Below are 72,089 nucleotides of genomic sequence, written 5' to 3'. Positions count from 1 at the left end.
TACTAATAAGCTGATTAGTTAATAAGAGTTAAATATGAATCCAATGGACCATTAGTAAGGATATGATTGACTTCAAATTTAAATAAAATTGTTTTCATATTCCCTGCATCATTCATATTGATCATAGAATGGAAATTTGATAGGTGACATATATTGGGTGGAAACTGCTGAAGTAAATTATTAATCCATTAAAAAAAAATATAGTGTCTTTGTTGAATAGGAAACCTCACAATTAATGCTTGCAAGTTACTAGGCTGTACTAGACTGTAGTCTATTTAGCACCGGCTACATTGTCTTGAGCTCAAGTTAGGATTAATTTGTTGGCTTAACCTTCATAATAGGAAACCGAACTATATTGAAATTCTGTCGAGTAAATTTCTGACATCATAATTGTTTTATTCCCAGAGTTTTGGAGAGAAATTGGAATAGATTGGATAGGATATGTTTGGCTATGTTGACACTCCATTTTGCAACCCGTATTTAACCTTACATGGAGGGTAAAATGGTAATTTCACCTTGAGAATATGCATCTTGATTCTGGTCATTAGATCCTTAGAGGTTGTTTGGATAAGAAAATTTCATCACTCAATTTCCATCACACATCACTCAATTTTTTACACCCGTTTGGCATCATCACCCAATTTCCATCATTTAATATTTTTCACACTATTTGTGAGCCCATACCTGTCAACCTGTGCAGCTTTTTTTTTTTTTTTTTTTTTTTTTTTTTTTTTTTTTTTTTTCAGTACCCAAACTCACTGAAGCTAAAAAAAAAAAAAAAAAAAAAACTAAAGACCGAACCAGTGAAAGAAGAAAAAAGAAAAAAGAAAAAAAAAACCCAGAACAAACTGAACCAATGAAAGAAGAAGAAGAAGGAAAAAAAAAAAAAAAACCGAACAGCCAATCCAGGAAGAGAAAGGAAAAAAAAAAAGTCAAAAGTGTTCAAAAGGTGCAGCTGATACTGTTTGTGGGTCCTCTATGTGTGTTTAATTACAATATTGCTATTGAGTTATGAGTTATGGAAACTAAAAATAGCCAAAATGTGTTTTTAGTTTCCATAACTCATAACTCAAAAATTAGAGAATTGAGTGATGGAAACAGACTTATGGAAACAGAGTTATCGTTTGCCAAACAACCTTTTTGCTATGGGTCCCACCATTTTTGAGTTATGAGTTATGAAAACTAAGAATTGAGTTATGGAATTTGTCAATCCAAACAGCCCTTTAATCTCTTATTCCACCAAAGTGATCTTGATATTGTAACAATCAAATCGATTGGTCATAAGCCCTAATCGAACCACCAGATTGAAAGTTATCATCAAATCAAATTTTAATGGCTGAGATGCACTATCACAAATTGAGTCCGACTATATGTGATTATGAACAATTGATTTCAATTGGTTATAAGTATAATAAATTTGAGATCAATGATGTGTCATAATTTGATTGATTAAGATTATATTTTATAGTAGGGTCACACACACATAATTAACTAGATAGTTGAACATTAATCATTCAATGAGTAATTTGTGCAATTATCTTTTAATAGAGTAAATTTGGAACTAATTAGGTCTGAAATAAGAGTGATTGGAGCCTATTAATGTTAATTGGAAACTAATTTGAGACCTATTAATGTTAATTGTGCTGAAATTGTTTTCTAACAAATGACCTCTGCTGTGACTCTTTGTCTGTTATCAAAGGGTTAATGGGGGAAGAAAGGCTGCTAACACCAATGGGATTGCTCATTGAGGAGGCCAAACAGTTATCTCAACATTTTGAAGAATTACATTACTCTCATGTTAAGAGGGATTGTAACGTTTTAGCTCATAATCTGGCTAGACATGCCGCTGGCATTCCAGATTTGTTAGTTTGGATGGAGGATATTCCTTCACATTTTCATGATGTACTTCAAGCCGATTTATTAGGCTTATCCGAATAAAAGTATGTTACGTGTTTTTCCTCAAAAAAAAAAAAAAAAAAACAAATGACCTCTGCTCACCATTTTGTTGATATCTCTCAGAATATTTTGAATCTGTGAATGAGGTTAATTTTCCCAGAAACTAGACATTTGGGGCTTCAGTTTGAGCATAAGAACGAGACAATTCCGATCAGAATTAAATCAGATATGATTATTCGAAATTGGCTCTACAAGCTGTTATAGCACCTACGGGAAAACCGAATTTTGGCTTGCTCTTCACTCCCACCAATCTTTCCATTTAATGCATCAGATTTCCCCCAAGGCTAAAATGAGATCTAGGTTCATGATTCTTTGTCAACCCTCATTAAATGACCTTTCATTCATATTTTCTCTACTACTACTATATAAACCCTCCCTTTCTTTCATTCCAAGACACAAAAAACCCACTCTTTTACCCTCTCTTGAGTTCTAGTGAAGTTAAGTAGTCTTGTCATATCTTGGTCTTCCTGAGACTCAAGATATTGAGTGAGACTCACTCTTCCTCTCCTAACTCTTTTCTTCCTCCACCTTTAGGACTTCTACCAAGAGTCTCCTCCACCACCATATGGATCTTGCATGAAGGTATAATTCATTTCCTTAACTTGTTTTTTTGTGTTGTCATGATGAGAATTTAGGATTAAAGTATGATAGTAACTATTTAAATTCTCTTGGATATGTTTGAATGTTCTTAAATGTTCTTATGTGTTCTTAGTTATTCATCACATGTTCATGCATAACACTAGTTTTAATCTTAAATCCACATCAAAAAACATGAAAAAGATGTTTGTTTAATAATTCTTTTAAATTCTTGAATTTAGGATATCACCATCCACACACATTCACTAGAGTTTATTTTTCAATCCAAATGTAATGCTTAATAAATTGAATTAGGATTTATCACATGCACACACATTAAATTCAACATGCAAATTGATTGATAACATATTGGATGATGTGATATGAATATTGGTCACCATAGTCTAGAAGACCAGTTTCACAGGGCAAGGTGGGTGCCTAACACCTTCCCACCTTGTAACATAGCCTTCAAGCTTAGATCAAGGGTTAGTAGATTAAATGTTTATCCATGTAATTTTCAATTTTTAGATTGTAACTAGGAAATAAAGCCATGTACTTTATCTTAAATTGTATCTAGAACCAAAGCCATGTTATTTTCCTATGATCAATGTAAATTTAATTTCAAATTAATAAAAGGAGGAATTTTTCAATTATGGTTTTCTTATTTTTCCAATAATTAAATAAGTGGCGACTCCATTGTAAAACTCTTAATCTAAAGGGGAAAATATAACTAGTCCAACCTCCATTTTGAGAGGCAATTAACATGACTCCACCAATTCACGTGGGTTTGGCCCAACATCCTATAAAACGGGTCAGGGGCGCGGTTTCTTACAGGCTACGGGCTGACCAAATGTTCCGCTTTTCAAATCCTTCCTGTCAATGCACTCATCATTTAATTTTTTCTCTTTTGGTAGAAGATCAATAAGATCTAATACATTTGGTAATGCCAAAAACATAGCTTGATTAGGCAGAAGTCCAATTAATCCATTAAAAATGGTTTTGCATGTGTCCTTATGACATCTCCAGTAAAGGCTTTTTATTCATGTATGGACTCTATGGGAAATTAATGACATATGAGTTGAACCAATTACATTTTGTTAATAGCCTGATAGGAAGCTTCATAGTAAATTTGACATACAAGTGGACAACATAAAGGACTAACATTACTACATTGACCCTTTTGTAGATTAGAAGGCTACTTACCTTGCAGTTTAGATGCAACTTTATTAGTAAAAGGAGAAAAGTGCTAATCGTGCATGCATGCTGCACATTATTGTTGATGTTCAATATTATCAAAAACATACTGGATCATTATCCTGATTGATTGCTTTTCAATACATTATAAAAGTCATGCTAATTGTAAGTCTCCATTAACAGAAGAAAATATATATTGATATTTTTAATTTCTTTCTAAAAGAATTATTTTTTAGGAATGAATTCTCTTGTTTTGCATTTAATATTCTCTTATACCCAAAATTTTTTACATGCATGTGTTTACTGCACCCATACCCAGTCAACGACAAACATATTGGATAATTTATGATATAATCCTTTGAATAGTGCATCATTCTCTAATTTATGTGTTACCTGCTAATTGTATGAATCTTTGTTTATACAGAATTTGAAATTGGATGACAATGTCCTACTAAGAGAGATTCAAAGGATAATTGGCAATGAATATTTCTTCCAACTGCATCTTGATGAATATAATTTGAAATGTGGAAGAGAAAATTATACCGTTTCGAAGATTTTGGAAATGGAAATCTCACATAAAGTTGAAAGACATCAGGTAATAATAAAGTTGAAATCTATCTCCAATATATTTATCACACCTAAGTACCATAGGATTCATAACTACTCTTTACATGGTATCTCCAATATGCTTTATATACTGTTCATTGAAATTGAAGCATACACTCCACCTTACTTGCTATATGATCTTAAAATTTTTGTATGACACCATCAAAGTCAGTATAGTACAATGAAAGCACTCTAAATTTTAAGTAACATGCATATATTCTTTCATTATTTCAAACAGCATTTAATAGAAGTGCAAATTATTGCAGGGCACAATAAAGGAAATTGTAAGGAAATCAAGGAAGGGCAAGTCAATTGCTAGTCAGAAAATAGAAATAGGACAAACATCTGTTGAAAGACCTTAATTAATTGCTGCTGTAACTACAAAAGTTGAAGAAACCGATGATAAAAGTATGCCGCTCCAAATGCTTCAAACGTCAAAAGGGTACTAAGCAGATTGCATCAAAGAAGAAAAAAAATCTGAAGTCTAATGGTCTCAATGTATTTTGTGAATAACATACTCTTACAAGCAAGATAAACAAATGGACGTACTAGATTACCTTATGAATTTTAATGTATTTCATTGTATTGTTAATTTTTTTTTTTTTAAGAAGAGTAAACTAAATATATTGTTAAGTTATTGTATGTCATTTTCTTTGTACATATTGCCTTGAATTTTAGTGAAGGATTATGAATTGGTTTAGTTGTGACAGGAGGAATTTTGTATTCATTGCAGTTTTTTTGGAATTTTGGACTTGAGATGCATTACAGCTTTTTAGTGGTATTATCTTAATATCTTTTCGTTGATTTTTTGTTTATAGTTTGTGAAATTTCTATTGTTATGGCAGCCTTGCAGCTATTCTTTCATGATAACTTCATATTATCCAACCAATTGATGTGAACGCTCTTAGGGTGTGTATTTGTTGATCATCCTTATGTTTGTTTATTGCTTTACCATGAAGCTACAATTTATATTAGACACACTTAATTTTGAAAGTGTCTAATATGATACTTAGGCTGCGTTTGGTTAGATGTAAAATATTTTCTGGAAAGGAAAATATTTTCAGTGAAAATATTTTCGGGAAAGGAAGATATTTTCAATTGTTTGGTTGCATTCTAAAAAATGTTTTGGAAAATATTTTCTAGTGTTTGGTTGTATTGCTGAAAATACTTTAGAAAACCTATTTTTATCATATTTCTCACATTTTCTCAGCTTCCAAACAAATATTAATATCATTTCTCAGTAAATAAACACAAAAGAAACAAATCCCAACAAAAAAAATTCATCAAATCCGGTCAAATTGAGAGAGAGAGAGAGAGAGAGAGAGAGAGAGAGAGAGAGAGAGAGAAAGAAAGAAAGAAAGAGAGAGAGAGAGAGAAAGGTGACTGGGTTCGATGAATGGGGACAACGAAGCTGGGTCGAGGCCGACGAATCTGGGTCGAGGTCGACGAAGCTGGGTCGAGGGCAAAACCCAAATTCATCAAAACCCAAAAGAAACAAAACCCAAATTCTCAATACCCAACAAAAATAGCACGAGAACGATCGGTTTTGGGTGGATCGGTGTTGGGGTGTGACGATCTCGCAGGTGGTGCGATCAGCGCGATGAGGGTCTGAGATGGTGGAATCAAATGGGTTTTCTGGGTTTGACGAATGGGTTTGGGCATTGCTTGACGAACAAGCTCGACCTTGGGTTTTTTGGGTTCGTCGGAGTCGGTTTCTAGATTCACGATTTCTCTTCTTTCTCTCTCTCTCTCTCTCTCTCTCTCTGTGCGCGTCTGAGTTCAGAAATGGTTTGAAGTGAAAATAGCAACGGAAATCATTTTACACCAAGGCTGTGTTTGTTTTGAATTCAAATCATTTCTAGAAATGCTTTTCCGTAAAAGTGGGTGTTTGGCAGCACATGGAAAATACGGTCAACGGTAAATGATTTCTGCTTTGACCGGAAAATACCCTTGTTTTGGTGTAAAATGATTTCCGTTACTATTTTCACTTCAAACCATTTTTGGACTCAGATGCGCACAGAGAGAGAGAGAGAGAGAGAGAGAGAGAGAGAGAGAGAGAGAGAGAGAGAGAGAGAGAGAGAGAGAAGAGAAATCGCGAACCCAGAAACCGACTCCGACGAACCCAGAAACCGACTTCGACGAACCCAGAAAACCCAAGACTGAGCTCGTTCGTTGAGCAATGCCCAAACCCATTCGTCAAACCTAGAAAACCCATTCGATCGCACCATCTCAGACCCTCATCGTGTCGATCGCACCACCAGCAAGATCGTCGCACCCCAGCACTGATCCACCCAAAACCGATCGTTCTCGTCGCACCCTAAAACCTATCGTTCTCGTGCTATTTTTGTTGGGTATTGAGAATTTGGGTTTTGTTTCTTTTGGGTTTTGATGAATTTGGGTTTTGTCCTCGACCCAGCTTCATCGTCCTTGACCTAGATTCGTCATCCCCGACCCAGCTTCGTCGTCCCCATTCATCGAACCCAGTCGCCTCTCTCTCTCTCTCTCTCAATTTGACCGGATTTGATGAATTTTTTTTGTTGGGATTTTTTTCTTTTGTGTTTATTTACTGAGAAATGATATTAATATTTGTTTGGAAGCTGAGAAAATGTGAGAAACATGATAAAAATAGGTTTTCTAGAGTATTTTCAGCAATACAACTAAACACAAGAAAATATTTTCCAAAGCATTTTTTAGAATGCAACCAAACAATTGAAAATATTTTCCTTTTCCGAAAATATTTTCCAACCAAACACAACCCAAAACAAGGGTATTTTCCGGTCAAAGTGGAAATCATTTACTGTTGACCGTATTTTCCGTGTGCTGCCAAACACCCACTTTTACGGAAAAGCATTTCCGGAAATGATTTGAAGTCAAAACAAACACAGCCTTATTAAACAAAGCATAGTAAAAATGGAGACATACAACGTAAGCCCACTTCCGCTCCACGTATGAACCAACCAGAAATTCTCAAACTTAAAAAAAGTATGACAATCCAGCTTACCTAACAAGTCTCTTGCATAAGCAACTATGGTATACAATTAAATAATGTGCCAAGAAAAAGAGATATTTTAAAACTTGAAAAAAGCAAAGTCACCATCAATTATTGTTCTTATTATCACAATCAATTATTGTTCTTATTATCAGAATTTGTTTGTCACTAATGAATAATTATTTGAATGACAATATATACTTCCTTTTACTTTTGGATGAAAGAAGTTTCGGGGCAATACAAGAAGGACTCAAGGGACTCCTTGGGCTGACACTTAATTGAGATGGCTGGTACAAGTCATATCCCATGAGGAAGTACTCCAATGTATATAGTTTTAGGTATTGGACATTATATGCTTAAATATACTACGTTATTAAATATAATTTATTAATATGTAAAACGATCCCGTGCGTTGCATAGGTTAAACACTAGTATATATAAAAGTAGAAACCTCATGTGGAAATGCATGAGATTCTGCTATGTGGCGTTTTGTATGAGTACTTTTTCGTTTAGCCTTTCACCTCCCATCTTCTTATCAATGATTAGTTTAAGCCATAAATGTAGAAAATTAAAAGATTTGGTTCTACTCCCTTTTCCAACTTCTTGAACTCTTCTACTTTTAATTTCATTAATTTAAAAAATGAAAGGTTTTCTCCATTCAATGTTAGTTTTCATATATAAAGGAGAGACCACATGCGGAAGTGCATGGGATTCTGTCATGTGGTGCTTTGTATGAGTACTTTTTTGTTTAGCCTTTTACCTCCCATCTTCTTCTCAATGATTAGTTTAAGCCATAAATGCAGAAAATTAAAAGATTTGGTTATACTCCCTTTTCCAACTTCTTAAACTCTTCCACTTTTAATTTCATTAATTTTAAAAAATGAAAGGTTTTCTCCATTCAATGTTAGTTTTTATGTTCTTTTATATATTCCAGTTTCACAAAATATCAAAAGGCCAAAAGAAAAGTAGGATTGGAGAGATAGAGAGACGAGTGAGGAAATTAGTGTAAAAAAGAGTATGAAATTGGCTGATCCAAAAAAAAACAAAAAAGAGTATGAAATTGGCTTTGGTTTCAGGTGCATATGATCTAAACTTCTTAACAACACTATCAAAGCTTGATACAATGCTTTAACAACATATGGGGTTTCTAAAAGGTATGTGTTTTTTGTCTTTATTTATATTTTTGGAAAATGTTTAATCTTTGTAAGTGATTAAGGCACTTAGATGTAAGTAAAATTAAACATGACATATGAAATAGTATAAGTTTATATTTCTCTGTTTAATTATTGTTTTATTTTTAATCTCTTGGCATGTATATTTAGTTTTGCGAATTAGAAATTATAAACCTTAAATCTTAGATGTTTAGCCTTGAAAAGTTAACGCATTTTCTTTAAAAAAAAAAAAAACTTCTAAAAAAAATAAAAGGAAATAATAAAAAATTTATATTGGAAATGTCAAATATAAGAACTAAATATTCATGTACACTTAATCAAACAAAAAAGGGCATATAGTGGCATTTTTAGAGTCTAATTAATTATGGTTACTTATGGATATATTTTTTTACAATTTCTTTTTCATTCGTTATTTTAGTGGCGTATAATACATAATCGAAATTAATTTTCCAAACATTATAACACATATGAGTATTATAAAATAACTAATAGCGAACACGCGCATCGCGTGGAACATCCACTAGTATATATAAAAGCAAAGATCTCATGCGAGAGAGCATGGGGTTTTGCCATGTGGCGCACTCTATGAAAAAATTGAAATACTATTAAGCCACATCAAAGATAAGAATAAATTTAAAAATAAGGACTCTTTATTTCTTTTGGTTCAATATTTCAAGACTAATTTTTATTACATTTTTTATTCAATGTTTTAAGACTACCATTTGTTTCATTTGGTTGTTTCAAGACTTTTCTGCTTTCTCACACACAAAAAACTCTTTGCATTTCCATTCACCCTTCTAAGTTCTAACTTCTATTCCTTGATAGTCGGACATTGTGGATTTTGTGAAGGTTGTGATTTGTTTTGAGTCTTTGGATGTTTGAGATTTTGGTTTGGGAAAGTCATAATTGTATTTTGTTTTAGAACTAAAGAAAAAGAAAAAGAAAAATTCTAATTGATTATTTATGAAGTTAGCTATTTTTTTTTTTATTCTGTGTTAGAACTCATAATTTGTAGGTTTCTTTGTAGGTTTTTTACTGCTATTTTGTGTAGTATGAGCCATAGTGATAAAAAATAAAAATCGATGATGATTTCAAAGAATTTTCCACTTTTTTTTTTTAAAGGACACAGAATCCCAACTAAAAACAATTAAATTTTGATAAAATCTTATTTTATGCTTTAAATTCTTATCTAAAGATTTTAAAATCATTTAATTAGTTTAAAAATAAAATCTATTTTTAACGGAAAATATTATGATATGTTATAGACTTATAGTGTTATACAATTTTTAAAAAATAAAATATGAATTAAGAAAATCAAGTTTCAAAGTATTCAACAATATTGCGGGCAAACATAAATATTATTATACAAAAAAAAAAGTATTATATGTAGGTCTTAATATATATATATATATATATATATAAATGATTTCAAATGAAATTGTAAAGTAGTCTGCGTGTCGCATAAGACATCATCTAGTATAGAGTAAAAGTTAAAACATTGTAGCAAAAATTTATCCATTTAAATCTCTTAAATAAAAGAATAAGATATTGAGAATTGTAAGAGTTAATGAGAAAGAAAATTGATTGGTGTCTTGGTCTGGTGATAAAGAATTATTATAAAGAGCAGATGTTATAAGCTGGGATGCACGGACGTGGCAAAACGCCTGTCGCACTTGTGTCCGACGCGGCGACACGCGAGGGACGCCGTTGCCTGTGCGTCGGTGCCAAATCCTTTTTTTTTTTTTTTTATATATTTTTTTCGTTTCACGACTCGCGCCGACGCAGTGCAGACTTAGGCTGATTCACGCTAAATTGGGCTAATTCGCGCCGACTTGGGCCATATTGGTCCGTATCGGGTGAAATCGCCAAAATGCCGATTTAGGTCGAAATTCAAAAAAAAAAAAAAAAAGGTGCAAAATAACCGCTCAATGATCCGCAATCATACATATATCTCATTTTTTAGAGATGATCATGATTGACTTGCTCCTTGACCTCGTTTGGTTGCCGAGAAATGATTCCAGGCGAGCCTCGCACTCTGGCAAAGGGGGACTAGCTCCACAGGAACCCACAACAACACAGCTGCTACTCTGTTGGCCCTTGACAAAGTGAGTTGCAATATAAAAGGACTTTGATTACCCCAAAATTTCTTTTGCTTTGTATTTTATTGGACCACCTAGTTGCACCCAAAGTCAGGTGGCTGTTTTGGCACATGTGAATGGCATAACTGGAAAAACAAAAACAAAAAGGTCTTGCTTTATGTTTAGGGTCTTGACTTGTCAGCAGCGAGGTTGTCATAGACAAAGGTTATGAGAAGAGGAGGGCCTTAAAAAATTTATTTTAAAAAAATATTTTAATAGTAAAAATATATAAAAAAATATAAATAAAAATATTTTTAATAATTTTTTAACCATCATATCCTATTGCACTCATACCTTACTTTTTCAAAAATTAACTAACTCCGCACCAGCATCTACACCCAAATTTAAAAATATATTCATGCTGCATATGTTATAAATTGAAACTCTTAAAAATAATAATAAAAATACAACATTAAAACGGTGCGAGGCAGGCCTCTAAAATATCAAGCACAGGAAGTGGCCGACCAGCAATTGAAACTTCAAAACGTACGTAGGACCCTTTCAGTGATCTGATCTGCTTTTAATTAAATATGTCCAAGACTTGCTTCTCAACAATGATGCTCATGCCATTTCCGACTGGAAAACTCTACAACCACGTCATTTTTCACAATTTTTTGTTATAATTGTGATATGACATAACGTGATAGATAAAAAAAAAAAAAATTGATAGATCTATATATAAATAATAATTAACTATATATAATCTACTATAATAGAGTTGTGACAAAAAATTTGTAAAATAATTTGTACTCTATTCCTTCTGACTAAACCAGACCAGATCAGACCACTGCTTTTTTTATTTTTTTGATGGGACAGACCACTGCTTTTATTTTAACTTTTTAAGCATCCAAAGCCCTACGGAGACATCGATTGTCCTCCTCTTCCACAAAGGGAAATTCCTTATTCCACTTTCACCCTTCTACTTCTAAAGTAAGTAACAATTAATGGTATGATTAGGATTTATGGTCAATCATTATGAACCGGTTGAATGACTAGATTAAATTAAATAACTAACGCCAACACAATTAAAGGTTTGTTTAGATATAATTTATTTTATTAAAAATTTAAAATATTATAATAAAATAATTTTTAAATGTGTGAATAATACCGTGTGATTTATTTTTAATATTTTTTTTAAAATAAAGTAACTGTGAGTCTCATAAACAGTACATAAATAGTATTAGACAGTACGGAAACAGTAAATTTTGCGTGTAGCAAAAAAAAAAAAAAAAAAAAAAAAGAAGAATAATAATGAGTAAAACGTAAACGCAAAACTCAAATGTGTGTAAATAAGGCCAAAAAAGCAGTTGTGTGTAAATAAACCAAAATATTAGACTTGGGAAATTAAAATATAGGAGTCTAGGACCACACATCTAATAATTTATTTATGTTGCAGTATTCTCTTGTAGCTGTAGCTGGTGGAATCCCAAAAGAAGGAGAAAAGAAAAAAACAAAAGTAATATTAATAGAGTCTCCGAGTCCCAATCGAGCATACGTGTCCAAAACTGGACAGGCCAAAAAGTAGGAGACGTGGAGGAGTGTCGACTCATGCGGACTGCACCGGAGTTGGAGTGGAGGACCCATATATCTTATCTATATATCCAGGAGGATTTCTTTATCAAATTATTACTAATAATACTATATAGTGCTTTGCTTTATATTATAAATATATAGTGTTACTTATATTTCTTTATCATATAGAAGGATTTCTTAACAATTGGATTCATTTTGATTTTAGGATTAAAATTAAAATATTTTGTATATAAATTTTATTATAGAAAAATTAGTTTGAGGATGGTCAGACCGCGGAAGGCATAAAAAAAGATTAAGGAATAAAAAGGAGACAGTGTTGGGCGGACCATCAATCACCATGTCTCACTTTGTCCTAACATAACATGTTATTTCCGTGGTGACCACGGTAAGGCTAAGGAAAGGACTTAAAACACAATAGATACTAGTAAGTAATTAGTGTAGTACCAACTTCCCACTCTACCAACCAAAACGGCACACTATAAATATAAATATAATATAAATAAATGGGTAAAGTTTAGTTATAAAATTGTTGCAGTTTAAAGTTATAACATTACTCAATGAAATTAAAATTATATATATTTTAAAAATTTAACCGTTGAATTTCATGTCATTTATGTTCTTAATACATATATTAAATTTTGTGTCAATCAAATATTATTTATAATATGATCTATAAACTTATATTTTATGCATAATTTTAAATTATAAAAACTTGTAATTTAAACAACATATTAATGACATAACTATTGATTTTTATTTTATTTTTATAAATTTTATAAGTATAAAAGATATAAGAAGAAGATGTAATCTAACGGTGAATTTATCAAAATTTATTTCCAATAAAAAGATATTAAATAAAATTGTAACTTTAAGTTACAACTAATTTTATAACTAAATTTTGTCTAAAATAAATAAGCCTCATACACTAAGTGTTAGTTTGGATACGCGTTTTGTTTGCTGCGTTTTAGTTGCTACGTTTTGCCTTCTTTTTTTTTTTTTTTTTTTTGGGAGCACGCGTTTTACCCCAACGCGGTTATTGTTCATGTACTGTACATAAACAGTAACCGTAACTTTTGACCAGTTTTACTTGAACAGTACATCCGTTCACTGTTTACGGACCCATAAATTTCATTTTTTATCAATTTTTTCATTAAATATGGGTTCCATAGTACTATTTATACATTTAAAAATTATTTTGCTACAGTGTTTTTAATTTTCAGTTTTCAATTTCAGTAAAATAAGTTCTATCCAAATAGATCCTAAGTATCTGTTTCAAAACCACTTATAAAAATAATCCATGCCAAACCAACGCTAACTATTCAATGTTCACGAGGGATAATAAAATTACATTCTTATCATTACAAAATGTCAGACTGTGGCATAAGAAACAAGTTTTACGCCAGCCACCACGTCACCTTTTGTATTCTCATCCCCTAAATCAGATATAGAGAAACAGAACGATTTCATAAAAAATGGTTGGAGCAACCCAGAACACAGTAAATTGACCAAACGCATTTTTTTTAATTTTGGACACTAGTGTTCAGTATTTAAACACTGAACACTGTGTTTTGGAAAGGATGACCAAACGGCCCCAAAAAATAAAAGGTTCACGCCGTTTGGATCTGCTTCCTTCACGCCGTGTCCTCTGCAAAACAAAAATTGGAAACATAAAGTGCCATTACAATCTGGTTTCATGATTTTTTTTTTTTTTTTTAACAGTTCTCATACAGATTTTGTTGATAATGATATATTGGTTTCCTGCCACGATTATATCCCTTCTAATTTTTCTACCCCTCTCAATAACAAAATAAATAAATATAAAAAAGAGAAGAAGAAAAGAAAAATTGCATATATATAAAGTGACAAAAGTGTAATAGATCTGGCTCTAATCAAATCTGGACACAGCAACAATGAGTTTTTGTTAAACAAAAGTAGGAGCAAAGAAAATAAATAGAAGTATCAGAAGAATGAAGATTATATACACCCAAATAAAATTGAAGAACAAAAAAAGATGATGATTATTGAAAACGAGACATGCATCAACAGCTAGTTCTTCTGGTACTTGTCTCTGATCCAATGAAGACCCACAGCGGTTCCTTCCTTAACTTTCTTCACGCCAGTTGATGCAATAGCTTTAGTTTTCCCTAACCCATTTTGAACTCTTATTGGTCTCAGAAACTAGGTCTGGGCTATCATGGTGTGAAGGAGAGGACACGAGACACGACATGAAGGAAGCAGATCCAAACCAAACGGCGTGAAACCTTTTTTTTTTTTTTTTTTTTTTAAATCGTTCTGTTCTGAGAATACAAAATGTGACGTGGTGAAGGTCTATTGGCTGGCGTAAAAATAACATTGATCTGCTGCTGCTTGCAATTAAAAAGTAGAAGGGTAACATTCAAAAAAAAAGAAAGTAGAAGGGTAGGGGTATTTACTTACGCAACCCTTGTACACTTTCTTATACGCTACGTGTCCCTAATTTGATTGGTGGAATCATCATTATTTACAGCAAAGCAAAGCAAAGCAAAGCACACCAATATTCATCCATTCCCTCTTCTTCCTCCAGTCTTTCTTACTTTCCTCTCAAAATCTCTCTCTCTCTCTATATATATATATATATATGTTTTTAATTTCCTGACTTAAAAAGAAATTAAGAAAAGAAATGGTACTCACAACCACAATTCCAGACTGCGATGAGCAGTTGAACTCTACTTTTGCTTCCAGATATGTCCGTACTCCCGTTCCCAAGTAAGTCTTGCTTTTCTCATGCCATTTCTCTCTCTATCTATTTGTTTTTCAAGGTTTTTATTTTTATTTTTAAAGAAACAACCGCCGCTAAAAAAAGTCCTCTAAACCCCAGATTTATGTAGTAATAAGTAATAACGTGACTGTGTAAAGCTAATTAATTTCCACAACTCTTAATTTCTCGCCTGGGCCATTATTACCGCTTGTGTACAGTAAACAAAATTCTTAAAATTATCTTATCTTATAACACGGTTTTATGAGGTTACCAAACTCTTGCATGCGGTAGTGAAACTCACTCGCTGTGAACTCGATCTACTCGATCATGAAATAGCTTTTGAGTGATGATGTTATAGGTACAAGATGCCTTCGAATCCGATACCAAAAGAAGCGGCATATCAGATAATAAATGACGAGTTGATGCTGGATGGGACACCCAGGCTGAACTTGGCTTCATTTGTGACCACCTGGATGGAGCCTGAATGCGAGAAGCTTATGATGGCTTCCATGAACAAAAACTATGTTGACATGGACGAATACCCTGTTACCACCGAGCTCCAGGTCTCTCTCTCTCTCTTCTTTTCAATTTTAATTTATGTACTACTGAGATTTATTTATTTATTTTAAATAATATAATCAGTTCTAATTTTTTTCAACTTGTACCTTTAAAAATCAATTTTATATTTTCAAATGATGAGATACAAAATGTGTGCTGTTGAAAATTTATATGGCAACAAAAGGTTAAAGATTTCAATCTATAATAAAACTTAGGCCTCTTCAAAACTATGGTTGTGAGTTGTGACACAGTGGATATTCTTTCTTTGTGCCATATGTATAATAAATAAATAAATAAAAACTATAATATAAAACTGTCAGAACTACATATTCTATCCTTTAAAAAAAAATATGACGCGTCAAAATTTTAAATGGGGTTTAAATATAAAACTGAATTTAAATTCAATTTAAATATACTACAATAATATTATACTAGCCTCATAGCTCTTCTATTTTTTGGGTGAAAATTAATAATTTACATTTATTATAATGTGAGATTTCTACTTTTTTTCATTCACAAAAAAAAAAAAAAAAAAAAAAACCTAAGGGTGTAATGAAATTTTTTTAAAAAAAATTGAAAAAAAAGGAGGACAAAAGAAACAAATGCATCGTGATAAAGTAAAAAAAATGAATAAGGGGGGTGAGTTTTGTAAATTGGAAGAGTTTTAAAACTAATAAAAGAGTAATCCTATTTTGTAGGGAGTTAGTAAGTAGAAGTAAGAATTTAAATCAACGTAAAAGTAAGAGTTTATTAGAAGCAGGAAGGCATTTCATTGTAGAAGTAGAAATTTATTATTTTTGTCAATTTATTATTTTAACCCCATTTTTAAGTTTTAGGTAGAGGTATTTTTGACAGAAAAAAAAAGCAATAACGAACTTTCTTTTTTCAATTTAGTATTTTAGTCTCATTTTTAAGTTGTTGGTTAATTAATTTAAGGGTATTTTTGACAGGAAAAAAAAGTGATAACTAACTTTCTAAATCCTCTTAATATATACAGATAATAACGTGTAAAATTATGAGGTCTTAAAAATTTATATGGCAAGTTTACCAAAAATATCTAACTATTTAGGTTTTATATATATTATTATGGATAAAATAAGTGACCTAGTTTGATAAGTCCAAGTCTTTCGTTTAAAAACGAACACACACAAAATAATAATAAAAGAGTTAAAATATTATTTTCTTCCCAAAAGTTTGCATAAAACATGTTTTTTGTTCCTAAAACTTAAATGACAAAAATTTCCTACAAACCAGTTTGGAAGAAAATTCTTTTAACCCACTACGTTGCAACTTAAAAAACTACTCCATATAGGCTTACTTTTATTCGCATGACCTATTTAATAGTCATGTGATTTGTTTAAATGAATTAATGAATTATATGATTTAAACATGGTTTTAAAAACTGGAACAGTCAAAGATCCGGTTTTAGTTCTCGATTCCTAGTTTTTGACTGGTTTTAGGGCTAGGGCTTTTTATTGGACTAGATTGGTGCCTGGTTCCAGTTGAACTGGCTGGTCTGGTTTTTAAAACTATGGATTTAAAACAAGTAGATCGATAGTCTGATAAAATACCACATAATAATGGATTATGGGTTTGAAAAGATTCCTCCAACCTAGATCAGAGGAAAATGTTTTCCAACTATAAAAAGTTATTTTTTCATCCTGTAAATGAACAAAATTTGTCTTCAAACATGTTTAGAGCCTTGAGCTCCAACGACCAACAGGAAGATAATATTTGTCATTGAGTCATGAACATTACACATGACTGGACATGTTATTTTTTTATTGGTGTTTGGAACCAAACTTTTTAGAAACTGAAAATTTCTTCTAAGCTAGCTTACACTACTCTTTTGGTATGCAAGGAAAGAGGACAATAAAAGGTGAAACTTAGTTTGTGAACCAAATTGGATTCTCCAAAGCCACATAAAAGTACTACCATTCAAAAGAAACTTCCTCAATTTCCTACCAAAAAAAGAAACTCCCTCAATTAGAAATCCACAAAACATGCTTCCCTGATTTACTTCAGTACTAATGTGACGAAATCCTTTGTTATGCTGCAAGGCTCTAGCCTTGTAGGAGCTAAAAATTCACAGGTGAAATTGCCAAAATGCATAAAAAGCAGTAATATTTCTTATTGAATATAAGAAGATGAATAAGATGGCAGATAATAAAAATTAATTAACAAGGTGATGATGGAAAGTACCAACAAGTGGAATATAAGGAGGGGAGCGATTCAATGAAAGTCCATTAAATTCACTTTGATAATATAATAAAATTAAATTCTGTTCAATCCAATCTAATAATATGAAAGGACTTAAATTGTGAAAAAAGAAGAAAATATAGAGAATTGAAGGACACAAAGGTTGACATGCTTTGGCCTGGATAACCTACATTCATGACGTACAAAATCTGAACTATATAATTGATTACTTCAATCACATGTGATTTGCTCATGGAAATCAATTCTTTGACTTACTCTTCATGATATGGAAAATGAATCATTCTTCTTCGTGAATAATGATAGTGTTGGTCAAACATGTCAGCTCTTAAGGCACAACCTCTTTATTTTGGAAAATGAGATCTATGAATTTTAGTCTAAATGTTCCTGTTGTTAATTACGAAGCATTGCTAATGTATTAACTCTGCAGAATCGGTGCGTGAATATGATAGCCCGCCTGTTTAATGCTCCTGTTGGAGAAACTGATACTGCTGTTGGTGTGGGTACCGTGGGATCATCAGAGGCAATAATGCTGGCAGGTCTAGCTTTTAAAAGGAGGTGGCAGTCGAAGAGAAAATTAGAGGGCAAACCATATGATAAGCCCAACATAGTCACTGGAGCTAATGTTCAGGTGGGTTTCACATTGTGGTTATTAGTACTTTAAGCTGCTAAAATATTATAAATGCATCCTTTGTTCATATTTTTATTTAGTGTGACTGTGAAGTACATTGTTCTTGTTTAAATTTACCACTTCATGAATTTACAAAAAGAAGATTAAACTCTTGACACTGTGGTTGAAATATGTACACCGATAGATCCCTCTGTATTGTGATTAAGACTTTGTTGAACTGTAATTTAGGAACTCCTGAATCTGACCAAATGTCTATGTGTGATATATGTTTGCTTTTTGGAACCATTTTGGCTATATCGTTGGCTATATTTGCATGAAGGGAACTTGATGTTTGCAAGATAATTTTACAACATTGCTACAGCTAAAGATGATTTCATTGATGATTCTGGTTCAGGATTAGTCCCTTAGTGCATCAATATCTGATTTACCTCAAAATATGCTCTCCCAGGTTTGCTGGGAGAAGTTCGCTAGGTACTTTGAGGTTGAACTGAAGGAGGTAAAACTGTCAGAGGGATATTATGTGATGGATCCTGTGAAAGCAGTTGAGATGGTGGATGAGAACACCATCTGTGTTGCAGCAATTCTGGGATCAACCTTGACTGGAGAGTTTGAGAATGTGAAACTCCTTAATGAACTCCTCACTGAAAAGAATAAGGAGACAGGATGGGACACCCCAATCCATGTTGATGCCGCTAGTGGTGGTTTTATTGCCCCATTCATTTACCCTAATCTTGAGTGGGATTTCCGTTTGCCTTTAGTGAAGAGCATAAATGCTAGTGGTCACAAGTATGGCCTTGTCTACCCTGGTGTTGGCTGGGTTGTTTGGAGGACTAAAGAGGACTTACCTGATGACCTTGTCTTTCACATCAACTATCTTGGATCTGATCAACCCACATTCACCCTCAACTTCTCCAAAGGTAATATCTATATATAATATACGTGCATATATAGGTGTGACACATCCACGGATTTATATGCATCTGCTTAAGTCTTGGTGAATCCTTTGCTTTTGTAAAATGTACTCACCCAGCTTGTTTTTAAATTCAATCTTGATACTGAATCATTTCCATCAATTTTTTAAGCAGAATTTCATAAGAAGGCAAATGGTCATTATCTTTTAACAAAATAGAAACCATCATAAATTTGGGCAATCTTGGAACTCATCACTGCAAAAAATAATTATATGAAAATCCAAAGAACTCTAGTGAATCTGTCCTCTCCTCCCTGTATACATTTTAGGTGGAGGGCTTTGGTTCAAGACCCATTGGATGCGTATGTAACTTACCAATCAAAAAAAATAATCTCAGGCGGCTCCCTCACCCCTAAAGCCTCACATGTCTTTTACCAATATTGAGAAAAGGCTGCCTTCCTATAGGAACACAACCTAATAAAAAAGGAAGTTGAAATCCCATTGTACTAAGTACCTCACCACACAAGCTCAATTAATGAGCAAAATCCAGGGTGGACTATTGGTGTTCATGCACTCTCAACATAGATGTCCCTTTGAAATTGAATACATTCATCTCATTGAACAGGATTTGTAGACTAGGGATTTTCTCAGTAACCTTATCATTAATCTTTCTCTCTATTTATTTTCCAACATTTTCAATTCTGGCAGGCTCTAGTCAAATCATTGCTCAATATTATCAGTTTGTTCGGCTGGGCTTTGAGGTAATAGTTTCTTTATTCTGAATTGAAGGATACCTTCATGGCTTGATTCAGCATATTGGAGGTTACTTTTATTCTTTCATCTTTTTCCTAGTTTTATCTGTATTTTAATATGCAATGTTAATGGGGTTCCAAGGTCTGTTATCTTGCAATATAGAGTTTGAGATAAAACGTACAATATATGGCCAAGAAAGAGAGTACTGGCATTATATTGAGCTTAGGCTTAGAAATATGCCCCAATTAGAAGGGGAAAACCAAAAGACTGATATGAGAATTGCTCTAAGCATATCCACAAATTAGGATATTGAAAAAGTAAAGTATGCTCTGTCAGAGTCCATTTTTGGAGTAACAAATGGAATTAGGAGCGTCCAGTAAACAAGCATGAATTTTTTTTGTTTTAGCCTCTTATGATCTTATTACAAGTTTGTCACCAAAAATGTTGGTCCCCGAAAGAAGTTATACACATTAACTCAGACAAGGGAAAGAGTTTGAAAAGGTTTAAAAAGGCTGCATTTCACAGAATCCCACAATTGAAACCATAATAGACGACATAATTTTTATGGAATGATAAAACATGCCATTAGAGAATGCAAAGTTGGTTACAATTAGAATTGTAAACCATGGTTATTAAAATGAAAGATAAAGTGAGGGCAAAAATCAACCCATAAGCTATTCTAGAAGCAACTTATATATTTGAAGTAGATTTGCCTGGTAATAGTATAGATAGCTTATAGTTGGGTACTTTTTTTTTTTTTTTTTTAAATGTTTCATTATGTAATTTTGTGCTTCTTTTGTCTATGTTATGTAAGGGTTACAAGAACGTCATGGAGAATTGCTTGGCGAATGCCACAGCACTGAAAGAAGGAATTGAGAAAACGGGGTTGTTTAACATTGTCTCCAAGGAGGAAGGAGTACCCCTGGTAGCCTTCTCTCTCAAAGACAGTAGCAAATACGATGTGTTTGAGATATCAGGGAGTTTGAGAAGGTTTGGGTGGATCGTTCCAGCCTACACAATGCCACCTGATGCTCAACACATTGCTGTTCTTCGTGTAGTAATTAGAGAGGATTTCAGCCGGGCCTTGGCTGAGAGACTTATTTCAGACATAGTGAAAGTTATGAAGGAGATGGAGACACACCCCATCCGTGTTTCCACCAAAACTGCCCATGTCACAGCTACTATTGATGAGACACAAGACGGAGAGGATGGAGGCAAAAAGAACATAAAAAAGAGTGCGAGGGAGACTCCGGAGGAGATAGCCACCTACTGGAGGCAGCTTGTGGCTCGCAAGAAAACTGGAGTTTGCTAGTCCTCCAAATTAAAAGCAATGTCTGCTCCTATATATATATATAAAGGCATTGTCTTCTGCAATTTTTTCTAATATTGATGAAATTGCTTGGCTTTCTTCAGGACTGGATGTATTAACTTTGTATGGGATTATCGACGAATTTGATGGTTTTCACTATAAAATCTGATGTATTTATAAGTAAAATGACTTAAGTTCTTTCATTATAACTCACAAAAATAATTAGAGGAAATGAATGCGGTCTCTATGTTCCCTAGACTAATGAAGTTTAGTTCTTGAAAACTTCAGATGCAGTTATGAGAACAGTTGATCACCAGCCAAATCCACCCGTCACCCTCTCCCTCCCCCCCCCCCCCCCCCCCCACCGGGCCTTCACTTGAGATCTTTTAGCCACTAGCTTGACCGTGTTCAGTGCTAGCCCCTTTGGGTATTTTTTCCTCTTTTCCTAGTTCCATTTTGTTTCCCACCTCTTTGTCCTTGCCACTTCCCCCCAACCCCCCTTTCCCTTCTCCACTTCCAAACTTCTCCATCTCCTCTCTTATTCAAGTTTATTAAGTTGCAACCTTCGTGCACCCCACCTATTCAATACATGTACTGAAACTACCCCATTTAGAACCTTTCATTCCTTTTTTCAGTTCTTGAACTCCTTCATAACCTAAAAAGCAAGATTAGGCCAGAGGGAAGCTTCATTTGTAAAGGTTGACAAAGAACCAAAAAGGGTCATTGGAGCAGTGATTGGTTTTATTCGAAGCTTTAGAGTGTGCTTGCACCTAGTTTGAACTTTCGAGCACCATGATTGCCATGGTTTGGGGAATCTATGAGCAGTTCGAGAACTTCAAGTCTTAGTGAAGCGAGAAAATCCTCATATCTTGTTCTTCATGGAAACAAGATTGGAAGCAAGCGGAATAGAGCGAGACACCAACTAGGGATGGCGTACGCACTTGTAGAGGACAATATGGAGGGGGCCAACCTCATTGACAAAGTGGTGTGGAATGACATGAACCAACAACTGCTGAGAAAAGTTTCACCTCAATGAGTTACGCCAAACGCTCTTTCAAATGCAACAATCAAAACAAAGAATTTAGAGACCATGACTTAATAAAGACTCATTAGTCTTTGCAATGTTAATAAACAAATTGAAACCCCTATTGTCTAAATTAAACTCGGACATACATAATGCTTTCATGCCAAGCAGATTAATGGCACACAATGTCATTGTTGCTTTTGAGACCTGAAACATTCCATGAAAAACTAAAAGGTAAATGAAACATGGTTAAATGGCATTGAAGCTCGATAACAGCAAGATCTATGGCTGCGTGGAATGGGATTATCTGAGAAAAATCATGAAAAAAAAAAGTAGGAATGGAGCCTATAAATAAGTAGTACTGCTTTAACATAGAAATCATTTTTTTTTTTAAATTCTTTCTTCATTTATTTTATTTATATTTATAAACATAGAATTTAAAAATCCATACATCTTAGAAGATTAAATATTAGCCTAAAGATAAAGTACATTAACCAAATGTATTATTAGCTTAAATAACATGTTTTATGACCATGACCATTTTGAAAACATTTTTAATTAGTTTTCTTGTAATGGTTTATTTTTAGAAACTTATAATGGATAAAGGGTCTGGCTTACCTCCAGTGAAATTTTAACTGGACATCTCCATTTGTTCTAAGGAGAAACAACCACATCACCCACTAACAAACCAATGACATTGATTAAAACTCAATGCCACATCATTTTATTTTAAGCAAAAATTAACAGAACAAACCTTTTGAGTAAGCAAAAATTAACAGAACAAACCTTTTGAGCTAACGATGTATTAGCTCTTGAAGTTTAAACATCATTGTTTTTTTCGCTGCATCACCATTTGCAGCACAAGTGTGAAAGGCACAACTTTTCGGGGAAAAAAATTGAATGGGAGAAGAAATAAGAATTGACTAATGAGCAAAATACATTTTTCTGGCCAAGGTTCTCCCCCTCTCTCTCTCTTCTTCTTTTTTTCATTTTTTTTTTCCAGACAGCCAGTTCCTCCTTATTCCAAAAAAATAAAAATAAAAAAAAAAAAAACAAAAAATTGTCATCAAGAGAGACTTCTAATATTAAAGAGAAATTTTTATTGATCTAATCTTAAAGAAGATTTACAAGAAGGTAAATACATTTGCACTTTTGAAATAATTAATAACGGTCAAAATGGTCAAATAACACTGTTTTTGAAATATTATGCAATCTACTACTGTTTCTGAAATATGTAGGGATCTACCACTAATTGGGAACTTGAGTTTGGGGAGCTCGAGTTTTTCCATGGTACTTGAGTTCCATAGAAAAATTTTGAAATTTTTTTATGAAACTCGAGTTCCATAAAAAACAACACCGCAAATTTGAAGGCTATTTCTTCAAAAAACTTGAGTTTTTGGAACTTGAGTTTCAAAAAGGTGATAGATTGCTAAAGATTTTGCAAATAGTGGTAGTTTCATACATATTTTTCCAATTTAAATATAGTTTCACCATTAATAGCTGCCCCAATTTGAAATTCTTTTTTTTTTTTTGGAGAAATTCTAAAGGGAACTTTTCTCAAGCACTTGGCAAGTTGGCATGTCTTAATTTTAAACCCAAAATAAAAAAATAAAAAAAAAGGCGAAAATGCACTTTTCATTCCTACATTTTGGGTCAATTCCCATTTTGATCCCAAAATTGATTTCTTTGCAAATTTCATCCCTAAAATTTGAAAATCGTTTTTAAAATCGTCCTTCCTGTCAACCAACAGATGGAACCCTCCTACGTGGTAGATGGATATCCACGTGTCAAGCCCACCTATTAAAATAATAATATATAAACCAATGTGGCAAGCCCACTCACCCTAAAACACACATGCCCCTCACGTGAGGGACACCTCAGATTCCACCTCAACTTCCCACGCTCCTAGCCCTTCTAGACCTCCCATGTGACCCCACCTAACACCAGCTCTCCAACTACCTCAGTCATCACACACGAAAATCCCCAAATTTCACAAAAAGTCCTAAAATCCTCTTGTCGTCTTCCTTAGCCTGATCCCCAAAATCAAACCCAGAACGACACGAACAGACCGAGGGAAGCTTGAGGAGGAAGAAGAATGGAAGCTAGCTCTGCATGTGCCTCTACATCATTGAAAGGAAGCTTGAGGAGGAGAGCACCACGCGTGTGCTACTACCCCTCCCCTTAGAAGCCCGTGATAGTGGTTTCCTAGACAGATAATAATCCAGGGAGAAGGTTTTATGGGTGTCCCAATTACTGGAATATGGTGTAGATGATGATGTTGTTATCCTATGTATCCCATTGATTTCAGTATGAATGAAATATGGAATGACAGGTCTGTAATGTGGTGTAGATGATGATGTGTTAATTATCTTACTTGATTGCAATTAGATTACAATTTACCAAATCTGTAATATTGGTAAGCTAACCATTGTAAATTTACCAAACTTGCAAAATTGATATACACAAATTTACCAATTATGTTTGTGTATTGCAATTATGTGTTGCAATTAATTTACCAAGTTTCCCAAATTTACACAAGTTTACCAATTTTGCAATACACTAGTTATGTTTAAACAATTTGCAATGCACAACACAATAGGTTTACCAAACATGCAAATACTGCATATACACAATTATGCATATACTACAATTCACAATTCACAAACCTGCAATTCACAATTCTACAATTCACAATTCTGCAATTCACAATTCACAATTACACAATTCTGCATTACACAAATCTACAGTTCACAAATACTACAATTCACAATTCACAAATATGCAATACACAAATCTGCATCACACAATTCTGCAATTCACAGATTTGCATTAATAAGTCATTCATAAATATGCAATACTAACACAGGCCAATTACACATGTCTGCCATAATTCAAGCAGTGATTTTAAACCTAAGTAAACCAAAAAATAGGCCATGTTTGCCATATTTCAAGCAGTGAATTTAAACCAAAGTGAACCCACATATAGGCAATGTTTTCCAATTACAAAAAATAGGCAATGTCTGCTAATTACAAAAAATAGGCCATGTCCACCAGTCTATCCCCTTGGACCATGCACAGATGCCTGGCTGCCAGCACCCCTCAGTGCCTCCCTGTACCTTGATGCATTTCTTGAGGCAGTTAAAGTTTCATTTGTCACAGTCCCCCTCTTTCTCTTCCTTGGATTGGTGCTGGTTAGATTGCTTGGATTGGTGTTGGTTAGATTACTACTTGCAGGGTGGCTGGTTAATGGCTACTGGTTTGACTGTCTTGTGCCTTGTTGGCTGCTTCTAGGTTGCAACTTTGATGGCCTAGTGCCTTGCTGGTTGGTCCTAGGTTGTTGGCTTGATGGCATACTTGTAGCATTTGGTTGCTCTTGGGTTGCTCTTTGGTCATTGCCATTTGTCTTCAAGCAGTAGCAAATACAACTAAGTTAGAACATTAATTTTCATTTCAAAACATGCAGAATTAAAAAAACACTGGTTTTACCTGCATTGGTCTATGCCTTCTTTGGTTTTGGGCACCAAGCAGTGAAGAATTACCTCTAACCTCACCCTTACAGCTTCTTTTGTTGTGGTCTATCTTCCCATAGGACTTGCACCTCTTGGCAATACCTAAGCCCTTGTAGTGACCCCTCCTTGGTTCATTGGGTTCTAAGATTCTCTTCTTCTTGGGCTTGCCTGGTGGCTTTCTCTTTATGGGAGGTTGCACAGGGGAGAGACCAGTTGAGGTCCACATATTGGCACTATTGAGTGGATCAATGGTGTGCTCATAACATGCTTTGTATGTGCTGGTGTGGTAGCAGGCATTAGTGTATTTCTTAGCTTGCTCTCTATTGAAGAATATGCATGAAATTGCATGGCAGCATGGGATACCAGTGATATCCCATTTCCTACAGCTGTACACCCCCTTAGCCAGGTCTACAATGAAGATTTGTAGTCCATTCTTCACCTCGAATTTGGTGTCAGAAGCCCAACAGGCTAACCACCTACCATTGCCCACCTTCTCCCTATGTGGCCTTTTACAAATTTTAGGGTAGAGCTCAGATTCAACCCTCATAATACTGTTTCTGTTTTGCTGGAATCTGCTTATTAGGTATAACCTTATGTCCTCAAGCTGCAAACAGGAAAAATCCACAAGTCAGTGCATGCAACAAGGTATACAGCTAACCAAACTATGCAAATTCCACCTACTAAAATCCAAAGATATACATACCATGCTAATGATGGGTTTCCCCCTAAATTTCAGTATCCTGCTATCGAAACTTTCACACATGTTGTTGATGATAGTGTCACTCAATGCATCAGTTCTGAACATGTGTCTAGCCCATACTATTGTGCTATGTCCTTTCAACCAATTATATGCACCCTCATCAATGTCCTTCATCTCATTCATTATCCTTTCAAATTCATGTGCATATGTGGCTTTAGCTGCTTTCCAAAACAACTCCCTAATCATTATGCCAGGATGCTGCTTCCTCAAATTGTTGTACAAATGTCTACAACAAATTATGTGCTCATACTGTGGCCATTTGTCTGCAAATGCCTGCACCAACCCCTGCTAAGAAAATCAACAATGTTTAGCATATATACATATTTCACTACTTGTTCAATGTAGTTAAGTTAAAAAATGAGTATGTTCTATAGTGATACCTTTTGCTGGTCTGATATGAATGTCCACCTTTTCTCATTACCAATGTCTGTTAGAAGCAAATTTATAAACCAAATACATGAGTCCTTGGTTTCTGCTTCCACCACTACAACTGCTAGAGGGAAATATTCTTCATTGGGGTCTCTGGCAATTGCAACCATCAGTTGGCCCTCTATCTTGGTCTTTAGGTGACAAGCATCCAACCCAATTATTGGCCTATAACCTACCTTGAACCCCTGCTTACATCCCAGACCAGCATATGTAAAGTCTCTCAAAATAAGGTAGACCAGCCTGTAAGTCCATCTCAACTGCTAACTCACCTTCATTGAATGTGTATGTCTTCATTAGAACTGTACTGCCAGGGCTGGACCTCCTCAGTTCTGCATAGTAATCCCATAATTGATTGTTTTGCTTTACATAGGACCCATCAACAAACTCCTGGGCCTTTTCCCTAGCCCTGCTGGCTTTTCCTGCATTGATATTTACAACATCTTTCTCATGCACAACCTGTTGAATGTCCCTTAGCTCAATATCAGGTTGTCTCCTTACCTTCTTCATCAACTTCTTTGCAAGGAAGTTGGCAGAACACCTAGGGTTTTTGTAGCTCCTAGTGCATGTGTGCTCCATGTTCAGGGTCTTCAGCTACTAGCTCATCTCCCTTGGCAGCTTTGCAAGGTAAGCTGTAAATTTACAGGGAGGTTGGCATTTGGCTCTAACCCTAACTTTGTCATTCTTCACAAACTTCACCCCCCATCCACCTTTCACTGCATACTCAGTAATGGCCTCCTTGAACTGCTTAGTTGAGGTAAATAACACATGCTTCTCAAATACCAAGTCATTAGGATTGGACATAAGTCTAAACACAGGAAATGTCTTCCTCCTTCTGACATTGTCCACAACTGTTTCATTGACAGTAGCATCATTTTCACTGTCATAAATTCCATCACTCTAAAAGCCACCATCAGATGATGACTCACTTAGGCTCAACAACTCCTCAGTAGTGTAGTCAAAGTTCATTACCCCATCCCCATCTATTCACGCATGTGCATCAGCTCCTCACTGTCACTGCTTGCACTATCTTCACCCACATATCTCTGGTTGGAGTTCATTGATCTTGCCCTTTCTACATCACTGTCCTCAGAATTGTCATTACTGTTAGTGGTGACAGCCCCATCCTGTTGTGGTTCCTCTACAATTGGTTACTCAACAATTGGTTCCTTCCCTGGTATCCTGTACTCAAGTATTTCATCATCACTATCATCATTCCTATCACCTACATCCCTTGCACCACCACTGCCAAACTCATCACCATCCCTGCCACCATCCCAGTGAGCATCACCACCATCCTAGTGAGCAAAAAATTCACCTTAGTGATCATTACCATCATCTGACTCATCATCATCCTCAAAATTATCACCACTACTGGCATAATAGCCCTATCCATTATAATAACCATCAAAAGAATGTTCAAGCTCACTAGAGCTACAACTCTCAAAATCACTAACAACAAAAGGGTCATCATGATTAGGCCCTACAACAATATCTACATGCACACCATTACCATCATTAATAAGTATAGGTTCATAAATTGGGTGCTCTACATAGACATGAATCTGTCCATGACCCCTCACCAACTTAGTCATTTCCATTGGATCATGATCATCCTTAATTAGTTGGAACACCCCATCCTCCTCATTATCCTCAGGGCTTCTATACCATAGCCTACTCACATGTGTATACCTAAACTCTCTACAGATGGACTTAATTTCTACCTTAGACCACTTGTCAGGATCACAATTATCTACTACCCCCACCTCACCCCCCACATACTTCTAAGGATTTACATCAAAATACCCACCATGATGCACACACAAAGTAAAGAGCTCGTCCATTCTGCATGCATGAGATAGATAGTCAACATTATTTAAATAATCAACTACTTAAAAAAAAAAACCAAACAGTCAACATTATTTAATTAAACCACTAAAGGCCACATCTTAAAACTACATCTTAATGCAAACAGGGGAACACATGGACCACCTTGCTCCCTTAATGCAAATAGTGATAAAGTCATAAACAACCAATTAAATAGTGGTCCCTTTGCATACTGAGTGTGTAAAAAAAGTTAGAGAGAGACATATATAATGTGCAAAAGATACAGAGAGAGACAGAGTGACAGAGATACATGCACAGAGAGAGATAAAGTGGATAGAGCTACCTTTTCGAGCTTCAACCCACTGCTACAATCTTGAAACTGTTGTAGATTTTGGATTAAAGCTCCAACCCACAATGTTCTCCCTCGTTTTCTTCAATTTTCAGTGCTACAATCTTGAAACTGCTATAGAGAAATTTATTTTTCTAGGGATTTCGTTGTTTTAGGGGTGTCTGTTTGTGTCGTACTGGGTTTGATTCAGAGATTTTAGGGATCGGGCTGAGGAAGACGATGAGAGGATTTTAGGGTTTTTTTTTTTTTTTTTTTTTTGTGAAATTTGGGGATTTTAATATATGATGACTGAGGTAGTTGGAGATTTGGGGTCAGCTGGGGTCAAGTGAGGTCACGTGGGAGGTCTGGGAGGGTTGGGAGCGCAGGAAGCTAAGGTGTCCCTCACGTGAGGGGCATGTGCGTTTTAGAGTGAGTGGGCTTGCCATGTTGGTTTATATATTATTATTTTGATAGGTGGGCTTGACACGTGGATATCCGTCTGCCACGTAGGAGGGTTCCATCTATTGTTTGACAGGAAGGATGATTTAAAAAATGATTTTCAAATTTTAGGGATGAAATTTGCAAAGAAATCAATTTTGGGACCAAAATGGGAATTGACCCAAAATGTAGGGACGAAAAGTGCATTTTCGCCTAAAAAAAACTGCCCGTTTATAGAGCACGCCACCCCCATTACAAAACAACCAGTGTTCATCATGGAAAATTACAAAATAACAAGACTATTTATGTTTTGATTCTCTGTTACTTAGCAGCATAATTTGAAGATTTAGAAACCACATTGTTGGCATTCTTCTGAGATCTGTTTTTGTTTGACTGTGCCTTTGTGTGTGGAGATCGCATAAAAAAATTTGAACAAAAAAAGCCAGATGCTTACTCTGAAACAATGGGGAATAGATTAAACTTTTGCCCAGGTGTGTGTTCACACCAGCATTGCAAAGGTGATGCTGCAGAATAAAAAAAACGATGTTTAAACTACAAGCGTTAACGTGTTGTTAGCTCAAAAGGTTTGTTCGGTTAGTTGTTGCTTAAAATAAAATGGTGTGGCATTGAGTTTTAATCCCTACCGCTGGTTTATTAGTGGGTGATGTGACTGTCTCTTCTTGAAACAAAAAGAGATTTCCTATTAAAATTTCACTGGAGGTAAGCCAGACCCATGGTTAAAATATAAATACCGGCTGAAACACCCAAAAAATTCCTAGTATAATTTATATATGTTGCTATCTATATCCAATATGTTTCAAGAATGAAATTTGTATCAGTTCAGTGGCTAGTATGGAATTGAGTATTGTCTATTGACTATATGGTTTGAACCCTAATGCCCACTGACCCGGACAACATAAGAGGTGTTAGTAACATTAGTATCCCTTCAACCCCATTTAACTTCTTTCTTTTTCTTCGAGTTTCAAGTTAGAAATTTTATTCATAAACTTAAAAAAGAATATACATTTATTTTCTGAAACAACCACAAAAATAGAGGGTATGTCCTCCAAAAAAATATTAACATTACAATAAGACCCGTAAGTCATAATTTATTTATTTATTTTTATAAATTTTTTCTTTGTGATATCATCAATTTGGCCACTCTATTCTCATATCTATGTACAAAAGCAAACTCCTAGAAACAATAAGTTGTCAGTTGCAACTGGATCTCTTCAATCAAGTAACATACAAGACCGTTAAATAATGGCCGTATAATATGACTCAGACAAACTCCATATCATCACACTTTGAAAAGAAAAATGGATCTGAAAAAAAAAAAAAAAAAAAAAAAAAAAAAAAAACATATATGAAAGAGAAAAGAAAAAAAAAAAAAAAAAGAACAAAATTATGAAGAGAAATGGATCAGAAAGAAGGAAAAAGAAATGACTAAATCACACAGAAAAATGAACATGAAAGAATTTTTTTTTTTTTTTTTTAATCACAAAATTCCTTACTTGCCAATCGGCATTGAAGGGACAAGAATTGTACACAGAACAAGACAAAAAACTTTTCAAACTGCTTTTTAGAATTAGATTAGAGATGTTCTTCTTCTCTCATTTTATTCTCCAAGGAGTGAAGAAGAGAGTAGAATTCTCTTTTTAGAATTTTGTGAGAAATAGTGTTGATGAGAATTATTGGTTAAAAAGGACTTGAGAATTAAGGTTGAGAGAGAAAATTTGTATCAGTTCAATGGCTAGTATCCGACTACTTTGGTTGCAACTCTAATACCCACTTACCTAGACAACATAAGAGCTGTTAGGACCATTGGGTATTAATTGAACCCCATTAAAAAAAAAAAAAATCAACTTCTTTTTTCGAGAAGAGGTTAGAAAGTTTATTCATAAACTAAAAAAAAAAAAGAAAAAAGAAATAAAATAAAGAACATACTTCTATTTGCTGAAACAATCAAAATAGAGTATATGTCCTCTGTTGGGGATGTTTTGAGACAAGGGCCAAAAAATGCGAGAACGGCCCAAATCTCTCATTGGGTTCTTGAGAAGTGATTATTTGTGGAGAGTATTAAGCCCAAAATTCCAAAATTTAGTAAATAAAGGCTAATGGTGCTTTAACAAGAGAGAAATCAAAACACCAATAACAAAAATGTTGAAAAATGCATAAAAACAATACAAGTCTGAAACTTCGACCCATAGTCAGCGAGAAGAGGAAATTGAGAGAGATTGTGAAAAAGAGAGGGAAGGTTCCCCTGTACCCATATTTTCACCCCTAAACTTTAGAATTGTGAGAATGATAGTTGGTTGGATAGGCTTTTACTTTAAAGTTTCAGCTCTAAGAGTAAAACGTGGTTTGTTCCTTTTGAATTTGATTTGGGCATTTTTTATTGAGTTTGGGGTGCTCTAAGTGACTGGTTTTTGGTCAATAGAAGATGCTTTGAACCCCAAGGTATTAATCAAAGAGGTTATGGTCAAATTTGCTTTAATTGGGTAAGAGAGTTTGCTTGCTTTTTGGGAAATGAAGTGGCCTAAATTCATGAGCTGATGTTTCCTAGACATGGCAGGTCCTTGGAGGCTGCATTTGGTTGTTGTAGCAGACAAGGCTAGCCACTTAGGGTCATCTATGTGTTTTAGGCACACAAAAAAAAAAAAAAAAAAAAATGTAAAGCAAAAAAGTTGGGCTACAGTCAGTCAAAGCATAAAAATTCTTTTAGGATGGAAATTTCAGGTATAAGACCTCCTCCATGAGCCAGAGGTGTTATCAATGTCCCTTCCCCACTTGGTAGCACACATGGGCTAAGCTCATGTAAAAGGTTCGAAAGAAAACCATACTCTCAAAACCATACTTTCTCAATTTCCCCAATAAATTGCATGGGCTTGGGTTATACTTAAAAGAATAAAATATAATATAATACATGAATTATACCCACAAGGAAGTTGGGCTTGGTTAAGTTGGACTTGTAGAAAATGTGTCACAAAAATGAGTATCAACATCCTCTAAATAAATATCAACATTACGACAAGACTCGTTAGTCATAAGTTTTTTTTTTTGTTTGTTGGTTAAGTTTTTCCTTTGTGATATTATCAATCAAGTAACTGGATCTCTTCAATCAAGGAACCATATAAGTCCGTTGAATAGTGGCCATATAATATGACTCAAACAAACTCAATATTATCACACTTTGAAAAGAAAAAATGGATCTTAAGTATAAACAAAAAAGGTTACAAAAGAGAAAAGAAAAAGAATAAAATTATGAAGAAAAACGGATCAAAAAGAAGGAAAAAGAATCAACGGAATCACGTGGAAAAATGAATATGAAAGACTAATAATAATAAATAATTAAATCTTTGTTATGAAATCACAAAATGCCTTACTTGCCAATAGGCATTGAAGAGACATGAGTTGTACATAGAACAAGATGAAAAACTTTTAAAAGCATTGTTTAGAATTCAAGATATTCTATTTCTCTCATTTTCCTCTCTGAGGTGTGAAGAAGTGGGTATAATTTTCCTTTCAGGATTTTGTTGAGAAATGGTGTTGACGAGAACTATTAGAGTATTAGTTAAAATGACTTGAGCATTGTCGGGGACATTTTTGCGACAAGGGTCGAAAATGCGAGAACGGCCCAAATCTCTCCTTGGGTTCTTTAGAGGTGTTTATTGTGGAGAATCAAGTCCAAAATTCCAAATGTATAATGAACATAACGATAATGGTGCTTTGACAAAATAGAATCAAAATGCTAATAACAAAAGTACAGAAAAAGCATAAAAACATAACATGTCTAAAACTTCGACCCATAGTCATTGAGAAGAGGAAATTGAGAGAGGTTTTGAGGAAGAGAGGAAAGTTTCCCCTGTACCCATATTTCCACCCCTAAAGTTCAGAATTGTGAAAATGTTTCTTGGCTCAGTGAGTTTTTGCTCTCAAGTTTCAGCTCTATGAGGAAAACGTGGTTCAACAGGTCTGAAATTTCGACCCACAATTAGCGAGAAGAGGAAATTGAGAGAGGTTGTGAGGAAGAGAGGGGAGGTTCCCCTGTACCCATATTTCCACCCCCTAGCTTTGAAATTGTGAGATTGTTGACTGGCTGAATGGGCTTTTGCTCTGAAGTTTCAAGTATGTGGGTAGAATGTGGTTAGTTGATTTTGAATCTGATTGGGCCTTTTATATTGAACTTGGGATGCTCTAAGTAACTGCTTTTGGTCAATAGAAGAGGCTTTGAACCCTAAGGTATGAATCAAAGAAGTTATGGTCATATTTGATTTAATTGGGTAAGAGGGATGCCTTGCTTTTTGCATAATTTGGAAAATAAAGTAGCCTAAATTCATGGGCTAATGTTTCCTAGACATGGCAGGTCCTTGGAGATTGCATTTGGTTGTTGCAGCAGACCAGGCCAACCACTTAGGGTCAGCTATGTGTTTTAGGCAAAAATGGTATAGCAGAAAAGTTGGGCCATAGTCACCTAGAGCATAAAAGCTGTTTTTGGGTGGAAATTTCGGGTACAAGACCTCCTCCATGGGCCTAAGGTGCTACCAGTGTTCCTTGCCCACTTGGTAGCACGTATGTGTTGGGCTTATGCAAAAGGTCCGAAAGGAATCGACCCATACTCTCTAAATCACACTTCCTCAATTTTCCCTAATAAGTTGCATAGGCTTGGACCATGCTTAAAAGAATAAAATATAATATAATACATGAATTGAGCCTATAAGGAAGTTGAGCTTGGTCAAATTGGGCTTGTAGAAAATGTGTTGCAAAAATGAGTATCAACAAGCATCAAAGAGGAAATTAGGATTCAATCAACTTTTTAGAGATGTAACGTTGGTCATGCAACAATAAAACTTACATCGAACATCATAAAAGATACCGTTACCATTAAGCTATCACTTAAATCCCAAGAAACTCTTCTTTTCTTTTATTATTATTTTTTTCAATAAAAAGGTTGGTAAAAGAATTTGATGGAGATCAAGGCACCGCTTTGAAGGATCTCGTTCAAGTACCAATTGGGCCGGTTACGAGAGCACGAGCAAAGAAGTTCAAGGATGTACTCAACGGACTCATCCAAGAGTTATGGGCTCAAGCAAATTCGTGGAGGCCCATTGAGCATGATCCACGTGGGCAACAAAAAATCGTCAACTTGATTCAAGTTCTAGAAGGATCCGGTCAAGGCTAAGAATTGGCATGAAATATTTTGGATCTATGTAAAAAACGTTATTCTAGGTTTAGGTGATTTATTTCCTTGTTTTTAGGTGCACTTAATGCTTTTTAGGTCAAACTTTATTCCTAATATGGTTAGGTATCAATTAGAAGTTATTTTAGAATATATTTTCTTGTCTATCAAGTTTTAAGGAGCCCTTAAATAGTCATCTAAGTCTGTAAACGTTTTTCAGATATTATTAATAAAACTTGTGAGGTTTATTCTCTTTGGTTCTTTGAAGAACTACTCGAACTTATCGGAAATTCCCATGGCGTTCATCTCGACTTATCAAACGGAGTTTCCACCACCGTTTGTGGCGTCTTCCTTATACCGAGGTTCTTGTTTGTCATAAACAACGGGTTGAGGTCTCCCATTTGAATCTGTCCATAGAACGATCTTGGGTTCCCTTTCGTTGTTGGGTCTTGTTATTCTTGACGGGGTTCACATCATTTGGTATCAGAGTAAGGTTTCTAGTTCAGGTTTGCCTATCCTTTAACATATTTATCTCTTCTTAGCCGAATTTCCTTTACCCTATCTGTTCAATCTTTGTTTGTCTTGTTGATGTCTAAACTATTGGTCTGGTCTCACATCTCTTAGTTATTTCGAAATCTTATTTCATTATTCTCAAAAGCTAGTTGCTAATCATAAAAAAAAAAAAAAAAAAAAAAAAAAAAAAAAAAAAAAAATTCACTATTCTGTGCTTCCAAAATTCCAAAACTGTCATATTCCTTCTAATTCTAATCTGAAAATTTCCATATTCCTTACGTTCAAATTTGAGATTCCTTGATTAGTTCTTGGTGAATTGTTGCTGGAAATTTTGAGTTGTTTGTTTAGTTTCAAAAGAACTGAAAGAGAATTATTGAGTGGAAAAAGGCAAGAGTGGTGAGAACATCAGAGGGTAAAAGCCATATTATTTTGAGTGAAACACGAGTGGAGAGTGATCCACATTCTTTAGTGTAAACACGTAAGGGAGTGATTTGTGAGGTTCCTTTTTTTTTTTTTTTTTCTTTTTTTCTTCTAACCTTTGTTTTGCAGCAATTATGTCTCACGATAGTGGTAAGAGCATTACCGAAGATGATACAAAATTGGCTGATCCGAAAGCGTTTTTGGAGGCCATGATGAGTGAGATGAGGCGTGTGATGAAGATAGAGATGACCCAGGTTCACGAACGGATAGATCAAATGGAGAATAGACATGAGAAGCAACCACAAAACGGTCGTAATTTGCGTAGAAGGGAAAGAGTTCCACTGAGGGAGGAGGATGAAGAGCGTTATGGGTCTGGTTTTGATGAAGAAGAAGATCGGGATTCCATTGTTAGCAATAGGAGACCTGGAGGAAGATTTAGAGAAGCTAGGAATCGTGAAGATAACAACTTAGGTGGTATTAAGATGAAGATTCCGTCCTTTCAAGGTAGGTCTGATCCTGAGGCATATCTTGAGTGGGAGAAGAAGATGGAGTTCGTGTTTGATTGCCACAATTACTCCGAGACAAAGAAGGTAAAATTAGTCGTGATTGAATTTTCTGAATATGCTATTACTTGGTGGGATCAGCTTGTGATAAACAGGAGGCGGAATAGAGAACACCCAATAGACACATGGGAGGAGATGAAAGTAGTGATGAGAAAGCGATTCGTTCCAAGTTACTACTACCGAGAGTTGTACAAAAAGCTATAAGGTCTTAGACAAGGGAGTCGAAGCGTAGAGGACTACTACAAGGAGATGGAGATTGCTATGATCTGCGCTAATGTAGAGGAGGATCGGGAGGCTACAATGGCTAGATTTTTGCTTGGCTTAAACCGGGAGATCCATGATAAGGTAGAGATGCAGCATTATGTAATTGGAAGATATGGTGCATATAGCTATCAAAGTGGAACAACAAATCAAGAGAGGGAATGGGACACGTGCAGGCCATAACTCTAGTTCTATCTCTTGGAAATCGAGTCATGCTAAGCCGCTGGACAAGTCACAAACGCCCAAACTCGAGCCCAAGTCCACGACCACCAGCCACATTCCTCAAGGTAAAACCGAAGCCTCTACCTCTAGGAATCGTGATATTAAATGTTTTAGATGTTAAGGTAGGGGCCACATAGCAAGTCAATGTCCAAACAAGCAAGTCATGGTGTTGCAAGCCAATGGTGAAATTGTGACCGATGATGAAGATTCCGACATTGACGACATGCCGCCATTAGAAGATGTTTCCGATGAGGAGTATTTAGCCCCTGGCGCATTGACATTGGTGGCGAGGAGAGCGTTGAGCTTGCAAGCAAAAGGAGTTGATGAAATACAGCGGGAGAACATCTTTCACACTAGGTGCTACGTTAAAGACAAGGTATGTAGTGTGATTATTGATGGTGGTAGTTGTACTAATGTTGCAAGCACAATTATGGTGGAGAAATTGGGATTGCCCATGGTAAAGCACCCTAGACCGTACAAGTTGCAATGGCTAAATAATAGTGGTGAGATCAGGGTGAACAAGCAAGTGTTAGTTGCATTTCGAATCGGTAAATACGAAGATGAAGTGCTGTGTGATGTAGTACCGATGCAAGCGGGACACTTATTGCTAGGGTGTCCATGGCAGTTCGATAGGCAAGTGAAGCATGATGGCTTTACAAACAAGTACTCTTTTGTACTTAATCAACGATCAATCACTCTTGTACCATTGACACCATAACAAGTATACGAGGATCAAGTAAGATTACAAAAGGAGAGTGATCAAAAGAAAGAGAGTGAGCAAAAGAAAGAGAGTGAGCAAAAGAAAAAGAGTGAAAATCAGAGAGAGGTCAAGAAAAATGAGGGAGAAAAAGAAAATCAAAGTTCGGCCCTTGAGAGAAAATCAAAGAGAAAACAAAAGAATTTCTATGCAAAAGTGAGCGAGATAAAGCGAGCAATATTTTCAAATAAGCCGATGATTGTACTTTTGTACAAAGAGGCACTTTTAAACACTAACGAACTTGACCTTACTTTGCCTAGTTCTACTGTTTCTCTTTTGCAGGAGTACGAGGATGTCTTCCCCGAGGAAACACCACATGGGTTACCTCCAATCCGAGGGATTGAACATCAAATTGATTTTGTTCCCGGTGCAAACATTCCAAACCGACCAGCTTATAGGAGCAATCCCGAGGAGACAAAGGAGCTTCAATGACAGGTAAGTGAATTGTTGGAGAAAGGGCACGTGAGAGAGAGCATGAGCCCATGTGCAGTTCCGGTCTTACTTGTACCTAAGAAGGATGGGACGTGGAGAATGTGCGTTGATTGCCGAGCCATCAACAACATAACGGTAAAGTATCGTCATCCTATCCCACGCTTAGATGGTATGTTAGATGAGCTGCATGGTTCTTGCATATTTTCTAAGATTGATTTAAAAAGTGGTTATCATCAAATTAGGATAAAAGAAGGAGGTGAATGGAAAACCGCTTTTAAAACAAAATATAGTTTGTATGAATGGTTAGTTATACCTTTTGGTTTGACTAATGCTCCGAGCACCTTTATGAGACTTATGAACCATGTTTTGCGTGCATTTATAGGCAGATTTGTTGTTGTCTATTTTGATGATATACTCATTTATAGTAAAAACATAGACGATCATGTAGTACATTTGAAATCCGTTTTAGATGTGCTAAGGAAAGAAATGTTGTTTGCTAATCTAAAGAAGTGCACTTTTCACCGATAAGCTTGTATTTTTGGGATTTGTTGTTAGTGCACAAGGTATACAGGTTGATGAAGAGAAGGTACGTGCAATCCAAGATTGGTCGAGCCCCACAAGTGTAGGTAATGTTCGTAGTTTTCATGGACTTGCTAGTTTCTACCGGCGGTTTGTAAAGGACTTCAGCAGCTTAACCGCACCGCTTACCGAAGTGATCAAGAAGAATGTTGGATTTCGGTGGGGAGAAGAACAAGAGAAGGCATTTCAATTAATCAAAGAGAAGCTGACTAACGCACCTTTGTTGTCTTTACCCAACTTTTCTAAAACGTTTGAAATTGAATGTGATGCTTTAGGTATTGGTATAGGCGTCGTTCTTATGCAAGAAGGATGACTAATTGCTTACTTCAGTGAGAAACTTAGCGGGGTAGCCTTAAACTACCCAACTTATGACAAGGAGTTGTATGCATTGGTTCGGGTTTTAGAGACGTGGCAGCACTACCTATGGCCTAAGGAGTTCGTGATTCACACCGATCATGAGTCCTTGAAACACTTGAAGGGCCAACACAAGCTAAACAAAAGGCATGCGCGATGGGTGGAGTTCATAGAGACGTTTCCATACGTCATTCGGTACAAGCAAGGTAAGGAGAATGTAGTCGCCGATGCACTTTCTCGCAGGTATGCCTTACTTTCCACACTTGATGCAAAATTGTTTGGTTTTGAACACATTAAAGAATTATATGCTGAAGACCATGAATTTTGTGAGGAATATCGAGCTTGTGAGAAAATCGCCTCTGGTAAGTTCTTTAAGCTTGATGGATTCCTATTTCGAGAAATAAGCTATGTGTGCCTAATTGTTCTATGAGGGAGTTATTAGTGCAGGAATCACATGGTGGGGGATTAATGGGACATTTTGGAATTGCAAAGACTTTAGCTATTTTGCAGGAACACTTCTATTGGCCTCACATGAAACGAGATGTCGAACGGATTTGTGGTAGATGTGTCACATGTAGGCAAGTTAAATCCAAAGTGCAGCCCAACGATTTGTATACTCCTTTACCAATTCCTAGTGAGCCTTGGATTGATATTTCAATGGATTTTGTGTTAGGATTGCCTAGGACTAATCGTGGAAGAGATTCAATTTTTGTGGTCATGGATAGATTTTCTAAAATGACACATTTTATTCCATGTCACAAAACGGATGACGCTTCACATGTTGCTGATTTGTTCTTTAGAGAGATTGTGAGATTACATGGCATGCCTAGGACAATTGTTTCGGATAGAGATGCTAAGTTCTTGAGCTATTTTTGGAAGACTTTGTGGTGTAAGTTAGGTACTAAGCTATTGTTTTCCACTACTTGTCATCCACAAACTGATGGTCAAACTGAAATAGTAAATAGGACTTTGTCTACTTTATTAAGGGCAATCATTATAAAGAACATCAAAACATGGGAAGAATGTTTACCACATGTTGAGTTTGCATATAATAAAGCTGTTCATTCTGCTACCAAATTTTCGCCATTTGAAATTATGTATGGGTTTAATCCTTTAACTCCATTGGATTTATCTCCTTTACCTTTGACGGAGTACGTTAATTTAGATGGCAAAAAGAAAGTTGATTTTGTGAAGCAGATTCATGAGAAAGCAAGACTCAACATTGAGCGAAGAACAGAGCAATATGCCACACAAGCCAACAAGGGACGTCGCAAACTGGTTTTTGAACCCGGAGATTGGGTTTGGCTGCATATGAGAAAAGAAAGATTCCCGGCGAAAAGATGTTCTAAATTGCTCCCAAGAGGAGATGGTCCCTTCTAAGTCCTCGAGCGTATCAATGACAACGCTTACAAGCTAGATTTACTTGGTGAGTACGATGTAAGTGCCACTTTTAATGTTACTGATTTGAGTCCTTTTGATGTAGGTGATGATTTGAGGGCAAATCCTTTTCAAGAGGAAGGGAATGATGGAGATCAAGGCACCGCTTCGAAGGATCTCGTTCAAGTACCAATTGGGCCGGTTACGAGAGCACGAGCAAAGAAGTTCAAGGATGTACTTAACGGACTCATCCAAGATTTATGGGCTCAAGCAAATTCGTGGAGGCCCATTGAGCATGATCCACGTGGGCAACAAAAAATCATCAACTTGATTCAAGTTCTAGAAGGATCCGGTCAAGGCTAAGAATTGGCATGAAATATTTTGGGTCTATGTAAAAAACGTTATTCTAGGTTTAGGTGATTTATTTCCTTGTTTTTAGGTGCATTTAATACTTTTTAGGTCAAACTTTATTCCTAATATGGTTAGGTATCAATTAGAAGTTATTTTATAATATATTTTCTTGTCTGTCAAGTTTTAAGGAGCCCTTAAATAGTCATCTAAGTCTATAAACGTTTTTCAGATATTATTGATAAAACTTGTGAGGTTTATTCTCTTTGGTTCTTTGAAGAACTACTCAAACTTATCGGGAATTCCTGTGGCGTTCATCTCGACTTATCAAACGGAGTTTCCACCACCGTTTGTGGCGTCTTCCTTATACCGAGGTTCTTGTTTGTCATAAACAACGGGTCGAGGTCTCCCATTTGAATCTGTCCATAGAACAATCTTGGGTTCTCTTTCGTTGTTGGGTCTCGTTATTCTTGACGGGGTTCACATTAGAATCCCCCCATTTTTAATTAGAAACTTTAATGCATCTAAAAACAAAAAGGCTCTAATTCTTAATCTTTAGTTATAGGTAGGGGTGGCAATATTTGACATGATCCGTGAACATGACACAAAGTTAGCAGGTTAAGTTTTAGACTTAATGAGTTTGTGATAAATTCAGGTTAACACAAGTTGACTAATTTGAGCTTGACATGCAAAACCCATTTGAATTTGTCTAACTCATTTAACTAAAGATTAATTTCAACCAATTTACCCTTCATAGTTTTGTAATTATATTTTAATTATTGGTGACTTTGTTTATGCATTATATATATATATAAATAAGAGAATTGTTAATTGGTTGTTTGTATTAGGTAAACGTGTGTTGAGGTCCAAAAATGCAACAAGGAAGTCCAGTCCAAGAAGGGTTGTAGGCCTTGATAAGAGAAAACCTAGTTTGTGAAGTTAAGGAGGGCTATGAAGGCCCAACAAGTGAAGGAAGTCAAAGAAAGGTGAAAGAAAAGGCAAAAGGAAGAGAACCCAAACTTGGGCCACGAACGGGTCATCCATCCCCAAGAAACGGGTCCTTTGGGGGAAAGTCTGAAAATGCTGAGAAGGACGTAGGCAATCCGGAAGATTGTTTGGGAATGAGTCATGTGTATCCTTGAGAAAGGAAAAGAGGGGCGGAACCGTTGGATGTCCTGTCAAAATCAAGTTCCTAAGAGGCAGAGAGAAGTGAAAGGGACAAGTGATGTCCCCAAACCCGATGAAGGAACTGAGGGACCTCAGTTAGAGTGGAGGATATGCAGTAAGAGGGAGGATAGTCAAAAACTTTCCAAGTTCACCCTTTGCAAGGAGGGATCTATGCCATTTCTAGGAAAATGCCCAACCAAGAGAAGTTGACATCAAGGTTTCAAGACCTTCGAAATGTCCTTTTAAGCTTTGAAAATAGGTCTCAAAATCTTGACCTTAGAGGATGATCTGATTTGTCTTAAAAAAGAGGCTTCTATGAGTGGAAAACCCACCAATACACTTTCGGGGGTGAGTTCCCAGAAAAACAAAATAAGAGAAGATAAGGAAAGGAACAACCACCAATGTTCCAGGCAAAGAAACTTAGCCATGTTACCAAGAGAAGTAAAGGGATAAAACTATAATTTGAGGCCTTCAAAGAGCAATATAAAAGAGGAGCAAGGAAGACATGAAAAGAAAGACAAGCAAGGTGCAAAAAGACTAGAAATATAAGAAAGAGATTTTCAGTGATTTAAGTCAAGTTCATTGAGTGTAAAAGAACATTGTAAGAGGTCCCTACATTTATATTCAAGGAACCACTCGGATTCAAAGGGCTCAAATTTCACAAGTCTTAGGAACCCAAAGGGGACTAGCCAAGTTTGTGATCTTTGAGGCTTATTGGACCTTGTGGAGTATCCTCACAATGTGAGACCAAATGTACTCCTAACACTTGACTTAATCAAATAAAACTTTCTTGAAGCATTCATAATTATCATTATTCACTTTCATGTTGTGTACTTGCTGTTCTCTTTGCTTAGTCAATATAATACATAAATTTATTGTGAAGTTCATTTAACTTGTACACAGATCAATTTGTATAACAGCCCAACAAGGCTGTGGTGAGCTGAGCCTAGTTCACCCAATACCTACTTGAAGCCCTTCTTAGTGATCTAGGATCCACGTTAGCATTGGGTCTGGGAATTGTCCAAAAAAGGGACTCACAACGTGTTAACTTCATTACATGACTTATTTATCAAATGGTTTGTGTTAGATCATGTTGACCTTAACAAGACTTGTTTATGAAACAAGTTATACAAGTTGTGTCATATCAACTTGTTTAATAAATATATCATATTAGAATTGAGAGAATTTGATATAATTAATAAATGTGTTGCATTTATGCCAACTAAAGGTGGCAAAATTTGACACGACCTGCGAAATCAACACAAATAACTCATTTATAAACAGGTCATGAGTTGAGGCAAAACGGGTTTGGGTCATATTCAGGTCGACATAGTTGATCCATTTAATAAACGGGTTATGTTCGTGATCAACAGGTGAACTCGTCTGACCCGTTTGACCTATTTAGGTTATAAAAGTATTAAAATTTGTTATTATTGCTTAATTTTTTGTTGTAATTATATGTTTATTACTATATTTATGGTTGTTTTATATAGTAATTCAAGTTAGGTTTGAACTATTAATCAAATAGGTTATTACATGGGTCAAATAGGTTACTCATGGCTCGACATGACACGAACCCGACCCATGAACATGAAATGCCACCTTAATGCTAACCTATATAGTCGAATATTTATAAGTCGACGTGTGAATACAATTCTAGGAATTGCCACCTAAAAAAGGAAAAAAGAAGAAGAGAAAAGTTTGATATGTTGTGTTTGTTTGGCACGATTAATTTTGCCAACTTATTTTACTATTTAGTTTATTTTTGCTACTATTTATGGTCACACTGCACTTTTTGGTACTATTTATAGATCCCACTATACTATTTCAATTAACTTTTACCTTTATATACCGTACTTTCAGTAAAAAGTTTCCAATTTCAGTAAAATAAGTGGATCCCAAAGAGACCCTTATATGATCAAGCAGTGAGTTTGAAAAGAGAAAGTACAATTTTATCCCTAAAAAAAGCCCTTGAAAGTGGAAAGAGGATGTCCTCGGTCCCAGGCAGGGAGCATTTAGGTAAAAATTAAAAAAGGCTCAGATGATACCACCACATCATTAGGAGGGTAGGGTTACACTTTATATTGTTATATATATTATTCAAAGAAAAAAATAGCCAGCGGGAGCATAGTTTTCAGAACCGGACCAGACCGGGAGGTCGAACTGTAAAAACCGAGAACCGGGATGAAAATCAGTTTTTTAAGCATAATGAACCAGATTTTTTATTAATTCCATGAACTGCTAAAACCGGGGTTAGACCGCAAGAATCGGTGAGAACCGTGCGGTCCAACCCCTTAGCAATTTAAAAAAAAAAAAAAACTTAACATAATTTTATTCTACTTAATTAAATTATCCATCTCTTACAAGGAATAAAAAAAATTATAATTAAAATCCTACAAAGATATTCAACTTTACTTCAAAAATTAATCATAAATTTTTATGTTTTCATGGTTATTATTTTATTTTATTAACTTTCTTATTTAATTATTAAATATATGCTTGAAAATCATTAAATTTCCCTCACATATATAGATATATTGTCAATTTTGCTAGTTTTATAAATTTAATATCTATATTTAGGTTTTAATTAATTATTAAATTAATTATGATGTTATCATAATTCGACCCCAGTTTGACCTCAAAAATTTTGAACCTCTCCTTTTTACGGTACTGTCCGAATCTGGAAAGCTTGGTAGGAGGACGAGACATAAACATTAGACGGAGAGAGGTTATATTCATTCATTTATATTTATTTAATATAACAGTTTCCCGCCATTTTGAGCATTGAAAAAGCTCAATTTTCCCGCCAAGAGCGATCGATCTAAGAGTCAAAGAAAGAAATCAGAGAGAGAGAGAGAGAGAGATAGAGAGAGAGACAAAGAGATGGATAGTGGGACGATGATGATACGGAAGAAGGTGCAGAGGAAATGCAAGATAAGAGGATACACTCTGAAAGTCGATGCTCTCGATGAGATCCTCTCTTTCGTCAACCGTTTCCCAGGCGCTGAAGACGACGCCCTCGACCTCCTTCTCGACCATCTCCTCGACCACGATTCCTGTATATCTCTCTTTCCTCATCTAAATCTAAATCTAAATCTAAATCTAATCTAATCTAAATGCATTCTCTTTACTCTCTTTCTTTGTTTGTTTTCAGTGAAATCTTCAATAATCGACAGGGAACCCGTGCACCGTGTCGTCACCCTTTTACTAGAAGCCGAAGCAGCCGTCGACGACGACGTTGACGACGAACCCACCGGTGGGCCCTCCTCCTCTTCCTCTGCTATTCGCGTTGTTGATGCCTTCTTCGTCCCCAAATTTCGTTACGACCCCATCAAAAAGATTTTCTACGAGTATGTCATGTCACTCTCTCCTCTTAAAAAAATTCTACTACTATTACTTTTCAAAATTAGGGAAAGGATAAAAGTGCAATTGGGCAATGTTTTAATTTCTCATCTAAACTTGATGAATGATATTGATAGGCACACGGGAAGTCTAGCAATTCATGGGGAAGCTTCTGCCAAAGCGGGTTTGTATAGGGACCGCTTCCTATTGCTGTTCCAGAGGCTTGCTCGCGACCACCATTTTTCCAAGCCTGCGTTTGATACTGAAATTTCACAAGTTGGAAGTTGTGAGGTGCTCTCAAAACTCAAACCCACATCCACTTTATTGATTAATTTTTTCATTCATTGCCTCTGATTCTGAATGCTTGTGTCTGCCAGATATCTCCAATTCAGTCTCTAGTTGGCCAAACTGGAAGAAGATGGGTCATGGGTGTGATATCTCAATTGGAAGATGGCCATTATTTCTTGGAAGACCTAACTGCTTCCGTTGAAATCAGTTTATCTAATGCAATATCCTTAATACTTAATTTGACTACTACTTGGTAATGGCGTATAAAATCTTCATAATTCTGTTTGCTACACTAGTTTCAATTGGCTCTGTGGATTGTCCCTTTTTTTTGTGTCTACATCATCCCTCTGCTTAGTCTTTGAATTTTGTATTCTTTACTTTGGACCCATTTTGTTGCTGCCTATTGTGTTCAAAATGGAGATATACAAACAGAATTTTTCTTTGACAAGGAATACAAGATAACTACAGGGTTTTTCTCAGAGAATACCATTGTTGTAGCAGAAGGTGAGATGCTCCTAGAGGGCATATTTCAGGTTGGTGCTATATTTCGTTTTCTTGAAATCTGCCTTAATAAATCTGATCTTTTAACAACTGCAGATAGTTTCTCAAGTTTGTATGTGCTTTAATTTTTATTTAGTTATTTATTATATATTACTCTGTAATAATTTGTCCAAAAACACTTGGTTTTGGCAAATGACAAGGATTTTTTGTTGCTTCCATGATGTTTTGGGTGAGCACATTGGACATTCAATCAAAACATCTTGGAAATTTTCAGTACCTCTTGTCTTGGCAGTCATGTTTTGCATTATTGAGAATATTGGTTCTGGAAGAAATACTAATATTCATACCAATTGTTTAATGTTCCTATCTACAAAATATGGTGTCTACTATATAATTTAGGATGGTCTCCTATAAATTTATATGGAAATTCTTCTAAAATTATAATCTCATATCATTAATTTAGAACTAGGGCACCAAAATGTATTGTAAGAGACTAAGAGTGGGGTTGGTAGGGAAACTGTTAATCTCAATCTCTAGAACATCTCGATAGAGATGGAGGATATTAGTGTATGAATTCAATTCATGTAATATAGTGGGCAAATCCTTACCTAGACAGTTGCTGATTCTTTAGAAAATTTTTGTACTAAAGGAACCTCATACCTTTTCTTATCCTTTCTTTTTCTTATTCTAATTAAGACTCTGGCTGCTCTTTTAACTGTTGAGCAACCAATCTATTTTTTTTTTCTCACCTTGTAACTGTTGTGAAATCATCATAATAAGTCCCTCAAGTGTAGACATTTTAATTTTTGAATGAGGTAGTATCATTTTAATAAGTTTAGTGGAATAATATGATATGAGGTTGCAAAATTATCTAGCTATCATAATTTTGAATAGAACTTGTCATTACCGAGGGACATACTACTTTTATACTCTGCTAGCAATCTTGTTTTGAGAATCACATGTCTATTTTCCAAAGTTCCCTGGGCATCATTTGAGTTGATTTTTATGCTAAAAATTGCTCTCTGTTGTGAAGGTAATTACTTGTGGATTTCCTCCATTAGAGGACAGAGATAAGTCGCTCAAATCACAAGCAGGACATGACTTCTTCGGTGGTGGCATACTAACTAAAGAAGAGACTGTATCTTATAAATTGCCTTTGCTATGATTAAGAATTGAAAAAGCATTTCTAGTAAAAAAATTTTGAAGTTTCTTTGATAACTTTTAACACTTTTGAATTCATAAAATTTCCTATACTCTTCCCATAGCTCAGACTTGCAGAGTTTGAAAAGAGAGCAGTTAACGACATGTTTGTCATCTTCTCTGACATTTGGCTAGACGATGAAGAGGTGATTCATGATGTCTCTCTCTTGTTTATTTATTTTTTTACCTCCTGAATAGCTCAGTCTAATCTTTATACTCTATTCTTCATGAGAAGGTTATGGGAAAACTAGAGATTGTCCTCGATGGTTTTGAGAGTGTTGAGGTGGTTCCTTCCTTATTTGTATTCATGGGGAATTTTTGTTCTCACCCCTGTAACCTTTCCTTCCATTCTTTCTCAAGTCTCAGGTGAGATATAGCTTACTCTTGTCTGATAATAACAACAATAAAAATAATTATGTCAAGTAAAAGGAATAATGAGCAACTGAGGTGTGCAGATCACAGTTCGGCAAGCTTGGGCAATTGATTGCAGCCCATCCACGGCTGAAGGAACATAGTCGATTTCTTTTTATTCCAGGACCTGATGATGCAGGTATACTAAACTGACTACCACATACTTCAGATGTCCCTCACATTTAGTGGCATGCTTGAGAAAATTCTTATTTTTTGACATTTTCAGGTCCATCAACAGTTCTACCCAGGTGTGCTTTACCTAAATATTTAACTGAAGAGCTTCAGAAGCACATTCCAAATGCCATATTTTCAAGCAATCCTTGCAGGTTAACCTTTCTGATCACTTGTGAAGATAGGTTTAATATCCTTCCAAAGACACTCTCCTGATGTCTGGAGCATTGAATGTTATTTTTAAGTTGTGTTCTTTGATTGAAGGACCATCTGATAACGGAAATAAGAAAATGTAGTTACGAGATTGAGATCATAATTGCTGCTTGGAATTTGAATTTATCTTGTGCGCTTGCTAATAGCAACTGATGTGGCTATAATTTTCCTCATAATTATACATTTATCACGTGTGTACAGAATCAAATTCTATACCCAAGAAATTGTATTTTTCCGTCAGGATCTGCTCTATAGAATGCGTCGCTCATGTCTGATGCCCCCTTCTATGGAAGAAACTACTGATCCTTTTCAGCATGTAATCTGTTCTTTCTTTCTTATATCTTCATATTTTTTAGATACATCTTTGACCCATTTTTTTGCTTGTGGATATTAGCTGATTGTGCTAAATGGCTTTTGAGCTTTTATTGCAGCTTGTTGCTACCATAATTCATCAAAGTCATCTCTGTCCACTCCCTCTTATTGTACAACCTATTGTCTGGAATTATGACCACTGTCTCTATCTCTATCCTACTCCACATACGGTACTGATACTAATTCCAAATATTTTGTACTTTGTTTAACATTGTTATGTTTTATGATGTTCTGAATTGCTCATTTTCCTGTCATTAGAACAATAAACACATAAAGGGCAAGGTCACCCATGGTAATGATGTTAAAAGCTATGATATACAACCAGAGAATTCAAATTGAATCTGTTGATTATATTTCTGATATTTTCTCATCAATTCAAGAAAGAAGTGGATGTTGGGGGAAAAATTGCTTGACAACTTTTAAATTATGATCTTGGAGGCAGATTGCTTGACTTGAACTCATTACATGTTCAAAATACATTGAAGAATGGGAACTTGTGGCTCTTTTTAAATTGATGCATAACATTTAAAACTGAATAACTGGAAAGAAATTAGACTTGCTGGCTGATGCCATCAGAACTGCATAGTGATTAGTCTTGACAAGAACAATCTGACGCATGTTTCATTCTTGTCTTTTCATTCAGATTGTTTTAGGGGACAAAAGTGAGCAGAAGGCATTCAAATACACAGGAATCACTTGTTTCAATCCCGGTTCCTTCTCAAATGACTATACATTTGTGGCATATCGACCTTGTACTCATGAAGTTGAATTGTCAGCCCTGTAGGCATTTGTGAAATGCTGCATGATTGTCAGTGATGAAGGAATCTGAGAAAGGTTTTCTACACTGTTCTTCAGCAGGCCAATCTGATTCAATGCATTCTATGTGATGTTAGGTGGAATAGGATTACAGCTCAATTATTCCAGTATTTAATTGAAAATTAGCCCTTCAATCACTAGAAATTTGTGGTGTACAGAAGATTAGGCAGTTGATAGTTTTAAGTGGAAGCACATCGTACTTCTGGGGTAGAAAATACTGCTGGCATGTAAATATTGCTTGTCAAAATGATTCAGTTCGTGCATTCATTATGTCTCCTTTGTAAAATCATGCCTTCAACAAACAGTGTGGAAAAATGGCAATTCCATCAATTCACTAACGAAATGATTTAAAATATAATAAGGATTGTGGTGTCAACACACTAATTATTTAACTCTCTTTTGGTCAAAATCTTAGTATGCACTTTGCAGTATTTTCTATACAGGGTTGGGGGGGGGGGGGGGGGGGGGGGGGGGGAACCTGAATATTATTTACAGGGGCCCAAAATAAAGGTATAAATGAATATAATTTGGAGTTGAGGGTCATTTTTTATAGGTATTTGATTTTGGGGGATCACTATTAGCATTTTCATATAAATTATGGAAGTTTCCCTCAAATATAAAGAAAAGTTCTTCCAATTTACCATATGACTATCTAAATGAGCATTCACATGTATTTTAATTACATTATCTATTTAAAAAATTGTGTGACATCGTGTGATGTTATCTATTTAAAAAGTCGTGTGACATTTTCTTACATGATTTAATGAATCATGTGGATAGTCATTTAAATAGTTATATAATAAGTTGGAGGATATTTGTCCCCCCCCCCCCCCCCCCCCCCCCCCCCCCTTTCTTTACTTATTTGGTAGATTAATACAACTCAGGGTCCTTTCCTTGTTTATGCAGTATTGCATTTGTTTTTATTCACACTTAGACGCATATACTGTATTGCATTTGTCTTCTCTTAAATCAAATTGAGGACTATATTATAGTGAGAAATTTTACCTTCTTAACTTCCGCATGGTTTTATTTCAATGAAAAGAAGCAAATGAGTATGGCATTTGGGTAATAAAACCCTTTAGTTTCAAATCTCAAGCCTTGAGAGGGAACTTTTTTTGGGGCTCAAATTGGTGTGGGGACTTAAATTAGGGGTTTGGCTTACCTCCAGTACTTTTTTAACTGGAATCTCCTTTTGTTTTAATGAGAAACTACCACATCTATCACTAACTAAATAAAATGTGGAGATTAAAACTCACTACCACTTGCTTTTGTGTATTTAAATCAAAAAGAGACATCCATTTAAAAAAGAACTGGAAGTAAACCAAACCTTTAAATTAGAAACAATTCGACCTTTTTCCTCGTATGCCTGACCATAGTCTTGAAGATTCAAATAGCTGTTTTCCATGCATTTCCTTTTGTTTTCAGGGATGTGCTTGAACAATTTGTTTGTATGGGGACAAACATAGGCATATGGTTCTACAAATCCCTTTTTAGGAATTCAGTAATAGACAGAGTTAACAAAATCGAGATATATGATCTATACCAACTTTTTTTATGCGTCCATACCATCTTTCTACGTAGTTGTCTCAACTCTCAAATCTATCATCATTGGTGTGTTCTTCTTTTTCCAATACCTTTCTACTACTGTAGTTTTGTCTCCTCCCTATGTCAGGTTTAAACAAGCATACTGATCTTTTTAGATATACTACTTATGTTTTTTCAATTATAATTATAGCTCTATATAAGGTTTTGCAGAATCCATTGGCTGTTATAAATTATCACCTAAAAAACTAAGTACTCTCTTCTATATCACGTACCCTTTACATCAGGATAATTCCTTGTGTTATATATAGCAGGAAAAGTGAAAGTATTAATATGATTTGTATAAAGGTCCATCTACATGTGAAGTAATTACAGAAGGAACCTTCCATTTTAGTGGTAGCACTCATTTTGTTTTTAGCATCATTGATGTTTTGACTGAGAACATAGAAGTTGGGATGGCAAGGAACAGTTGATGAGCAGGTATTCCTTCGTCTACACGCAGACATTTTATAATAATTTCGACCTTTGTGGAATACACCGTGGCACGAAATTTGACAATTTGCACTCCTAGCTTGGTAATTTGTGATTGGATATTGAATATGTCATCAACTTAGTGGCCTTCTTTCAGTGAATGCTACTGCACTCTTGAGTAATGTTGAAGATTCTTGATGCTTTTTCTCCTTGATTATCTCTAGATTGGTTTGTTATGAGGATATAAGCTCTGCATTAGTCAGAATTTGGACACGACAAAATGTTGCAATCATTTTGGACTTGTGAGCTTATTGCGCCAATCTACACTTGAGCCGAAAGAAATGGTTTGAGTGCATTTGTTCTTTATGCTATTGATAGAATATCCTACATATAATACTATAAAGCAAACCTTTTCTTCAATTACACGTCCAATACGCTAGTGGGAGCTCTATTAAGTATCAATCAAAACATAACATACTGACGCCTGCAGTAGCTCATGTTTTGAAGACATCACCTTCAAATGTAAATTTTATATATATATATATATGGTACAAGTTAAAAGTTACATGTTGTTACTTCTGTCTGTTAATCTTCACTATTTCAGCTCAAGCGAAAGAGATATGTCGATCCAGGAAACATATAGGAAAAGGCGCATCCAGTTTCAATTACAAAATATAAAGGTGCTATATTCCATCAAGGTTAGTACAAAAATCCATTTAAAGGAATGTGTATCCGCGCCAAACAATGACACTTATATCTCTGTCTTCTACCTAATACCCACAAGCCCAAAAGTGAGTTGCACTCAATGAGCATATATATATGTTCTATTCTATTTATTATTTACCACAATAACCAACTGTACTATTTTAGAATAAACTTACTATTTATAAAGTTCTAAAAGAGTCAAGAATTGATATTTATACTACTATACTGGTACTGGTACTGGTGAAAGAGATAGCCTTGACATTTGGAGAACAAGCACAATGAAAATAAGATGAAAATAAGGAAGAAAATTGTGAATTGGGCGGTGATTGTCCTACTCCTAATACACATTGGTAGGTAGGCGTACCTCTTCTTGAGTCAAGCTCAGAAAAAATAAATAAAGCTAGAATCCTTTCAAATGGTTCACAAGTTGGCTTTCATTCGGTGGTTTCACAGTTGAGAAGTTTAGATGAGTGTGGACCCATGGCCTTGAGAAAACCTTTATCCCACACGAGGTGACTATGCGTCATATCAGATGATGACTTGAAACAATAATTAAGGGCGTAAATCTGAATTTAGTCACAGCTTAATAAAAAGCAGAAAGTAACAGGTTTTATGAAAAACACATATGTCAACACGTTTATTCAAATTAGACGGCTAAGTCTTGTTGTTAATGTGAATATATATATGGGTTTGTCTGACTGTGTGTGTCTCATGCATATCATATATTCATATTGTAAATATGCTTGATAACCTTTTTCGTTTTTTAAGGTTCAAGTGTAATATACAAGGAAATTTTCTACAGGTTTGATGATTACATTTACACGCATTCGTGTTTTTCCACTAGTAGAGATGTTTATAACAACATTCTCTCCAGTTCCAGTTATATAAGATTAGTTAAATCATCCAGATTGACTAGCTAATTAATAAATGTAGCCGGAATCTTATGCTAGCTAGGGAGTGTATTGTTGATCCACTGTGAAGAATTCTTGGATTCTAGTTCACTATTACATAGAGAAGATGCCTTGCCTTATTGGGTTTAATTAACTCGGTGTTTCTGTTTGATGAGAAGATTGTATTTATTGTTAGGAGAGACAGCTTCAACAAGAAATCCTAGGGTTCTATATTCTAATAGACATGCAAATGTGTAATAGAATGAAGTTTCCGTATAAAGAAAATTAGTTTTGGTCAATATAATCGCTGAATGGCTTGAAGAAAAAGTAGGTAAAGCTGGTGAACAGTCAAGAAAGAGCTCTCTGTACATGAAGCAGTTAGGAGCGGTAATCTGTAATTTAAGGAACATATGATATTTGGCCTTCCCTTCAGGTTAGTGCTAAAACAGTTATATTGGTTCGACTATACATTTTCGGAAAGGAAAAACATGGCTGCAAATTTGATATTCCTTTCTTGTAGGAGAAAGTTACATGCATTGACTGCAACTTCTCTTACGAACTTGTTACCAGAAAAGGGAAAGATTGTTTCACCAAGGTTGCGTTTGGAAATAATGTGAATTTTGGTTTGGATTTTAAATCTATTGATTTTAGTTAATTCATTAATTTTAAAATTTTAAAATCCATGGTGGATTTGGTCTAATATCCAAATCTTTCATTTTTAAAAACTATTCAAATATAGTATTTGAATTTTAATCGCTTAAATTCAAATTCACATGCCCAAATTTTGTTATCTAGAACTTTGTACTCAAATCCATCATATATGTAAAAAAAACTTAATTATACCCCCCACACTCCATTTTATCACACCTAAAAAAAGAATTTAGGTTCCTTTTCTTATGTCTTAATTTCACTATACTTTTTAATTACCTAGACCTAACATTCCTTTTTCCTCAACCCTCAACATATGACTCATTCATTCTTTGGAAAACATTTTCCAAGAAAACTAATTCATTTTAATTTATTGTTTTTGATTAGGTTAGAAGCCCCTCTTTCAGCCTTTATTGAAGTCCGGTCGCCCCAGTCCTTAATTAGTGTTGACTTTGCCAACCTTTGGATGTTGTTGTGACATTTTGGTTACGTTCCTTTGACTTTGTCAGTAACTTGCACGAACAAGTATTACTATTTCTTATGATTCTAAATAATTATATGAACATAATTTTTTTCATTCACAAAAATACCCTAAATAGAAAACCATTAAAAAAAAAAAATTTCTTTAGGATATTTGGGAAATTCAAATGGGAAAACATATCTCAAACTCACACTTTACACAAAAAAAATATAGTTACATAAATTATTTGAAAATTTGTCACATTTTAGTTTGTTTAAGTTGATATTTTTCGTTAAAACAAACAAAGTGTAAACTTTCTTATGGTTTAGATTATTAGATAAATTTTAGAGGACCAATCAAATAATGTTACATCTATCTAACTGATATTCTTGTAGTAAACAATCCTTCTTCATTCTTTCTCTTCAATAACCTTGGCACAAAGAATTTCAGGTAAAAGGAAGAAGAAGAATGATTGTGTTAATCAAATAGATGATAATGTGGTCTGACTTGATTGGTTAAACAAAATATATAAATTTATATAATTCAAATCATAAGAAGGTTAGTGTATTTATTAAAGGGATAAATTATGATAATAGGATGTCTTATTACAATTGATGGAGCCAGCCCACTTTTATTTTATTTTATATTTTTATGTCAAATGGTGAATCTTTGTTGTAATTTAGACCATTCAATAGGTTAAGCATGTTTTATATAATCGATATCTATGAAAAGTTACAAATTCAACCTTTATTTTTTAACTAGAAAATAAGGTTTTGTTTTTGCCTCATATGTACAATACTAATCATATATTTTTAAGTAAATTAAAATTAAGTTCCTTTACTTCATTGATTCAAATAAAATATGAGAACAATTTAACTTTATATTTGCGGAAATGTAACGGTTTTTATCTATACATAAAAGGATGATGTGACCTATCAACTCTAATATAATGCTGCCCTATTGCAAGTTCCATTTTTTTTTTTTAGAGTCAAAGAAGTAAGCGTGATTAGGCCCAATCAAAGGATATGGTGACTAGTAATTTACCAAAAAAGAAAAAGAAAATATAGCTGACATTTATACACTTTGGAGATGAATAAACTAGAATATTTCATATTTAATTGCAATTTTATTACATGATAAATATTTTTTTGGTGTAAAATAAGAGATTTTTTTTTTATTTTTCTGTACCTAAATCAATTTTCAGAGGTTGGCAATTGTTCTTTCCGAAAGGTCAGAAGTTAGGAGAGAGAGAGATGTTTGAAGATGAGAAAACAGTTGAGTGGCAGTTATAGCAATCTCCTGCACAGTACTTTTCTATTGATATATGGTTGGTAAGAGATGGGGAGTTGGGTTTTTCTCACTTTTTTAACAAGCAATTTCTATTTCTTCTCCTAATTGGAGAATGTTAGGCCAACGGTCAAATGTAGACTCATGTCTCCATTTATATATATATATATATATATATATATATATATGAGAAATAGATACGATGACTGATGTCACTCAATCCAAACTGTTTACCCGATGAGCCACAAATCAAAACTCGTGCTTCGTTTGAAGTCGTAACCATGACCTACCAGTTTGGTACTATTGGCTAACTATATGGACACTCTTCCTTGACATGTTAAAAGGAGTCAATTACCTCTAAAAGTTTAAATTAAATTAATATTTTTTACTTCCGAATTAAAGACAGCCTATCAATATATAATTCCAATTAATAAGACGATAATATCACATTTTTATTATATATTATATATATAACACAAATTTTAAAGTTAAATTTAATCTTTGCCACAACATGCATGCATGGAACAAACCTCTTTGAAGAATTAAAAAACTTGGCATTGATCATATTATTGATATTCCTCAAATTCTAAAAGTAATTTTTCCTTTTTTAAGTGAAATTCCAAAAGTAATTCAAAGCATATACAAAAAAAAGGCATTAGAGATTGTGATTTATTAAAGAAAAAATCAATCATATTAGAATGGATATATTTCTTAATTTGTGGTTTATCAAAATGACACTTCCCAAAACATTTGTATAAATGACATTGAGGTTTTTATAGATGCATTTAAGTTCATGTCCACTTAAATTGTGATTGAACTTATGCAATTATTTTGTTTTCAAAATATTCTTACTTAAACTATGGACAAAATGACTAAAGGTTTGTGAATGCATGACACTCTTCTCTTTCAACTATTTATAAATTAATTAGAATATTTAAAAAAAGAAAAAAAGAAATATTCTATTAGTAAAACTTAAATGTTGCACTTATAAAAACTTCAAGGGAGAGTTATTTTGTGAAATGTTTAGGAGTCATTTCTTAAAACCTCAAGAAAGCTTGGTTTAATTTAGTATCTATTAAAAAAGAAGTTTTGGGTTTGTATATATGGGTGCATTTAAAAAATAAAAATAAAAATTGGATGTAATTAACCGGCCCTCAAAATGAATTCCGCGGAGGTCGTTATATATAGGCTTTGCCTCCTTCTCTGGTTGGCTATATGTATAATGTACTGGCTCTAGTAGAACCAATATATTTTAGGGCTTGAAGTCCTTTGCTGAGCCTTCCATCACTGTGTAAATTATGACAAAAGTGAAGTTTAGATTGAGAAAAAGAGTTGGTACAAAAAGAACCTGTAAGTTAATAATGCTTATTCTTGACAAAGACTAATAACCATAATCTTTTACATGTTATAAATATTGTGTGATTTTATTTTTTCTCGATTTATTGAGGTTAATTATAACTTCAGTTGTCTAGGACAAGCCAGAACAAAACAAAAAGTTTTGTGATCAATCACTAACTAATTAAATTTTTTACTTAAAAAAAAAAAAAAAAAAAAAAAGAGAGAATATCATCTTGTATATCAGGCTATATATACACCCTGGTTTAAGATATTATGTAATCTTAGAATAACTGGAGGTGATTCTTAGTCCTTTTGTAGCATGTATTCTGGTAGTGGCTTTGGGAGAGAAAAAAAAGGGTTTCACGATGCTGTATTCAGACACAATCATATGTACGTACGTCGTACAGCCACATTTTCAGACCAGAAAAAGGAAAAAAAAAGGGTACACAGAACGTCAACGATAATTCAACATAAATGGTTAGAAAACTGCATTACATGTACTGCATAGAACAATATCCAGCAATCTGCTTTTCTTTTTTTACTTTTTTTTTAAGAAACTTGCCTAGTACGTACATATAGCGATTTAGTTGAGTGACATATATATAATTAACGATCAAAAGGAGGATGTATCTAACTGATAACCACTAAAACAAATAACCAGAAAAAGTAGATGATGTGAGATTCTGGAATCATGTCATTGTCATTGCTACTATAATGCCCATGACTTGAAGTTGTGTTTGCCAACAATTTGTAAAGGCCAGACAGCATTGCAAGAACAATGGGTATTTGTATTTGTTTTGTTTTATTTTGAATGGTTTTAATTTGCCTTTGGCCTCAATGGTGATTTAATTTTTATATATATATATATATATATATATTTTTGATGGGAAGAAGCTATACACATATTACTCTCTCATCTGATTGTATATTTTTATAATAGCAATCCTACATGGCTGAACAACAAAATTCCACATCAACCTTCGCATTTCCTTTTTTTGTGCTTCTACATGGATGGAACTTCATGTCATTATTATTATTATTTGTTGGGGGCGGCTGAGGGATCTGCACAATTTGGTGTATTACAAATTTCATCTTGTGATTTTGAAAAGGATTAAGAATAAAGAAAGAAGCAACAAATTACGAAGGTGTTGCATAGACATATGTTTAGTCTCACATTAGTTATATGCTAAGTCAATTGAGTTTTATATGTGATTATGATAAGCCTAAATTGCAATCAGTTTTTTTTTTTTTTTTTTTTTTTTTTTGGTGGTTTAACCTAAATTCGGGTTGTGACAAGTATTGTCTTCTTACTGAATTCCACTTGTACGATAGTTCCATAAAACTTTTTTTTGAATTCTAATATTTATTTTTGCCAAGAATTTTGTACTTCAACTAATTAATACTTTTCAGTGTTTTCAAAAGAGACATTCAAAAAATTGTTAAAGTTTTGGATTGAACAAAATATACCTTGATATATACGTAAACATGTATATGTTCTTTAATAGCAGAAACTTAGTGGGTTTCAGTTAGCTCAACTGGTAAAATCTCTGATGGTTGAATAAGAGATTTAGAATTCAATCCCCACCTACACCAAATACCGATTAGTGTCTTAGTTTGATGATAAAGAGTTATCATCAGTAGCGGACGTCATAGGTTAAAATTTTCTATTAAAAAAAAAAAGTAAAATACTATTTTGGTCCCTAAATTTTACCAGAAGTTTTTTTTTTTTTTTTATCCTTAAACTTTAAGAAGTATTTTTCATCCCTAAACTATTGAAAAGTTCATATTTCGCCCCTAAACTATTGAAAAGCTCATATTTCGCCCCTAAACTATTGAAAATATTTTATTTATGTTTTTAAACTTTACTAAAAGTTTGTTTTTCATCCATAAACTATTGAAAAAAGTTTTTTTTTTCATCCTTATTTTTGTCTCTATACTATTCAAAAAACTCTTTACAAAGTTTAGGGATGAAAAAATAATTTTTTAAAATTTAGGGACGAAAAACAAACTTTTAGTATAGTTTAAAGACCAAAATAGTATTTTATAAAAAAAAAATAAAAAAAAAATAGCACTGCTTAATTTATACGTACAATATTTGGGGTTAATACTAGGAGAGATCACGCACAGATGGGCTAGACCGATTTTTTGTTTTTGTTTTTTGTTATTTAAAATCTAACTTTTAGCTCTCGACCACATTGGTGAAAGAGTCTTACTTAGACTCGTTGCTAATCGCGCTAGATCGGTTGAAATTGGCCACAATATACATTTAACAGTGACAAGTATCATATAATATATAAAATGAAAGTTACAAAATAGATCTACACAAATCCTTATAACTGTCCATAGATAACAAATTATTTAAAAAAAAAAAAAAAAAAAAACCATTTTCACTTTGAATAACACTTATGAATTATGATATGTTGGTGGTGACAAGAATGAAGCTTGATGTGGTGGCGGCCATCACAAATTTGGACGTGATGGTGATTGCACGAAATGCAACCTTACACCACCTCTTCGCCTTGCTTAGTTTGACATATTGTGGATGTGTCTCTCATCTTAAGAGCATTCACATGCATTAAAGATTCTAAAAATTATAACTTTTAGCAACTTAAAAAACAATTTTATTTATTTTAAGAACTCATTTTACAATACACCCAACATAAAAAAATCTATATTTTTTGCAACTCATTTAAAATAATATAAATAACTCATCACCACAGCAACAACCACCACAAACCACCACAACAATCACCACAAAAACCATCACAACAGCAACAGCAATAGCCACCTCCACCACCTCTATCGTCGCCCCACCAGCCATAACCACAAACCACAGCAGCAGGAAAAAAAAAAAAAAAAAAAAAAAAAAAAAATTACACACACACACACTCCAGTCCCCAACAACCTTCCTCTTCCACTTCTCAACTTGCAACAACCAACCATAGCAAAAAAAAAAAAAAAAAGAAAACAAACCCACAATCACCACCAACCTTCCTCTTGCATCTCTTTAGCCACAACCACAAACACAAACACAGCACAAACACAAACACAACACAACTTAACAGAAATCAAACAAATCAATGACCAAATCAGCCAAATTGACCCTCAAACCACTCACCATTGAACCACTTCGACCCACACACCATTGAACCACATTGACCCACAAACAAATCGACCCACGAACCACTCCGACCCATGACCAAATCGACCCACAAACAAATCGACCATTGAACTACTCCAACCCACGAACCAATCGACCCACTCCGATGTCCACAATCGGACCCACAACCCACCGGGAGAGAGAGAGAGAGAGTAGATAACAGGAAGTGAGAGAGGAGAGAGAGGTGTGAATGATAATTAGAGAGAGGAGGGAATAAAAAAAGGATTTTTATGTTTACCTTCATACTACAATGAGCTATTATCGATAACAGCTCATTGTAGCATGAAGGTAAAATATAGCTAAATATTTTAGCTATAGCAACTTCATTGGAGGGATTTTGTGTGTTTGAGATGCTAAAACAACTATTGAGTTATTTTAGCATCTTTATTGTGAGTGCTCTAAAGTACAATCTTTCGAGATATAACCGATGCTCTTCCTCTCTCACACACACATAGAATAAGTCTATGGACACAAGGTTTTCACAATTGTTGACATGATTTGTCGTGATTAATTCATAATAAAAGTAGTGTTGGTGGTAGACCCAAATAAAAGTGATGTCGCTTCAATCACAATAGGCCAAATTAATAGTTGTGAAAAAATTATGAAAATTGTTCAGTCACTAGCATTATTTTGGTGTGAACATTAAAAAGAGAGATAAGATTGTGTTAGACCTAGTAGGACATTAAAATCTCCTCCACTTAAATTCTTGGCCCTTTCATTAAGGGTCATGATGTACCTTAGTGCCCCAAATCACATGACAAAGGGGTGTGTATGAGTCGGGTTAATGAGTTTTTTCAATCTGACTCTCCATGGTTAGGTTGAAAAAAAATCCAACCTAGACCAATTCAATCCAAACCACCTAGATCAGTACAACATCAACACAAATAAGAACAAACTTTTAACCTAATAAACTTGAGCATATCACCAAACCAACACAAATTATTTTATTTGTGCTTTAACGTTTAAACTGGACAAAAAACAACAAATTTATATTGATAGTGCATCAAACCAACACAAATTTATAATTAAATCAAATGACATTTCATTTGGTTTGTAAGATATCAAATAGTTCAATCTTAACTCAGTTGATAAACAAATTAAACATAAACTAGTTTTATTATGGAAAATTTAATTACAAAATTGGTTGTAGCTTAGGACTGCAACCCTACTCAATAAAATAAATATTACTATATATTTTGAAAATTTAACCGTTATACTGCATGTTCTTTACACTTTTAATACACATGTCAAATTTTGTGTCATTTAGATATTATTTATTATATGATCTATAAGCTTATACTTTATGCATAATTCTAAATTACAAAAACTTGTAATTTGAACAATTTATTGATAACATAGCTATTGATCTTTAATTTTCTAGAAATTTTGCTAGCATGGAGAAAACAAGAAGAAGAATTAATCCAATGATAGATTTGTCAAAATTCACATCCAATAAAAGGATATTGAGTAAGGTTATACTCTTAGACTACAACTAATTTTGTAGCTAAATTAATTTTATCTTTTTATTATTTTATATTTAGTAGGATATTATATAGTTTTATACTAACTCAATTGATATACAAAAGAGTAAATAATACAATCTCATATAATATATATTTAAAATATATTTTAAATATAGGTGGGTCGGGTTGGGTTAGGCAAATTTGTGAATCTGTTGACCCGCATCCAATCCGACTCACCGTAAAAAAGATTTTGACAATCCAACTCAACCCATTAACTCCTAAAAACCAACTAAACTCGGCGGATTGAGTTGGATTGAATCAGTTTTAGTGGATTGGCGGGTTGGTAATTGCGTCCCCTACATGACATTATTAGATTGGCTCTGATATGGTTAATTTGTAATGACCTAAGAAAGCACCAGCTAGTCACATATGCATTATTAAAACCTATAAAGATTAGTCAAATTACAATTAGAACTCATGGAACTACAAAACTCCCAATGATTGGAGCTTGATTTATCATGACAAATGTTTGTAAAATTATATATTTTTTGTTTTGTTTTGTTTTGTGTTTTTTTCTTTGTTTTTAAAGATGGAAAGTTGGTAACAATAATATTGTAACGGATGAAAGGAGGGAGTGGAAATTTTGTGGAAAATTGAACTAGCTAGGTGTAGGGCTATTGGATGGATGTGTAATTTCGCATGTCTAACAGCAACTACACAACTACGGGAAGACCGGTTATTTGACTGCAAAGAGCAGCTTAAGATATAAATCACGGCAGATGTCCGAATCTCCACGTGCAGTTGTGAGCTTTCTAAGCTAATTTGTTAGTTAGGTACTGAAAGGTGATCAAAACCTAGAACAGCCACACGTAGAACATCACAAGTCTAACAAGAATACCAACCCACCCCCCTTTTTTTTTTCTATTATTATTATGATTATAAACCAAAAAGTTAAAATACGCTCTAATTCTTGTTTTAGATAAGGTTTGGATTAGGGTTAGGGATAGCTAGCTTTTTGTTTACATATAAAGGCAGGCAGTTTATCGTTAATGAAAGAGTAAAAGATTCAATCTATATATATATATATATATATATATATAACTATAACCCTTTTTCCGTTTTTGCCTTAATTAATATTGTTTTTTCTTTAATTAAAAAAGAGTTATATAATAAATTTAAATAAAAAAAAAAAGAAAAAAAAAGAGAGTAGGCTAGGTGGGTTATAAGTAGAAGTTGTAGGTTAGAAACTTGGAGAGACGTTGAAAGCAGAACCAAATTCACACCACCAAGCAACCCCTTTTCTATCTCTTTCTCTCTCACGCACATATATGTTATATTGTATGTATGTATGTTTCGTTGATTACTTATAATAATAATTAAGGCGTTTGTTAGCCAAAACGTTGCATCAATCGCAGGTGCAAAGTCTGTCCCAACTCTCCAACTCTATAACGGAAAACACTACATCGATCTCTCATCTCTACTCTTCTCTTCCCCCATATATTCTCTATTTGTCCTCATTCTTCTTCATATCCCTTGCCTCTGAACTCATCTCTCTCTTATTATTTATGTCTATTAAAGTCTTGACTCTACGTTCTTTAGTTTTTGTCTGATAGAAAGAATTGCTCATCTATCAGCTAGGGTTTTGATCTGCTCTATAATATACAAACTTTGTTATTTTTTGTTTATATTTATATTCATTTTTATTTAAGATAAGATGTGCACAAGGGGCCATTGGAGACCTGCTGAAGATGAGAAGCTTAGGGAGTTGGTGGAACGCTATGGACCCCACAATTGGAACGCCATAGCTGAAAAACTTCAAGGAAGATCAGGTAATAATTAGACCTAGCTAATCAATTTGTCTCTGTGAAATTTGGTCATTAATTTTGTCTTTGTTATTCAAAACTATTAGCTAGCTAGATAGGGTTTGATATTAACAAAGTATATAATAGTGATTTAAAGCTTTAGTTATATATATAAAAATAACTAACATATATAAGTGATGCATGCATGAATTGAATTAATCAGGAAAGAGCTGTAGGTTGAGATGGTTCAATCAGTTGGATCCAAGGATTAACAGAAGCCCTTTTACAGAAGAGGAAGAAGAGAGGCTTTTGGCATCTCACCGGATTCATGGGAACCGATGGGCTGTAATCGCAAGGCTATTCCCTGGTCGCACTGACAACGCAGTGAAGAACCATTGGCATGTCATCATGGCAAGAAGATGCAGAGAGAGATCTAAACTTTATGCAAAAAGGGCTGCTCAAACATTAATGAATGACCAAAAATCATCTTTAAAGCAAGAGGTCCAGATGATGAACTGTGAGAAAAGAATCACTACTAATGCTTCTTTTGTTGAGAAATGCCGTGAACGATATCAGTACCCTTTCACATATAATTACTGTCCCCCATTTCCAAAAGACTTGTTTTCTCAACGTCTAGCTCCTTGTATCAACCCACGTCAAGGTAACTACATCCAAATGATAGCCTCCTAATGTGCCATATAGCTATTAAACACACACACACAAGAGAGATATGGAAAATCTTGTAATATATATTAGGTCAATATCAAGTTATACTATGTGTATAACTTTTAACTTTAATGTTAAACCCCAAAGGGTTGGTCTATTGATATCAAGACCTCATAAGATCCAGAGATTTATGGTTCATAATTCCTAATTACCATCTTAGGTTCATCTCCAAGAGATTTTTTGTTGTAATTACTTGATGTGTGTGTAATGAGAGACTACACAAACTCAGAAGAATGCTAGAAGAGCTCTGAAACACCCATGTAAACAAAATAAAAGAAAAATGTTAATGTTACATAACTTGATAAATATTTATATATTTTCTATTATATGCTACTTGACTCATGTTTATTTATTTATTTTCCTTATGTTCTTATTGCAGAGAAAAAGCAGCCAATTGAGTTTTATGACTTTCTACAAGTAAATACTGAGTCTAATGGTAGTGAAGTGATAGACAATCCAAGAAGAGATGACGAGGAGGTGGATCAGGAAGCCAAGGAACAACAGAGCAAGGCTGTTGTCCCGTTCATAGATTTCTTATCTGCTGGAAGTTCTTAGCATGGTTGTGTTGTCTGAATTATGATCTTGATCGATGACACTTACTGTAAAACAATCACTTACATTTACTTATTCCTAACTAAATACCCCCATCACCCAGATGCATGTTGCAACTGAACTGACAGAATATATTTAAAGAGAGGTGTAGCATGTAGGCATATACTTAGAAGAGTTGAAGCTTTATGTGAAGTGTTTGTATATGACACACTGGAGGAAAGCAGGAATGACTAAACTATATATATGCACCTCTGACCTCCCTGGATTCTTAAATGTTTGATTCTCTTGAATTACATACGGATCTAAAGGGGACAGTATATATTATATACACACATATATTTATTTCTATCTTTGCCAATATACATAGCATGCATGAAGTAAATCTTCTTCTTCTTCTTCTTCTTGCCGAAGAAAATTTCATATATGCTTACTGCTTCTATAAGCTTAATGCAGATATCATATCATGCACACTTCAATTAAAAACTAGTGAAAAAGGAAAAGAACCTGAAACTAGAGATAAGTGCAGTTGATATGCCTTTCCTTTAAGGTTACCGGCTACATACCCAAAGAAATATTTAATTTCTGCATGTACATAAGGCTGTTCTATGTATAATAAATTGCTCCATTAATTGGTACCTTGTGGTGTGTGTGCGTTTTATTGCAAGCTCAAAATGGCGTCGAAATGAAGGCTTTTAAAAAAAAAATATATATATATATATATATTTTTTTAATTTCCAGATGTTTTGCCTAACCGAATCTTGCTAGCTAGTTATTTTCCTGGTTTTGTTTATTTATTTATTATCTCTTTCTTTTTTACTTGAAATGCAAAAGTGACTTTGATATTGAGGCAGGCTAGATGATAAGTTTGGCCCTGTGCCCTAAATTTTATTCTGAAGTCTTTAACTTACCATTTTACAAACTCTAATTTTCCCATTGGTATAGTTTAAGGGTGGAAATTCCTCAAATCTAAGTTATTTGAGTTGTGTCAAGGACTGTGATGTTGTAATATATATAGGCCATTCAGAGTAACTCCAGTAACGGCATCTAGGATGATTTTACCGTCCTATACATTTTGAGAGAATGAATAGTACTCCTTGAAAGGACTTATAACCACCCATTACTTTGTGTTGAGTTAAATCGTGTCCATAAACCGATCGACCACTCAAATGGAGCAAAACTATGACTTTTCCTCCTAGTAACATTGAATCAACTTCTGTTGCCAAACTCAATGACGACATGTATCTTAATTCCTATCTAAAAAAATAAAATATGTTTCTTAATTTAATCATTTTCACCATGAGCAAAACATGCATAACATCCATTTTATCTTGACAACCTTACATGTTACGTTGCTTCATGCAATATGTTTAACTTCCACGGTGCTTTTAACAACTTAGATTTGTCTTTTAGTTACCAATAAATAGATCTTCTGCCTAGAAATATATAACTTGGGGTCTACTAGAAATATATAACTTGGGGTCTACTTTCCATCATTTGTACTCAACTCAACTCAACTTAATTGAGATCTAATCCCAATTAAATTGAGATTTGGTATATGAATACTCTTCAATTAATTGGAGGTTGAAAGCTCAAATTTGTGCTAAAACACAAGAGCTTGTTTAGACCCCCAATTAAAAATTACGGCTAGATTGTTTTTACTCTAACTTAAATTAAGTGTGGAATAAGAGTAAATAAGCGCAATGAACCGATAACACTACCCTAAGCAATATTCAACAATAAAATGAAAGTTAAAAGAGTAGAGAAGAGAGATGCAAATACAAGATAACACCAAGACATGTTATCGAAGAGGAAACCGAAGAACTCGATGAAAAACCTATCCGCGACCCTCCAAGTCGAAATCGATCCACTAGAGAATAAAGTTGGAGTACGCGAATAACAAAAGACTCTAACTTTGTAGGGTCCTTCCCATGCTAGCCCTAACTTTCCTTAGGATGGGTCCTTTGCTGCCTACGAGACTTTTCTAAGGATGAGGTCACCTTTGTAAAGTCTTCTCACCCTCACCTTCTTGTTATAGTATTTGGCCATTGCTTCCTTGTACTTTGCCATTCATTTCATAGCTTCGTCTCTCACCTCGTTGATCATATCCAAATTTTTGTTAAGTTCTTGTTGGTTCTTCTACTCTTCATAAGTTTTGATCTGGATGCTCGTCAGCCCAACTTCCACTAGTATGATGGCTTTAGTTCCAAACGTCAGTCTGAATGGTGTTTTCCCCATTGGCACTCTTGTGGTTGTCTTGTACACCCATAAAACGTTAGGCAATTCTTTAGGCCATGCACTCTTTGTCCCTTCAAGCTGAGTTTTGATAATTTTCAGTAGGCTTCTATTTGGCACTTTCGTTTGACCATTAGCCTGGGGGTGTCTTAGGGAAGAGTAGTGATTCTTGATGCTTAAGTCTTGGCAAAATTTTTGAAACTTGGGATTGTCAAACTACCTCCTATTGTTCAATATGATTATGTTAGGAATCCCGAATTTGCAGATTATGTTCTTCTATATGAAACTGGTGATCTTGGCTTTTGTGATCGTCGCTGCTGGCTCAGCTTCCACCCATTTATTGAAGTAATCGATTGTGAAGATGAGGAACTTGAACTGCTTCCTTCCTATAGGGAGTGGTACTATTATGTCGATCCCCCATTGGGCGAAAGATCAAGGTATAGTTATCAACGTCATTGGCTTTCCTGGTTGCATTTGGACATTCGCAAAGCGTTGGCATTGGTTGCATGTTCTGACGAGCTTATGTGTGTCCTTCTATAGTGTTGGCTAGTAATAACCTACTCTAAGTGCTTTTCCTGCCAGGGACTTTGCTCCCGTGTGTTTACCGTAGACTCCTTCATGTATCTCTCGCAGTACATAGTTGGCATCTTCCTTGTTGTAAGGTTGAATTTATTCAATCATCTAATTGGCTTTATTCCGTGCCAAATTTGCTTGTAATTCAGCATTTAGTAACCCTGTATTTAAGTGGGATTGTTGTAAGGGTAGTGAGTGAGATAGTGTGAAGATTGCTCAAGAGTGTGCAAGAAAACAGAGTGTCGCGGCTGGGACTCGCGGCTTCAACCCGCCAGAAGATGCACACGTGTCAAGCATGCTGGAAGATGAACAGTCATGTTAGCTGGAGCACTACAGGACAAAACAGGACAACTGGCCATACGGTTAACTCGCGACTGGAACTCGCGACTTAGTCAAGCCGCGAGGTCAAGCCGCGAGCCACCCCTGTTTTGGAAAAACCTGACGTTTCGCATTCCACTCCACTTCAGTATAAATACCCTTTTAACCCACGATTGAAAGAGAGCTTCCAGAGAGAATTTTGAGAGAGAAACCCTAAAGAAAAACCAGATTGTTTCACCCACAATCTCTACCTTAGAGTCTCATCAAATTCCCTCACTCTCTTCCTCTCCATTGTCAAATCCTTGAGAGGCCATTATACCAAACCTGGTTCTCACCATTATCATCTCTGTGAGACAGACGTTTGGAGTTCTGGGAAGCAGTTAGGAAGGAGCCAATATTCATTGGTTGATGCTACGGTGTAGTAGCGGAATCCGGAAAGCTAGAAAAGAAAAAGGTTCGGCGCAACCTCGTTGGAGCAAGAAGCTTGGAGGGCTTAGGTGCATTGGGTAGATTAGGCTTGGAGGGTCTATTGCTGTCCTTGTATCCCAACTGTATTTTCTAGTGGATTGATTACCGCTTGGAGGGCGGCGGAGAGGTTTTTCGCCGAGGTCTTCGGTTTCCTCTTCGATAACATATCTGGTGTTATCGCTGTGTTTGCATCTTCCTTCCTCTCTATCTCTGCCTTTACATTATTTGCTGTGGTTTATTTTGTTGTGGCTTAGATAGTTGTTTAATTAATTCCATGTTATAGCATATGTTAAGTTTCCGCACACTAGTTGTTTAACATATTGCATGTGTTGATTAAATTGGTTTTTGGGGGTCTAAACGTTCAAAAGTGTTTTTGTACACGTTTTTGAACTTTCACTTGTTAGCACATCGGAGATAAGGGAGGGAGTGTCCTCGTCTATATTAGAAATCGTCAATAATGACGAAGCGAGTAGCTTTGATCTGTACCTTTTGTGCTACATTCCTGTCTTCTGGGAGCAATCCTATTTTCAAGTAACGAACGATGGGGGTCATCTATTTGCCTTGCTCTTATACCCGTATCACCTACTCTTCTTTCATGCTAAGTTGTCCCCTTGTTTCCATACATAATTCAAGAGATAGGTCGTGGTCGTTTGACGAGGCTAATCATGGCAAGAAATTTGCTTTAGCATTTTTTGCTCGAGAGATTTACTGGAAATCAATCTTTAGATAATTCTGCATTCTTTCTTCCTTTGCTTCATGATCTCCTCTTACCTAGCCAACTACATATTCTACTTCCTCCTAAAAATGCTTCATATTCGGCTTCATTTTTTGTTGATGGGAACTACAATCTGACCACGTACTTCAGGATTTCTCCCTCTGGTGATATGAGGATTACACCTGCTCCTCCAACTTTCTTAGTGGAGGACCCGTCTGTTTGGACCGTCTATATTGTCTTTTGGGGCTCTTTTTCTTCTTGAGGGTAAGTGAACTCTGCAATGAAATCGGTGAGGACCTAGGCTTTGATTACAACATGGGGCCGATATTTTATATCAAATTGGCCAAGTTCTATGGCCCATTGGACGAGGTGCCTTGTTGCATCTATCTTGTTCATTGTCTACCTTATCGGTTGGTCTATCATGACGATGATGGGATGCGCCTGAAAGTAGTGGCGTAGTTTTCTCGAGGCAACTACTAAGGTGAAGGCGATCTTCTCTAACCTTGGGTAGTTCGCTTCAGCTTCTTGGAATGCTTGGCTGGTATAGTACACTGGTCTCTACACATCCTCCTCTTCTTTGATCAGTGCTGAGCTACTGTTGTATTAGATATTGGCAAATAGAGATGTAGCTTCTCTCTTGTTACTGAAAGGCTTAACAATGGCGGTTGTGCTAAGTAGTCTTTTAGCTTTATCAGGGTTTCTTCACATTCGTCAGTCCATTGAAAGGAATTTTTTAAGACTTTGAAGAAGGGCAGGCACTTATCTATCGCTTAAGAGACGAATTTGTTTAGGGTTGAAACTTTTCCCTTCAAGCTTTGCACTTCTTTAACCGTCTTTGGGGATTTTATCTCCATTATTGCCCTTATCTTGTCTACATTAGCCTTTATGCCCCTGTTGAGATACCATGAATCCCAAGAATTTCCCTGATGAAACAGCAAAAACAAATTTCATTGGATTCAGCTTCATTTTATACATATGTAGTGTGTCGAAGGTCTACCTTAGGTCGTCTAGGTGATCAGCCTCGTCATTTCTCTTCACTAACATATTGTTTACATATACTTCCACATTTCTTCCTATCTGCTGAGAGAACATGCGGTTTACCAACCTTTGGCACGTGTCCCCTGCATTCTTTAGTCCAAAAGGCATCACCTTGTAACAGTACAACCTTCGGCTAGTGATGAACACGATCTTCTCTTGATCTTCTTTGTCCATCATGATTTGATTGTAGACGGAGAAGACATCCATGCAACTTAAGAGCTTGTATCCGGCAGTTGAATCTACCAATTAGTCGATCTTGGGTAAGGGAAAGCTATCCTTTGGGCATGCCTTATTGAGATCTATGAAGTCAACACACATCCTCCACTTGCCGTTGTTCTTCTTTATTATTACCACATTGGCTAGCCACTCAGGGTAGAAAACTTCCCTTATGAAGCCCGCCTTTAGGAGTTTCTCAACCTCTTCTGCTATTGCCTTATTGCATTCAAGTGTAAATATTCTCCATTGCTGCTGCACTAGTTTGCACTCTGGATTGACGTTAAGACGATGCTGGATGACTTCCCTATTGATTACTGGCACATCCTCATGCGTCCAAGCGAAAACATCCTGGTTGTCTCTTAAAAATTTTGTTATCTTTGTCTTCTCTAAGGTTGAAAGTGCTAACCCTATCTTCAAGACCTTGGTCGGATCTCTAGGGACGACCTCAACCTCTTGTGGCACTTCTGACGGTTTGGGGATTGGTTCAGGTTCATCTATCATCCATGTGTGATTTTCCCCTGATGCTAGAGCAGCTTGATAGCATTCCCTTGCAAGGACTTGGTCTCCTCTAATTTCCCCTATGTCGTGGGCTGCAGGGAATTTCATCTTTAGGTAATAGGTTGACGTTGCCGCTTTCAACTTGTTGAGTGTTGGTCGTCCAAGGATGACATTGTACGTCGATGGGCAATCTACCATGAGGAAATCAATCTCCTTGGAAAATTGTGCTGGATAAGTGCCTGTAATTATGGTTAGCGTAACAACACCTTTGGGAATGGCATTGTCCCTAGTGAAACTTACCAATTGGGAAGTGAATGGTCGAAGTTTTTCTTTGCTCAACTTCATTTGTTGGAAGGCTGGTAGATAGATGATGTCTGCTAAGCTTCCATTATCTACTAGTACCCAATGGATGTTGAATTCTTCCAACCTAAGCATTATCACCAGTGGATTGTCATGGAGTTGTCTGATGCCGCTGGTGTCCTTCTCGGAAAAGGTGATGTCTGGTTCGCTGCATCTAGACGTCTTTGAAGGTGGGAGGTACGAATGGACACTGTTTACTACGCCTTTTTCAACGACTTGGAGGATCCTCTTGCTACCAATCCTCCTGAGATCATCCTTATTTCTCCTATGGAGGTATTCTTGCCCCCCGTCTCTGGTTCCCTATCTTTCTCGTCCCTTTGTTGTAGTTTATACGGCTTCAATTTTCGCACAAACTTCTGTAATTTCCCTTTACGAATCAGGGTTTCTACTTGGTACTTCAGATGTTTGCATTTGTTAGTGCGATGTTCGTGGTCTTGGTGGAATCTACAGTACTTGCTTTTGTCTCTAACTTCTGCTGGAGCGTAAATTGATCTAGGCCATTGCAAAGAGGGTTCATCCTTTATTTGCATCAGAACCTGCTCAATGGGCATCACTAGGGGAGTGAAGTTAGTGAACTTCGGCCTTCATTTTAGGAGGTTCCTCTTTTTGTCTGCTGCATGTCCAATGCCTCATGCTTCCTTCTTCCTGTCAGGGTTGTGGCTAGTTCCTTTGTCTTACTTTGTTTTAGTCGTCACTCCTTTAGCGATCACTACGTCTTCTGCATTCATATATTTCTAGGCCTAGTGAAGTAGCTCTGCCACTGTTTTTGGTAGACTCTTGGTGATTGAGAAAAAAAAAATCTCCTAGTAGTAATCCTGCTTGGAAAGTCGTTAGGATGACTTGATTTTTCGCTTCGTCCACCTACAGCAATTCTTTACTGTAGCACGTCACATATTGTCTCAACGATTCTCCCTTTGCTTGGCAAATATTGAGAAGAAGCCCACCTGAAGGTAGCTTGTCGAACCACACCCTAACTGTGTCTTTCGACGTTGTTGGGAAGGCCCTACACATTACTTCATCTGGGGTCATCTGCAAAAGTATCAAAGTTTTGAACGACTGGATGTGATCCAAGGGATCTCTTAAGCCGTCAAAGGACTCTAGCTAGTGAAGGAGGAACTTTGGTGGGAGAGGGCAATTCAACACTTCTGTGGTGAATGGTGAATCTGTCCTTCGAATAATTCTGTCCAAGTTCTAAATAGCTCTGTCTTTTACTGCATTCCTGAGCTCATCGATCTCCCTCCTCATGTTAAGGAGCTTGCTCTCCATTCTAGACGAGTTTTCTTCTGATGCCCTCATCTTCTTGTTAACCTGACTGTCTGATTCTTCCTCATTATGGTTTCCTTCGATCCTCTAGCGTTCTTCTTCATTTAGGTTCTCAGCAGTCCACTGTTGTTCTTTGTTCCGAGATTCAACGGCTCTCCTTAGTTCTTCATTTTAGCAAGTCAATTCCTCCACGTTGGCTGCCAAGGCTTGAATCTATTGTGCGGCTTGTTCGGCATCCATCTTGTGCTACAAAGTTCTCTTTTGTCACTTAGGAAAAACGGCTTGAA

General features: G+C 35.2%; 4 protein-coding genes and 1 pseudogene across 4 annotated transcripts; 4 read left to right on the top strand and 1 right to left on the bottom strand.

Moving 5' to 3' along the window:
- The first annotated feature begins 14,718 nt into the window (after positions 1–14,718).
- On the top strand, positions 14,719–21,482 carry LOC126703247 (glutamate decarboxylase-like). The gene is made up of 6 exons (XM_050402201.1): positions 14,719–14,909; positions 15,260–15,464; positions 18,107–18,307; positions 18,756–19,224; positions 19,926–19,978; positions 20,785–21,482. Exons 1-6 carry the CDS (start codon positions 14,824–14,826, stop codon positions 21,280–21,282), a joined length of 1,512 nt encoding a protein of 503 aa, XP_050258158.1. The 5' UTR covers positions 14,719–14,823; the 3' UTR covers positions 21,283–21,482.
- Positions 21,483–25,553: 4,071 nt separating this feature from the next.
- LOC126703992 (uncharacterized) lies at positions 25,554–27,577 on the bottom strand. Its single transcript, XM_050403036.1, has 5 exons — positions 27,242–27,577; positions 26,953–27,186; positions 26,516–26,857; positions 25,790–26,416; positions 25,554–25,706 (listed from the first exon to the last, which is right to left on the bottom strand). Exons 1-5 carry the CDS (start codon positions 27,575–27,577, stop codon positions 25,554–25,556), a joined length of 1,692 nt encoding a protein of 563 aa, XP_050258993.1.
- Positions 27,578–35,837: 8,260 nt separating this feature from the next.
- LOC126703991 (uncharacterized) lies at positions 35,838–40,987 on the top strand (annotated as a pseudogene).
- Positions 40,988–44,592: 3,605 nt separating this feature from the next.
- On the top strand, positions 44,593–49,471 carry LOC126702974 (DNA polymerase epsilon subunit B). The gene is made up of 13 exons (XM_050401858.1): positions 44,593–44,821; positions 44,918–45,113; positions 45,243–45,396; positions 45,483–45,615; positions 45,850–45,926; positions 46,928–47,032; positions 47,160–47,240; positions 47,330–47,460; positions 47,550–47,644; positions 47,732–47,831; positions 48,091–48,205; positions 48,321–48,431; positions 48,905–49,471. The coding sequence occupies exons 1-13, from the start codon at positions 44,647–44,649 to the stop codon at positions 49,043–49,045; spliced, it is 1,614 nt and encodes a 537-aa protein (XP_050257815.1). The 5' UTR covers positions 44,593–44,646; the 3' UTR covers positions 49,046–49,471.
- A 12,828-nt stretch (positions 49,472–62,299) lies between these two features.
- Positions 62,300–64,467, top strand: LOC126702937 (transcription factor MYB52-like). Its single transcript, XM_050401806.1, has 3 exons — positions 62,300–62,870; positions 63,067–63,504; positions 63,949–64,467. Exons 1-3 carry the CDS (start codon positions 62,756–62,758, stop codon positions 64,122–64,124), a joined length of 729 nt encoding a protein of 242 aa, XP_050257763.1. The 5' UTR covers positions 62,300–62,755; the 3' UTR covers positions 64,125–64,467.
- The last annotated feature ends 7,622 nt before the right edge of the window (positions 64,468–72,089 follow it).

Source organism: Quercus robur, chromosome 10, assembly GCF_932294415.1.
Source record: "Quercus robur chromosome 10, dhQueRobu3.1, whole genome shotgun sequence".
In the NCBI taxonomy this organism is placed as follows: Eukaryota; Viridiplantae; Streptophyta; class Magnoliopsida; order Fagales; family Fagaceae; genus Quercus; species Quercus robur.
This window is presented reverse-complemented; position numbering and strand designations above follow the sequence as displayed.

Coding starts and splice junctions, on each gene's coding strand:
- LOC126703992 (XM_050403036.1), bottom strand. CDS start 27,577: ATGGAGCACACATGCACTAGGAGCTACAAAAACCCTAGGTGTTCTGCC. Junction 27,187..27,241: donor CAGTTGAGATGGACTTACAG/GCTGGTCTACCT, acceptor GGATGTAAGCAG/GGGTTCAAGGTAGGTTATAG. Junction 25,707..25,789: donor GAAGGCATAGACCAATGCAG/GTAAAACCAGTG, acceptor TACTGCTTGAAG/ACAAATGGCAATGACCAAAG.
- LOC126703247 (XM_050402201.1), top strand. CDS start 14,824: ATGGTACTCACAACCACAATTCCAGACTGCGATGAGCAGTTGAACTCT. Junction 19,225..19,925: donor CACCCTCAACTTCTCCAAAG/GTAATATCTATA, acceptor CAATTCTGGCAG/GCTCTAGTCAAATCATTGCT. Junction 19,979..20,784: donor TTGTTCGGCTGGGCTTTGAG/GTAATAGTTTCT, acceptor ATGTTATGTAAG/GGTTACAAGAACGTCATGGA.
- LOC126702974 (XM_050401858.1), top strand. CDS start 44,647: ATGGATAGTGGGACGATGATGATACGGAAGAAGGTGCAGAGGAAATGC. Junction 45,397..45,482: donor CACAAGTTGGAAGTTGTGAG/GTGCTCTCAAAA, acceptor TGTGTCTGCCAG/ATATCTCCAATTCAGTCTCT. Junction 47,832..48,090: donor TTTTCAAGCAATCCTTGCAG/GTTAACCTTTCT, acceptor ACGTGTGTACAG/AATCAAATTCTATACCCAAG.
- LOC126702937 (XM_050401806.1), top strand. CDS start 62,756: ATGTGCACAAGGGGCCATTGGAGACCTGCTGAAGATGAGAAGCTTAGG. Junction 62,871..63,066: donor AAAACTTCAAGGAAGATCAG/GTAATAATTAGA, acceptor TGAATTAATCAG/GAAAGAGCTGTAGGTTGAGA. Junction 63,505..63,948: donor TTGTATCAACCCACGTCAAG/GTAACTACATCC, acceptor TTCTTATTGCAG/AGAAAAAGCAGCCAATTGAG.